The sequence below is a fragment of the Notolepis coatsorum genome (genome assembly GCF_963971535.1).
Source record: "Notolepis coatsorum genome assembly, chromosome: 2".
NCBI lineage: Eukaryota > Metazoa > Chordata > Actinopteri > Aulopiformes > Paralepididae > Notolepis > Notolepis coatsorum.
The window spans coordinates 57,000,966-57,058,615 of NC_140166.1; the positions used below are offsets into that span (position 1 = coordinate 57,000,966).

At 45.6% G+C, this 57,650-nt stretch overlaps 1 protein-coding gene across 1 annotated transcript; it reads left to right on the forward strand.

Annotated features, from left to right (window-relative positions):
* Positions 1 to 27,659: 27,659 nt before the first annotated feature.
* Positions 27,660 to 45,536, forward strand: LOC311223373 (zinc-binding protein A33-like; the record flags this gene model as incomplete). Its single annotated transcript, XM_084308161.1, has 5 exons — positions 27,660 to 28,055; positions 31,100 to 31,330; positions 31,630 to 31,652; positions 43,825 to 44,426; positions 45,502 to 45,536. The coding sequence occupies 5 exons, from the start codon at positions 27,660 to 27,662 to the stop codon at positions 45,534 to 45,536; spliced, it is 1,287 nt and encodes a 428-aa protein (XP_084164287.1).
* Positions 45,537 to 57,650: the final 12,114 nt, after the last annotated feature.

A 57,650-nucleotide genomic window follows, 5' to 3' on the forward strand; every position in this document is an offset into this window, starting at 1 on the left:
CTGTCTGTCTGTCTGTCTGTCTGTCTGTCTGTCTGTCTGTCTGTCTGTCTGTCTGTCTGTCTGTCTGTCTGTCTGTCTGTCTGTCTGTCTGTCTGTCTGTCTGTCTGTCTGTCTGTCTGTCTGTCTGTCTGTCTGTCTGTCTGTCTGTCTGTCTGTCTGTCTGTCTGTCTGTCTGTCTGTCTGTCTGTCTGTCTGTCTGTCTGTCTGTCTGTCTGTCTGTCTGTCTGTCTGTCTGTCTGTCTGTCTGTCTGTCTGTCTGTCTGTCTGTCTGTCTGTCTGTCTGTCTGTCTGTCTGTCTGTCTGTCTGTCTGTCTGTCTGTCTGTCTGTCTGTCTGTCTGTCTGTCTGTCTGTCTGTCTGTCTGTCTGTCTGTCTGTCTGTCTGTCTGTCTGTCTGTCTGTCTGTCTGTCTGTCTGTCTGTCTGTCTGTCTGTCTGTCTGTCTGTCTGTCTGTCTGTCTGTCTGTCTGTCTGTCTGTCTGTCTGTCTGTCTGTCTGTCTGTCTGTCTGTCTGTCTGTCTGTCTGTCTGTCTGTCTGTCTGTCTGTCTGTCTGTCTGTCTGTCTGTCTGTCTGTCTGTCTGTCTGTCTGTCTGTCTGTCTGTCTGTCTGTCTGTCTGTCTGTCTGTCTGTCTGTCTGTCTGTCTGTCTGTCTGTCTGTCTGTCTGTCTGTCTGTCTGTCTGTCTGTCTGTCTGTCTGTCTGTCTGTCTGTCTGTCTGTCTGTCTGTCTGTCTGTCTGTCTGTCTGTCTGTCTGTCTGTCTGTCTGTCTGTCTGTCTGTCTGTCTGTCTGTCTGTCTGTCTGTCTGTCTGTCTGTCTGTCTGTCTGTCTGTCTGTCTGTCTGTCTGTCTGTCTGTCTGTCTGTCTGTCTGTCTGTCTGTCTGTCTGTCTGTCTGTCTGTCTGTCTGTCTGTCTGTCTGTCTGTCTGTCTGTCTGTCTGTCTGTCTGTCTGTCTGTCTGTCTGTCTGTCTGTCTGTCTGTCTGTCTGTCTGTCTGTCTGTCTGTCTGTCTGTCTGTCTGTCTGTCTGTCTGTCTGTCTGTCTGTCTGTCTGTCTGTCTGTCTGTCTGTCTGTCTGTCTGTCTGTCTGTCTGTCTGTCTGTCTGTCTGTCTGTCTGTCTGTCTGTCTGTCTGTCTGTCTGTCTGTCTGTCTGTCTGTCTGTCTGTCTGTCTGTCTGTCTGTCTGTCTGTCTGTCTGTCTGTCTGTCTGTCTGTCTGTCTGTCTGTCTGTCTGTCTGTCTGTCTGTCTGTCTGTCTGTCTGTCTGTCTGTCTGTCTGTCTGTCTGTCTGTCTGTCTGTCTGTCTGTCTGTCTGTCTGTCTGTCTGTCTGTCTGTCTGTCTGTCTGTCTGTCTGTCTGTCTGTCTGTCTGTCTGTCTGTCTGTCTGTCTGTCTGTCTGTCTGTCTGTCTGTCTGTCTGTCTGTCTGTCTGTCTGTCTGTCTGTCTGTCTGTCTGTCTGTCTGTCTGTCTGTCTGTCTGTCTGTCTGTCTGTCTGTCTGTCTGTCTGTCTGTCTGTCTGTCTGTCTGTCTGTCTGTCTGTCTGTCTGTCTGTCTGTCTGTCTGTCTGTCTGTCTGTCTGTCTGTCTGTCTGTCTGTCTGTCTGTCTGTCTGTCTGTCTGTCTGTCTGTCTGTCTGTCTGTCTGTCTGTCTGTCTGTCTGTCTGTCTGTCTGTCTGTCTGTCTGTCTGTCTGTCTGTCTGTCTGTCTGTCTGTCTGTCTGTCTGTCTGTCTGTCTGTCTGTCTGTCTGTCTGTCTGTCTGTCTGTCTGTCTGTCTGTCTGTCTGTCTGTCTGTCTGTCTGTCTGTCTGTCTGTCTGTCTGTCTGTCTGTCTGTCTGTCTGTCTGTCTGTCTGTCTGTCTGTCTGTCTGTCTGTCTGTCTGGCTCTACCGCCTGGCAGGTATTACCTTAAAGAGATTAAGTAAGGTATTACTTACCTTAAAGAGATTAAGTAAGGTATTACTTACGTTAAAGGGACATTTCACTTTAGTTTCACTAGTTTCCTCGGTCTTCCCTCGACACACACCTCCAGGAACGGTGCTGTTGACAGAAGACGACTTGAGGTTCTACTAAAGTGAAATGTCCCTTTAAGCAGTAACTATCTCATTACGAACAAGGATGTATCTTATTTGTTTTAGGACAGAGGAGGCGATTGTCTTGTGATTTTACGGAAAGAGTTCATAAATGTGCCCTTTTTTCCCCACGGCTGAGCGATATCGACGCCATCAAGGTCAGAGGTCAGAGTTGAGATGCACCGCTTGACCCCCACGTGTTGGGGGGGGTACTGCGGTTAGATACATGTAGTGGAAACACTGGTGTCTGTGAGAGCGTGTGTGTGTGTGTAACGGGATGTGTATGAAATATGAATATGAAGCTACAAGGAATCCATGGGAAATGCAGTTGTACATTATTACTACAGTATTGAACTGAAAGATCAAATCAAATCAAATCAAATTTATTTATAGGGCCCGACAACACACGTTAATGTCCCCATGGGCCGTACAGATCTTCTTTAAACAAGTCAAGAAGAAAACATAACAATAAGTCAAGAACAGAACAAGAACACCATAAGGTGCAAACATTTTTAGATGAATGCAAATAAATGAAAGAATGCAAGCACTCCCAGACATACCCCAGCGAAGGTAAGGAAAAACTCACTAAAACCTAACAATAGGGAAAAAAGCTCCACAGGCAGTGTGGAGGAGAGAAACCTTAGAAGGGCCATTCAAGGGGGGATCTCCCTTCTTAGATGTTGGTGATAGTAGTGTTGCAGACGGACAGTTGGTAGGCATGCACTCATGTGTGTAGTGGAACACAGATGAGTGTATGCAATAGCAGCTGTACATTTTGAAAAATTAAAGATAGAGCTAATAGCGATAGCAACTGAACATTTTGAAAGATTAAAGATAGAGCTGATAGCGAATCTATTTGAGGCACAGGGGCGGCGCAAAGAGGGTCACGTCCTCCCCGTCTTAGTCAAGGGACATTTAACACTCCGGTCGTTGCTCAGGGACAGCCGGAGACAGGGAGATAGGGGGCAGCGCAGAGAGGGTCGCAAACTCCCCGACATCATCGCGGGACATCCGGCACTCCGGTCACCACTACGAGACCTCCGGAGACAGGGGGGCACGCAGAGGGGGTCGCAACCTCCCGGCCTTCGTCACGGGACGTCCAACACTCCGGTCAACACTCCAGGACAGCAAGTCATAGGGAGACAGGGCGACGGGACAGGCGTTAGACAGCTCATGAGATTGTAGTAGGCGGACATAGCAATAGATACAAGTGGTAGGCATATATGTGAATGGAGTAGATATATGAAGTAGGCGTATTATGTGAATAGAATAGAAGTACTTAACCCAGCAATGAAACCGCATTGACTGTTAATCTGTTAACAGTCTGTTAATACTGTTAATCAGTTGACAGGACCACGGACAGACGGCGGTGAATAACTGATCCAAGGCCTCGGAGGTGCATGTAGAGCAGTCACTACAATCTTGGCCAAGACCCCGAGGCATCCATCACCTTAGTCAGCGCCAGGAGATGGGCACTCAGAGAGAAGGGGGGGGGGGGGGGGGGGGGAGAGGGGGGGGGGAAGAGTTAGAGAGTTCCCATGTTTGTGGTGCTGCAAAGGAGCAGACATGTAGTACCCTGTAGTGCCATGTAGTACCATGTAGTACCCCGTAGTGCCATGTAGTACCCTATAGTACCCTGTAGTGCCATGTAGTACCCTGTAGTACCCTGTAGTACCCTGTAGTGTCATGTAGTAACCTGTAGTGCCCTGTGGTACCCTGTAGTGCCACGTAGTGCCCTATAGTACCCTGTAGTGCCATGTAGTACCCTGTAGTGTCATGTAGTACCCTGTAGTGCCCTGTGGTACCCTGTAGTGCCATGTAGTGCCACGTAGAGCCATGTAGAGCCATGTAGAACCCTGTAGTGCCATGTAGTACCATGTAGTACCATGTAGTACCATGTAGTACCATGTAGTACCCTGTACCCTAACTAAACTACCCTGTAGTAAACTACCCAGTGGTACCATGTAGTACCCTGTACCATAACTAAACTACACAGATTAATCTAAAGGTCAGTCCCCGACCAGGTGAGATCAGGGTAGGTTGAAGGAGAGAGAGAAAAGATGAGTCTTAAGCAGGGATTTAAAAGCTTCGACAGAGCAGGCGCCCCTGATGACGGCAGGTAATTTGTTCCACAGGTAGGGAGCGCGGTAGACAAAGGCTCTGTGGCCGGCGGATTTCTTTTTAACCCTAGGGGTCGATAGAAGCCCCGCATTTTGTGAGCGCAGAGCACGAGCGGGCGAGTATCGGGAGATGAGATCGGATAGATAGAGCGGTGCAAGCCCATTTAAAATTTTGTAGGTGAGGAGTAGCACTTTAAAGTCAGAACGGGCTTGGATAGGAAGCCAGTGTAGGGCGGACAAAACTGGTGTGATGTGATCAAATTTTCTAGTTCTAGTTAGTATCCGTGCAGCCGCATTTTGCACGAGTTGAAGATTTTTGATGCTTGAATTAGGTAGGCCTGAAAAAAGTGCATTACAGTAGTCCAGACGTGATGAGACAAAAGCATGAATCAGGGTTTCAGCATCAGCCAGAGTTAAAATGGGGCGTATTTTTGCGATATTACGAAGATGGAAGAATGCAATTTTGGTGAAATTTTTTATATGTGCATTAAATGAGAGGGAGGAATCAAAAATGACTCAGAGGTTTTTTATGGTGGAGCTCTGGGATACATGACAGGTATCAAAGTTGAGGGAGATGTCCTGAAACAGGCCTCTGTGGTTTGGGGGGCCAACAATTAACATCTCAGTTTTATCTGCATTAAGGAGTAGAAAGTTTTGCGACATCCATTTTTTGACAGAAAGCAAGCAGGCCTCAAGGTTTTGTAGTTGGGAGGAATCATTTGGCTTAATAGGTATATATAATTGGGTGTCATCAGCGTAAAAATGAAAGTTTATGCCAAATTTGCGTATGATATCGCCGAGGGGTAGCATGTAAATCGAAAATAGCAAAGGGCCCAGGACAGAGCCTTGTGGGACACCACATTGCACTGGGAGGGTCTCAGATGTTAAATCATTATAGACCACGCAGTGTGTTCTATCAGTTAAATAGGATTTAAACCAAGCTAGTGCGAGACCCCGAATGCCAACATGATTCTCAAGCCGACCTAGAAGAATCGAGTGATCGATAGTGTCAAAGGCTGCACTGAGATCAAGCAATAAGAGCACAGAAGTGAGGTTTGAGTCAAGAGAGAGCAGTAAGTCATTTGTGACTTTGGTAACCGCCGTTTCGGTGGAGTGTAAGGCTCTAAAGCCAGATTGAAATGATTCATTAAGATTATTGTTTGATAAATGGTCAGTAAGTTGCGTTGCGATGATCCGTTCTAACACTTTGGATAGGAATGGAAGATTGGAGATAGGTCTGTAATTATTCAAGATTAGAGGGTCGAGGTTCGGTTTTTTAAGTAGTGGTTTAATGACGGCTGATTTAAAGGCCAGGGGCACCACGCCAGTAGACAAAGAGGTGTTGAAGATATTGAGTAGGGCAGGGCCTAGAGTTGGGAAGAGTTTTTTGATGAGAGTTGCTGGGAGAGGGTCAAACAGACAGGTTGAAGGTTTAGCCGCGCCAACCAGTTTAGAGAGGGCACTAAGTGAGACGTTTTCAAGGCAGCATAGCGTATGACTGGAATCAAAGTCAGGGGGAATGCCCGTCAAAGGTTGGGAAGGACTCTGATTGTTGAGTAAAGCAACAATTTCATCTCTAATGAGGTCAATTATCTTGGTAAAAATGTCATGAATTCGTTAGCCGAGAACGCATGGTTTAGGGCACTTGGTTGTTTCTGCGTAAGTTTTGCAACTGTGTCAAACAGAAACTTTGAGTTGTTTTTGTTTTCATTTATGAGCCTGGAAAAATAAGAGGTTTTGGCAAGTGAGAGTGCCTTTTTGTAGTTACGTAAACTATCATTCCAGGCGAGGCGGAATACTTCGAGTTTGGTCGAACGCCATTTATGTTCAAGTTTGCGACAAGCCTTTTTAAAGGAGCGCGTTTCCTCCGTAAACCAGGGAGTTAGTTTTTGCGGAGCACGTTTAATTTTAGGTTTAAGGGGAGCGACAATGTCGAGCGTGCTACGAAGGGCGGCATTAAGTTTGTCTGTAAAGAGATCAAGGGGGCCAGAGTAAGAGAGGAAGGGAGAGAGGGTGTCTGGTAGGCAGTTAACTAGAATTGGGACAGTTGAGGCGTTAATACGACGGCTCAAGTAGGATTCTACACTGTCTGGGCGAGAAACCGTCAGATCAATTTGAAATTTGATGAGGTAGTGGTCTGAGAGAGCAGGAACATAGGGGGAGACGGTCAAATTTGACACAGTGAGACCACGGGCTAGGACTAGGTCAAGGGTGTTCCCACCACTGTGAGTGGGTTGGTCAACGATTTGAATGAGACCGACAGAGTCAATGATGTCGGTAAAAGCCTTATTTAGGGGATCTAGAGTTTTATTGGAATGAATGTTAAAATCACCAACAATTAAAATGTTATCTGAGCGCATAACAAGCTCAGAGATGAAAGTTGAAAATTCATCTAGGAAGAGGGTGTAAGGGCCTGGGGGGCGGTATAGGACAGCCATTACAAAGGATGCAGTGGAGGTAGGAGTCAGACCGCCACACTTTCTGTTGGGTGGAGAGGGATGCAACAGGAGCACCTCAAACGAGGAAAACGTACAGTTTGCGTCGGATGTAAAGTTGTGCTTAGAGTCATAAATTAGAGCAACTCCGCCTCCTTTCTTGGAGGTGCGTGCGATGTGGGAGCTACTAAAATTAGGGGGTGAGGCCTCGTTTAAGGGCAGAAAGTCATTAGGTTTAAGCCATGTCTCAGTGAGGCCCAATAGGTCGAGACTATGGTCTGTTATCAGTTCATTTACCAAAAGAGCTTTGGTTGGCAGAGAGCGGATGTTGATAAGGCCAACCTTCACACACTCTGTATAGTTAGCAGCGCGGTTTTCAGCCATGCGGGTAGGTTTAATCGCAATTAAGTTGGCATGGTTTATCGCACAAGGACGAGCTGGGTAAAGCGGAGCGTAACGGGATATTCTAGTTTTGATTGGGTATACGGGTTTAGGGGTAGAGATAGAAAGAGAGGAGTGGGGAGCCTGGTGGAGGAGGGGCCGAGCAAGAAAGGTATAAGGATTGGCAGGGTCCATCAGTTTAGCATGACTAGCAGGCTCGCTAAGAGCCTGCACCCTGGCATGCTTGTGGGGTGGCTGTCAGCCCGAAGCTATAATCTTGTCTATATTGCGAGATAAGAGAGAGGCGCCTTGCATGTTAGGATGCACGCCGTCCTTTCTCAGCAAGCCAGGGTGCCCCCAGAAAGAGGACCAATTATCCACGAACCCTAAGCCCTGTTCTTTACAGTATTTTTCCAGCCATCGGTGTAGAGAAGCTGTCCTACTCACAAACTCATCATCATGCCGGTTTACAGGCAGGGGGCCAGAGAAGATTACTCGATGCCGACTCATCTTTCTGGCGAGGTCAGAAAGCCTAACTATGTTGATCTTTGTGACCTCAGAGACTTTCATCCTACAGTCATTATTTCCGACGTGTATAACAATATGGTCGAATTTATCTTCAGTGGGTGGGATATGTGGGTTACTTTTTGCCTTGACTATGCTATTCGCCAGAAATCTCAGGTTGGCTTCAATGTCGGTAGCTCTGGCTCCCCCATAACATTTGATCTCGGCTGGCTTATCTAGCATAATATGCCGGGTGATGGAGTCGCCAATCACAAGGACGGAAAGACGGGGTTGCAGTGGGACCGGCTGCGTACTGGGACCGGAACCCGCAACACGTGTAAAATCATGTTGCGGAGCAGGTGCTGTTGAGGCCGAGGCCGAGCGGTTACACTGCCGCTCCGTAATGGGCGCAAAGGCCTTGTCCTGAGCACTATGTCTGGGACTCTCCAGACAAGAAGACCTCGCTAGAGGCTCCTCAGAACAGCCTATAGTGTCCGAGACGTCTAAAGCTAACTGTTTTCCTGACTCAAGTTCAAGGACACGGCTCTCTAACAGAGTTAACCTTTCTAGGAGAGAGGGACAGACAGGACAGACAGAACACATAGCCAAGCTTACACCAGGTAGAGCAGGAACAAATAAAGATACGAAGTACTATGGATCAACTGCTAAAGGCTATGTGTATGAAGCCGATTGAAGGTTTAGCTAATGAGCTAAAACCAGTGGGTCGAGTAAGTTGACAAACTAACAAGGCAAGACCAGAAAATGCAGGTACAAAGGAGTGGCCTGCTAGAGGAGGGCAGGTGAGGGGCAGTAGATACTCTGATGCACTCGGTGGCCTCCTCGGATAACTCCAGCAGGAAAACTCCAAGTCTTTGTCTGTCTTAGTCGGTCGCCGGCGCTCTGCTGGCGCTTGGATAGACTACACTTAAATCCCTATTGAATATTGTCCCACACCTGTAGGGGGCTAGTCTCTGACTGATTGGACTAATTACCACAGGCTGCTCAAGTCAACCCCAATGGGGTGAAGAGAGCCTGATTGATTGAGAACAAACAATTATCAAAATATACAATGGATTGAGTACTAACTTACATTACTCAGCAAGAACACAGTGAAGTCAGCTCAGGTTTTAGAGAAATGTGTGCACAGGCAACTGTATTTAACACAAGCTTTGCCTCTGACTGATTGGACTAATTACCACAGGCTGCTCAAGTCAAACCCAATGGGGTGAAGAGAGCCTGATTGATTGAGAACAAACAATTATCAAAATATACAATGGATTGAGTACTAACTTACATTTACAGTTAGAACCCCCCCCCCCCCCCCCCCTTGTCTCTATTCTTATTTTTTTTAATCATTTTCTTTGTAGTATATGAGAACTCTTGTGTTTCTCAGTAGGTGTAGTTTATACAGAGCGGCAGGCGTGTCTCTGATGCAGTGCAGAGGTTCACTGGTGACACCAAACCGGAGCTTGTTCAGTCTTTTGGCGCCACCTTGTGGCCATGATTGATTGATTGATTGATTGATTGATTGAAAAGTTTATTAACAGATTGCAGAATGGGTACAATACAGTAGGCCTACAGCTCAATACATACAATTGTTAAGGGGATGCAGACCAGAGAAAGACTTTCGTCTTGTTTACATCAGGGTCCCCCATTTTCAATTCATCATAACATATATGACATACATGACATACAGATAGACAGTACTGCTACATCTATACATTTATGACATATCAGATTTGCAAATACAGTAGTTTGTGATACAAAAAGTGTCCAGAAAAAGAGTGTATATACATTTGACGTAGAAACTGTACATTGGGGGAGGTTGGGTGGGTGGGGTGGGGTTGGGTGGGTGGGTGGGGGCTGTACATTGGAGGTGGGGGGGGGGACACTGTACACTGTACATTGGAATACTGACAAAGCCATACTTGGTCATTTACTGTAGTGTACAACTGGGTTAGGACATTTGTAGGGGCCAGTTTCGAATTGCAGTCTCCCATAGGTGTTCTTTGAGAGCGTTTTTGAAAGTGGGTAGTGATTCACATTCCTTTACAGCTTTGGGTAGGGCGTTCCACATTGATGTGGCATAATTGCGAAACGTGTTTAGTCCCTTGTTTGAGCCGAATCTGGGTTTAACATGATTTGTGGAGCTCCCTCTGGTGTTGTGATCGTGGTATTCACTGACCTTTGGGAAGTATTTTGACATGTACATGGGTGTGTTGTTGTTTTGTTGTTTTGTTGTTTTGTTTGAGCTTCAGTATAAACAAGACTTCTATCTGATCAGAGACACTCGGTGGTTAAAACATCATTCTGGAATAATACTAAAGTTCTTCTCTATCTCCAGAACGTCTCTGAGGACGGGATCTTTTTTTTTAAATTTTATATTGAAACATGGATTTTCCAGTTAAATGATACAAATTCACGAATCAATAATTATTTGAGGGGGGGGAAGTGATATTTTATAAAAGCTCTGTGGATGTATTATTAAAGAAAAAAAGAATAGTCTACATACTGTACCCATTTTATCTATAGCAGCTTTAAGATTCTAACCGTTTCAAATTAACAAGGTGACTTAAGAGTTTCATCCTAAAATAAATTACAATTATGGAGAAGAGGTCGTTTCTTGATCAAGTATCAACAGGAGTTATGAGCACGGAAACGATACCTCCGTCGGAGCTCTGGCCGTAACCTTTGTAGCAGGTTAACGATAGGTTATGACTATAACCAAGTTCTGTTAGTTAGGGGCGATGCTTGGCATCACACTGCACTATCTCGCGTACGTGCACGCGTACTGAATAAACCACAAATGTACCTCTAATACCAGTATTAGTCTGACCACACCCCTCATCAGCTTACCTTCATAAGCAGGTGTGTGGTCACCTGCTCTCCTCCTTCCCAAGCTTTCACCACAAGGTGAGGACAAGGGCTGCAGCGGCCGTCTGATGCCAAGCATCGCCCCTAACTAACAGAACTTGGTTATAGTCATAACCTATCGTTCTGTATCGTTAGTGGCTTAGCTTGGCATCACACTGCACAAGGGAGGCCAAGCGGAGCCACTGGCTGACAAATACACCCCGCTGACAGCCCCCCCACAACCATCAGAACAGGGAGGGCCGAGCCCCCCCGACCCCCCTAATGGCGGGTAGCCCCCCTATTAGGGACGTCACGGGAGGGCGACGGACCCGACCGTGCGAAGAGGCACTCAAGCAACTCAACGCACAGGGTGAGCAGACCGTGGCTTGACCCCACGACTACACACACGCACAACCCGCATGCCACCCGGGAACGAACGGAGGAACAACCTCGTTACTGCCCCCAGAATCACGGGGTCAAGGGCAAACCCAACCCCGTGGCAAGGCCGTAGCAGCGGAGCACGAAGGAAGACCCAGACCCACCAAAAGGACTGGACTCCCTAGAATGGGGGCCCGGAGAAGTCCATGATGCCAGCATCAAGACCCCACCAGGTGGGCACGTAGTGCCCCGCCCCCCACATCGCCAGCGTATTCGGACAAAGGCCCCTCAGTTACTGCACCTGGTATTCCCAGGCGGAATCCCATCCAAGTACTAACCAGGCCAGAACCTGCTTAGCTTCCGAGATCGGACGAGATCGGGCGTGTTCAGGTCGGTATGGCCGTAAGCCGAGCGGGCCCCGTCCCCCCAATAGTACACCGCCTGGCACACTGACCCTGCAGAACAGGCAGTCAGCATGGCCGTAAGCACACAAAAAAGGTTAACCAACGGAAGCAGGCAGCGCACCGGGGAAAAACCAGGCAACAGGCTGTTAACCCTAGCCTGGAGACTGCGGACGAGACAGGCGCCAGAGGGGACAGCTGAACACAGCCGCCCCGGCGGAAGGAGCGTAAGCTGGCGGTGTTGCATGACCAAGCCTCCATTTAACAACCCCCACCCAGAGGGGTCGAGGCAGAGAAGGCTGACACGATTGGCAGACGTCATGAACGTGCAGGGGCACCCTCAAACGGTGAACCCGGGAGTTGACACTGCTCCAACACACCAGGGAATCAACCACCTCGGTGTTACCCAATGCGGTGGTTGTTCCTATAACCCCTCAAGAAAAAACTCCAAAACACACCTGCGGGTATACACCGGCTATACCGCAGTACAAGTGTTTCAGTTTCCAAAAAGGGTTAACCCAGGCCTACGGGTCGCAAACATCACTTCGGACCGGGCCTGGCGGTACGGGAAGCACAGGGTCACCAGAGGAGGTCAAAAAAACCACCCCCACAGGCCCCTCTTCGCCATGCGTGAGAGAGGAGCGAAAAATAATGGAGAACCAGCCCCTAAGCACACCGTACCTGGTATTCCCCGGCGGTCTCCCAACCAAGTACTAACCAGGACCAACCTGTGTAGCGGCCGAGATCCGACGAGATCGAGCGCGTACAGAATGGCATGGCTGTAAGCCATGACGACAGTGCTGAGTAAAAACATACCCAACCAGGGTCTCCATAGCGCTTAACCCTGTGACACCCAGACCGACCTGGCATTTTTCCCCCTGAAAAAAGCCCAAGTCCCTCAGGGTACCAGAACAGCAGATCTGCATCCCCGGCGGACAACGGGTTCAACTGATCTGGACCAGCGTGACCAGAACCAGTCCCGTGCCCTAACCACGCCGACATGCCTACTCCAGGAGAAGGGCAGATATGCGTGTTGATCTTAACATGAAAAGAAGGCGCCACCCAGACGTTCGGACGAACCGCGCCTGGTGGCCCACCCCAAGGGCGTGAGACCCCACTACATATGTTCAGATCCATCCCGTCATCATCCCCCAGACATGAACGAGAATCCGTCGACAACCCACCCAGGTCATGGGATGTGGTCGTCGGAAGAGGAAAAACCCCCATCTCAGTTGCTTTATAAAAACGCTGTTTCAACCACAAGCAACCAAGGCGTGCCAGTCAATCGCCTGTTTACAGCGAGCTAGCACTATACGTGCGTCGGGACACACCCCCATCAATGAACAGGCTATTTAGACCTGTCATTGAATCCCCAAGGCGCCCAGGGGAACGACAAGAGGGGTGTGACACTCCCTAACTCCAACACTTCTGGAATAGAAAGAAGGAAGCATCAACAGTATGTATCCCAGTCTACACAGCCGGGGTAAAAAATGTTCACATTTTTACATCCCACCACCCTCCCATAGGAAAGAGACGGGGATCCCCAGAGAGACTTCCCACGCGAGCTGTACAGATTGAAAAGAATATATTGCACCTTGAGCCATGTAAAAAACTGGTTTTAGGGCCTCCGGGGAAGAGGCACTGAACCCATACACACTCAATAAACGAATTGAATCGAATATACATACAATAGAAAAGGACCCATCTAGAGGGTCCACTCACTTTGACAATCTGAGGAGGAAGGCTCTGTACTCTGATGGAGGCTTCCTCACATGGAAAAAGGAGTCCGAACTCACAGAAGGCCTGAATAGGCGCTTGGTGAGGAGGAGCCCTGACCACCCCCCCTGAAAACAGATCCATCACATGGACCTGAACAGCACACGGAAGTCCTACCAACAGAGACGCGCACGGTGACGTACTCTATGGCGGGGGAATTCCTGCGGTGCACACGCCCAATATACCAGGCCGTGGGACCAGGAACTCCCTCCCGCCCCCCCCCCCCCCCCGTAACGTGCCGAACCGCCACGTGACGGGAACCTTGAAGGACAGGGGGTGTACCCCTGACCGACAGAACAATGGGGAGAGGAAAGGTTACCAGTTCACCCCTTTACGACCCCACACCCATGATACGACGTAACGACAAAAAGAGAATATGACACAGTCATAGTCAGCTCTATGAAGCGTTTCACAGCTCCACACAGCGCATGAGCTAACCTGCTATCTGATTTTTACTAAGGAAAAACACAGAATAGAGAGGGCTCTAAGAACCCCGGTCCAACATACACATGTGCTTCTGTGGCCAGTACAACCCAGTTGTAGGTCACATGACACACACAACCCATCATCACCTACAAAAAATGGCAAAAACACTCAACAGAGGAACGCCGTTTTTTTCACAATGAGAGAATACATCATTCTTGATTAGTATCGACCACAGGCCTTGCTAAGCACACATGACAGCAACCAAACCAATTTCCCTTTAGGAAATAAGTTTCTCCAGCAGATTTAGCACAACCTCAGCAATCAAGCTAAGAGTTACATCGTATCCCTACCACACAAAAGACACAATTAATGCACAACATGTCTGATAGGAGGTGATAAAGTCCCCAGGGAACCGGGGGGGAAAAACACAATCCTCCTATTTTACCCTCAATACGGCCAGTTAAAACAGGAAAACCTGTTAATGTGTGAACACACTGTTCATTGTCATTACAGTCTGAGAAAGAACATTCTTTTACTCACTTGTCACCAAGCATAGCTTCATAGGTTAGTTGCCTTAGTAGTGAGTACACGGTACACATAAACACCATGATGTTTCTCACACAACAACCAGATCAATACATCACGATCTGCACGGAGAAGCTAACTGCCAGTGACAAAAACAGCTCACACATAACCCGCAACGTATCCTAAATGCATTGCAACAACACACGTTTTGGGAAAAAAACACCGTTATTCACAATACATTTAGCAAAGTAAAACCAGAAGACGTGTTATGAGGCCTGGTCAACCCCGTTCCTACCCGGAACGCAGATCAGCGAAGTGCAGTCACAAGACACCGTAGAACACAGCCGTCCTGTGTTGTTCGATCCGGGCAGCGTCGCCGCTCCAACCAGTCGCTACAGTCCTCTTTGTTGACGCAATCCCCGTCCAGGCTCAGGGCAGGGTCGACGAAACATCCCCTGTCAAGGATGACGTCGCGGTCAAGAGTGTAAAACATGTTAAAATCAAAGCACGTTCAACAGAATAGCATCAAGCTAACGGCGATCAGAAGCGAGCTCCCGGCGGCGCGCGAGAAGCTAAGCTACCCCGCGCCAGCCATGGCCATAGCAGCAAGCTAACGTTACCTAGCGACCACGACATGCTAGCCCCGCAGCTAACAGCTGACTGGCTAATAGTAGGCCTTAATCAGGCCATGCAGCGATCCAGCAGGCTAACGCAGCAGTTAACAGCTGACTGGCTAACCGTAAGCTATGAACATGTAAACAATGACATAACACTCACCCAGACAGGCCGCCGTTCTGAACCTCTCCTCACTTTTTAAGAGAAAAGAGAAAACAAGATGTCAACACCGCTTCACAACGGTGACTTTACCACATCCGGCGGAATCAGCACAGTACCAACTGGCCTGTGTAGCTGACTTCGAACATGAATCTGCCGCTATCGCACATTACATGCACATATCCCCTCGTGAAGGAATACTCTCATTTGGATATGAAAGATGGGGCCTTAACACGGTGACAGAGAGAATCCACTCGTCCAGAACACACAGGGATCACCAGTGTCAATGGTCGCGGCCCACTAGTTAAAACTATAATGGTCTCCAGACCAAGGCCTTCTGTCGCCTAGGCGGCTAAACAAAGGACCCTAGCCTGGGGCCGGTTTCCATAAACTTTGTCAAGTAGCCCCCATAGCACTAACAGACAAGTGGAGCCCGCCAGCAAACACTACTCACCCAACCTGGAACGCACCGCTTCTCACAACAGCGGCATGTCCGACAGTTCAGCTGTGGCCTGACAAACACAGCAAGGAACTGCAGTTGAGAAGCATGCAGCGGCGTGCTCCCAATACGAAAACCGGTGGAGGGTTTTTAGAATGATCATCATCTTCTAGACACTCCAGTACGAAGACAATATCGCCGTATTTTCTCGAAAATAGTGAGAGAGAAAATAAAGATATGATGTCAACGTATCCTTGTTTCCCAAGCTGTTCCTAATCCAATTTCTTCCATCATGGTGTCAAGTGTGGGGATCTACCGAGGCACTTCTTCCTTGTGGTGAAAGCGAGAAGGAGGAGAGCAGGTGACCACACACCTGCTTATGAAGGTAAGCTGATGAGGGGTGTGGTCAGACTAATACTGGTATTAGAGGTACATTTGTGGTTTATTCAGTACGCGTGCACGTACGCGAGATAGTGCAGTGTGATGCCAAGCTAAGCCACTAACGATACAGAACTGTTCTCACACTGGAATGTCAGCGTTTTTACTCCAAAAGAAATGTTAATCTGATATTAGGATGTCTATTTTGTCCTGTTTTAAAGCCCGTTATTGTGTTTAATAAATGGATACTTGTGTCAAACCGTGTTGTGTTGTGCTTCCTGCTTCAAGAACAGAACAGACCAATAGAGCCTGATCTGGATTTAAACATGGAATCCACTTCTGGATTTAAACATGGAATCCACTTCTGTATTTAAACATGGAATCCACTTCTGTATTTAAACATGGAATCCACTTCTGTATTTAAACATGGAATCCACTTCTGTATTTAAACATGGAATCCACTTCTGTATTTAAACGGTATTTTACGGTTCATCAACCGTACTGACCTTAACCATGACGAGATTGAAATCGTATTCGATAGGGTGAAACCAGTATTAGTAGGCACAATCTATAGACCGCCAGAACAGAGTGGCTTCTATGACACACTTGATGGGTGTTTAGCTGGGGTGGAGGGGGTAGAAAAAATTCTTATTGGGGACTGGAACACGGATATGCTGCGTAAAGCAGCACCCGTCTTCAAAGCCTTCAGTAGGTTTTCTGATCTGCACGGTTTCAGCCAGCTAATCACCCAACCCACAAGGGTATGTGATTCGACACAAACCACCATTGACCTCATTTTGACCTCTGACAAGTCCATGATCTCCAATAAAGGGGTGATAGCATGCAAGTTAAGTGATCATTATATGATTTTCTGTACCCGCAAAAAGCTAAAACAGAAGGCCGGCTAGGCGGTCAGGTGGCGTAGCGGAGATTGCGTTTGTCACCAACCCCGGAGACGCTGGATTGCTCCGGGGTTGTCACCAGCTTGGCTGGCCGTTCACACTAATACAATTGGCAGTATTAGAGGGTGGGAGAAGCTGGCGGGGTGGGTCCGGGTCGTTGTAAACAGCGACTCCTACAGTTCGGTTGGGGCGCCTGCTCAGCACGGATAGGATCTAAGTGGGATAGTGTGATCCTTCCACACGTTACACCCTCTCAGTGAGAGTCCGCGCTGCCAGGTGAAAAGAAGCGGTTGATTAGCTAGACGTGTGTCGGAGGAAGCACGTGATAGCCTCCACTCTCCCAGACCGACTGTGGGGGGTAAGTGCGCAGCGACCAGGAAGGGGATTGGGAATTGGCATAACGACTAACATTGGGATGGGAGAAAATCGGAGGAAAAAGGAGAAGAAAAAAAAAAGAAAAAACAAGGCCGGCTGTCACAAAACAGTCACATCTAGAGACCTCAAACCCTACTCTAGAGAGGCCTTTAACCAAGAACTGGGGAGCTTGGACTGGTCAGATGAACTCCGTGGTACACAGGTTGAAGAAACATGGCTTGGATTCAAAACCAAATTCAAATCAAATCAAATCAAATTTATTTGTAAGCCCCGACAACACACGTTAATGTAATTTCTTCTTCACTAACCCCTGCTGGGGACAGTATGTAATCATACTGCTACACGCCAACTGTACGCAATAGAGCAGACGATGCACGTGCTCCAGGACTATTGAACTTGGGGGAGCAAGGATATGATCTTGCTCCACCACTTTTTGATCATATGAAAAATATGATATACCCCCCCCCCAATATATAAATCTAAGCATAACTACGTAATTTCAATCAAATTAATAATACGCAATGACACTTAATAACACGTTTTTAAGTTTCCAAAGATTGCGACCCCCCCCCCCTGCTCCCCCATATGGTTTGATCCAGTGCCTCTCCCACCCCCAGCAGAGCAGACGGCGCACGGCGCTGGCTGCAGGTAGGCTGAGTGTAAATAAAGGCCACAGAAGTGTGTCATTTGGTGGCAGGCAGGATTTTCCAGTAAGTTGTTTATGATTGTTAAGATTATTTATGTTAGACATGTCTTCTATTGAGTGGTAGAAGTTCTACCACGCAATACAATAAAAGTGTTTCACGTCCCGAAATGCCATCTGGTCATACCAAACAATAATAATAATAATAATAATAATAATAATAATAATAATAATAATAATAATAATAATAATAATAATAATAATAATAATAATAATAATAATAATAATAATAATAATAATAATAATAATAATAATAATAATAATAATAATAATAATAATAATAATAATAATAATAATAATAATAATAATAATAATAATAATAATAATAATAATAATAATAATAATAATAATAATAATAACAAAGTTTCCCTCTGGTTGGCGTTAGCTTTAGTGCTAGCCGCTAGGTAACGTTGTCATATATCTAGATATGTGGTGTCGTCAGCTGGATAACGTTGACTTCGTTTGCAAATTTTAACGTTCGAAGCAGGGCCGGATTAACGACGGCCGCGGCCCGTGGGCCTTTAGTGATGAGGGCCCCCCAATTTTTTTTTTTTTTTTTTTTTTACTTTTTTTTTTTAATTTTTTTATAATAATAATAATGCAATAAGGGGACCCTGATGTAAACAAAACAAAAGTCTTTCTCTGGTCTGCATCCCCTTAACAATTGTGTGTATTGAGCCGTACTATATTGTACCCATTCTGCAATATGTTAATAACATTTTTAATCAATCAATAACAGATTGCAGAATGGGTACAGTACAGTACAGCTCAATACACACAATTGTTAAGGGGATGCAGACCAGAGAAAGACTTTCGTCTTGTTTACATCAGGGTTCCCCATTTTCAATTCATAATGAATTGTAAGTAAGGGTGCAATAGAAATGTTTCATAATGATGTTCAGTGTATTCATAAGTGTATTGCTCTCCTTAATGTAGAATGATATGGTGACTGTGCAGACTCAGGGAGGAGGCAGAGAAGGAGAGAAAGAGACCCAAGAGTTACAGGTAATGGAAATATCAGACAGCTTAAAGTGTAGGATAACATAACAAATTAAGACACAAAATAGGCTATATTTACAGCAGACCCTGTTATTGTTCCTTGTTGGTATTTTTTCTCTCTTTCTTATTAAAAACTTGGCCTATTTGAAAGGAGATTGATTTAATAAAAATAAAAGAGCGAAAAATCAATATACAGTATATATACAGTATATATATATATTAATATATTATTATTATTATTATAGTAATTGGCTATCATACTGCAATATAAACTGAGTTTTATAGTGAAAAGAGCAGCTTTATTGGTCAAGATTGAAGGCTCTATATTGCAGGAAATTGCATGTACAGGTTCATTAAATGAAAAATAAATCGGCCGACCCACCCCTTGCCTGTCAAAAAAAAAAAGAAAAAAAAAAAAAATTATAATAATAATAAAGAAAAAAAAAATATTATGCACCCCCACTTTCAACTATAACTAGGCGGCCATGCGTAGCGGAGATTGCGTTTGTCACCAACCCCGGAGACGCTGGATTGCTCCGGGGTTGTCACCAGCTTGGCTGGCCGTTCACACTAATACAATTGGCAGTATTAGAGGGTGGGAGAAGCTGGCGGGGTGGGTCCGGGTCGTTGTAAACAGCGACTCCTACAGTTCGGTCGGGGCGCCTGCTCAGCACGGATAGGATCTAAGTGGGATAGTGTGATCCTTCCACACGTTACACCCTCTCAGTGAGAGTCCGCGCTGCCAGGTGAAAAGAAGCAGTTGATTAGCTAGACGTGTGTCGGAGGAAGCACGTGATAGCCTCCACTCTCCCAGACCGACTGTGGGGGGTAAGTGCGCAGCGACCAGGAAGGGGATTGGGAATTGGCATAACGACTAACATTGGGATGGGAGAAAATCGGAGGAAAAAGGAGAAAAAAAAAAAAAAGAAAAAACAAGGCCGGCTGTCACAAAACAGTCACATCTAGAGACCTCAAACCCTACTCTAGAGAGGCCTTTAACCAAGAACTGGGGAGCTTGGACTGGTCAGATGAACTCCGTGGTACACAGGTTGAAGAAACATGGCTTGGATTCAAAACCAAATTCAAATCAAATCAAATCAAATTTATTTGTAAGGCCCGACAACACACGTTAATGTAATTTCTTCTTCACTAACCCCTGCTGGGGACAGTATCATTGTAATCATACTGCTACACGCCAACTGTACAACTGTGCTTCTGACTGTTGACTCCATTGTTTACTACTGCCTGCGACCAGTGACTCAGCCGCAAAAGGAGCTCCAGTTGGGGCAACGGCTGACTGGGACAAGATGGAGGGTGTAGATGTGGAAGAGTTGTGTTGAACCTAGCAATTACATTGTTGCTCCAAACGCCGTGAACATTATCATTGACACACCTATGCCTTGGCTGTGTTGAACCTAGCAATTATATTATTGCTCCAAACGCCGTGAACATTATCATTGACACACCTATGCAGGGCTTGACGTTAACTTTTTGGCTCACTAGCCACTGTGGCTAGTGGTTTTCCAAAGTCACTAGCCACTCAGCATTTTCACTAGCCCTGGGCAGGTGGGCAGGTGTCAACGTCAAGCCCTGGTTGTGTGTGTGCTCATATGTGCTTGTGTGTGGAGAGTTCAGTGTTCAAGGCTCTGATGGCCTGGGGGAAGAAGCTGAGCCTAAGTCTTTCTGTCCTCGTTACTGGTGCTCGCAGGCTTTTGACCTGCAGGGTTGGTAGTGCAATACCCGTGGTACGCTCGGCTGAGCGCACCACTCTCTGTAGGGCCTTCTTGTCCTGTGCCGTGCTGTTGCCATACCCAGGGCCGGATTAACGACCGGGCCGTCTGGGCCGCGGCCCGTGGGCCTCTAGTGACGAGGGGCCTCAAAAAAAATAAAAATAAAAGAAAAAAGTATTTTATTTTTATTTTTAATTTTAATCTTTTTTTGGAGGCCCCTCGTCACTAGAGGCCCCAAATAATTGTTTCTTTTTTTTTTTAACTTTTTTTTTAAATTCTTTTGGAGGCCCCTCGTCACTAGAGGCCCCACATTTTATTAGATATTTTTTTCTTATTTTGGAGATCGATGTCATACTGTGACACTGAAATGAAAACATATTTCATCAACTAAAATATTTAGTCAACAAAAATATTTCATCAACTAAAATATACAGTACGTCACACCCTGCCGTCTGCAAGTGGCTAATCTTGAGTATTTTTTTTTCGTTTTCCGTTTGAGGTAAAAACAGCAATAAAAAGTCAAAACTTGCATCTCCACATCCCAGCCCCGACGCCTGAATACTTTTACCAACGGATTTCCAGTTCTGCGTTCGCGTTCTGCGCTCTGATTGGCCACTGACGTTTCTGGTAGCGCCAATCGTGTGACGCCTCTTTCTTTCACCGGTTAAGCTTAGGCACTCTTTCGAAGTTGGTTAAGGTTAGAGTTTGTCTTAGAGCAGGGCGATAGAACACCAGCCCTGATTCCATACTCTAACCTTAACCAACTTTGAAAGAGTCGCCTAAGAAACGTCAGTGGCCAATCAGATCGCAGAACGCGAACGCGGAACTGGAAATCCGTTGGTAAAAGAATAGACACAGCCCCGACACGAATAAGGCAGATGGGGATCATTATTCATGACAGACAGCAGAGACCCGCCGGTGCTGATAGCGGATATCATCGAGCTCCCCCTAGTGACTAGGGGGCATTATTTCTAAACCTAGCCGCATTTCTGGCAGACGCTCTCTGATTGGCACTGACTGACGCTCTCTGATTGGCCACTGACATGTTTGCCCAATCGCGTGACAAGCTGTGTCTTTGCCCATTTCCCCGTCAAACAGCCTGCAAACTACCTGGCGTTCTATCGTCACGCTCTAAGACAAACTCTAACCTTAACCAACTTCGAAAGAGTGCCTAAGCTTAACCGTCGAAAGAACTTGCCGTCACGCTCTAAGACAAACTCTACCTTAACCAACTTCGAAAGAGTGCCTAAGCTTAACCAGTGTAGAAACAGGCGTCGGCCAATCAGAGAGCGTCTTGCCAGAAATGCGGCTAGGTTTAGAAATAACGCGACTAGGGGCCTCCACTACACACCAGTAAAAAAAAAAAAAAAGATACGAAAAAAAAATATATATATAATCAGATCCTCATCCAGCGTTTACTTTCACAGCATCTATAGTGACTACTAGTATCATCTCATCTCTTCTCTATCTATTTTTATAAAAAAAAATTGTATTGCAAATAAAAATATGATTGATTGTTTGATAATGAGGGGTGAGAGACGTTGAGTCTACGTGACACTGACGTCCAGGTCCAGGGGTCACTGTCAGGTCAGGTGACCACTGACCGCGAGAATTGCACTTGCAAGTTGATCAAGTAGGCTAAGACTCGTGTAGTACTGTATGATCATATGACACTCAAAAAACATGGATAAAAAAGTTAAACGGTGGGAAAGCGGAGCTGCTAAGTTAAAATCTAAACAGGAAAGGGACAGAAAGAGCGCGTTACTTTGGCAAAGCATACCAACTACCAACTATTTTTTCACCCCGTCAGGTAAGGACCTGGAGGAGGATAGCCCCCTCCCCCCGGCTAGCACTAGTAGTAGCAGCAACGTCGTTAAAGAGGCTGAGCCAGGCGCCGCGGGCAGAGAGGACGAGAATGCTAACGTTAGGCCTGTCACGATAACACATTTTGCTGGGCGATTAATTGTCCCAGAAATTATTGCGATAAGTGATATTATTGCGGTTTTGAGAGAAATTATTTTTTTGAGAAATGTATTTCCCAAAAGTTTTCAATCAACTTCTTTTTTTTACTAATATAATGATAATAGCATACTAATGCAAGGAAACCGTTTTAAAGTGCAATAAACCTTTATTTAACATTGGAAGACATTTTAAATATCCTAAATTACTACCTAACCAATCAGATATGAGGTAGCGTCAGAAGCAGAGTAACCTCGTTCCCAGTTTTATCTCCGTGAGAGCAATGATAAAACGAGCAGAGCAATGTGTGTGGACAAGAGGCGGGTTGCTACGTTTACTGTAGGGGGGCTTTTAGACCCATGTTTTTATTTTTTGCTTCGAAAAGAGGGACATCCTCTCAATATGCAGGACGCAGGACATTAGGTCAAATGGCTGTGCAGTACAACCAAAAGCGGAACACCTGGTCACCCTAACTGTGGCTCGCGTTTGTTTACTGTGGCTCGCGGATTATGTGATGGGCAAGCTACTTGGAAAATGTAGTAAGCTACACTACCAGTTACTCTCGATTAAAATATAGCTCAACAATAATCAAATAAACACAAATATATACTATCTCTATTGGAATGGAGACTTTTCAGCACAGGATAAACTAGGGATGGGCAAAAAAAAAACAGATAGATTGATCACATGATGTACTTGAGTACTCGTGGAGGAAAACGCTGTACAAAATAAATGTCTTTTCCGGTGTTTTAGACTTTGCTCTTTTATTTTGAAACCCACCGACCGGAAGTATTGTTGTTATTATCCTAGCAGAACCTATGAGCGGACAACTTGTGTCGTCCGGTTCTGTGTTTTTGAGCTAATGATAAAACAAATGTTGAGATTGTTGGTGAACAACTAACTTTAGGTTAGTTTTAACGTTAGCTACTAACGTTAGATGCAGCTACTACAGGCAATCAACGATGAGGAGGAAGCGTCATAGCATCAACGCTAGATCTTTAATCTTTATTTAGCAGTCCAGTTTCTCCGGGCAGTAGCGTATAGCGTTTGTTCACGCTACATCACTACTTGGGTCTAAAAATAGCTACACTACAAAGAACACTACTTGGTTCAAAAGGAGCGACGCTACCATCACGCTACTGAGAAATGTAGTTAAGCTATGTAGCGTTGCTACTGCCCAACATACGCATGGTGCTCACAGGAGCTCCCGTGCTGTACTTTGTAGTAACGCCAGCGGCCCGCCTCCCCACACGGAGAGGTACTGGTTCCCGCCTCATTAAAACAAACACGCAAATAGCAATTAATTGCGCCCGTCAAAATCATTGCATTCATTTTCATTATTGCGCGATAAATTGATTTATTGCTTATTGCAACAGGCCTAGCTAACGTTATTATTATTGATGCTAGCGACAGAGAAGAGGCAGCGGCAGCCTCTAGTTCAGCCGGCCCACCACCACCAGTGGCTGCCACCTGTTGGTATACGCCCGCCGCATCTCCACAGCCCAGCCCCAACACCAACGACTCTGACTCTGAGGCAGGCCGCGATGATGACATTTTTTTTTTTTTTTTTTTTTTTTACATATAAAACGCCACTGTGCGTGTGTGGGTGTGGGGGGGGGGGGGGGGGGGCTCCACAAGAATCTGGCCCAGGGGCCTCTGAATTCTTAATCTGGCCTTGGCCATACCAGGCAGTGATGTTTCCAGTCAAGATGCTCTCTACAGCCCCGGAGTAGAAGGACTGGAGTATCTTCCCAGATACTCTGAACTTCCTTAACTGTCTCAGGTGGTAGAGGCGCTGTTTCGCCTTCTTTACTACTGTGTCTATGTGTGTTGACCATGTCAGATCCTCTGAGATGTGGACCCCCAGGTACTTAAAGCTGCTCACCCTGTCCACGGTAGCCCCGTTTATCCTCAGTGGTGTGTGTGTCCCCTGCTGTCTCCTCCTAAAATCCACGATCAGCTCCTTGGTTTTACCAATGTTCAGGAGCAGGCTGTTGTCCTGGCACCAGCATTCCAGTACCTCAACCTCCTCCCGGTAGGCCTTCTCGTGTCGTCTGAGATCAGCCCCACCACCACTGTGTCGTCCGCAAACTTCACTATGGAGTTGGAGCTGAACTTGGCCACACAGTCGTGTGTGTAAAGTGAGTACAGCAGGGGGTTCAGAACACAGCCCTGGGGGGACCCGATGCTCAGGGTGATGGTGTTGGAGGTCTGACCCCCCACCCTGACCGCCTGGGGCCTTTCACTCAGAATGTCCAGTATCCAGGCGCTCAGAGCGGAGCTCAGACCCAGCTCGATCAGCTTGTCCACCAGTCTGGTGGGGACTATGGTGTTGAACGCTGAGCTGTAGTCAATGAACAACAGTCTCACATAGCCCCCCTTCTGGCGGTCCAGGTGAGAGAGGGTGCTGTGCAGTACTTGGGAGACCGCATCGTCAGTGGACCTGTTTGGCCTGTATGCAAATTGCATAGGGTCCATATCACTGGGGAGGGAGGCACAAATGTGATCCTTGACCAGCCTCTCGAAACATTTCATGGCCACAGAGGTGAGTGCCACCGGTCTGTAGTCATTGAGACCTGTTGGGGAGGGTTTCTTCGGTACAGGGATGATGGTAGACATCTCTTTTTTTTTATATTTAAAGTTTATTATTTTTCACAAGCAAGACAATACATACATGACAAGACAAACTAAGACAAAAAAAATAATAATGATTAAAAATAATAATAATAATAATAATAATAATAATAATAATAATAATAATAATAATAATAATAATAATAATAATAATAATAATAATAATAATAATAATAATAATAATAATAATAATAATAATAATAATAATAATAATAACAACAACAAGGGGGTGAGGGGGGGGGCTTGCAGAGTGTTACAAAGGTTCAGTACAAAGGTTCGCCCGAGGAGCACCTGGCACACCTCCGGTGCCTCTTTATGAGGCTTGGCCAACACGGCCTAATCCTCAACCCGGCTAAGTGCCAGTTCGGGTTGACCGCCATACAATTCCTCGGACACCTCATTGACAAGAGGGGGGCCGCCCCCTCCCGGCGAAGGTGGCTGCCATTTCCGCTTTCCCCCGACCCCCGACGGCCCGAGCACTCAGGGAGTTCCTCGGGATGGTGACGTTTTATCACCGGTTCATCCCCCGGGCAGCCCACATCATGCGGCCACTTTACGAGGCTCTGAAGAGCAAGTCCCCCAACCAGCCTGTCGACTGGACGACCGAGAGGACGACCGCCTTCGCGGCCACCAAGACGGCCCTGGGTGATGCCGCTATGTTGGCTCACTCGGCGCTTGGGGCCCCGGTCGCCATTACCACCGACGCGTCAGACTACGCGGTGGGAGCCGTACATGAACAGTATGTGGACGGCACCTGGCAATCGCTGGCGTTTTTTAGCCGTCAACTGATCCCTAGGGAGCGCAAGTACAGCACATTTGACAGAGAACTCCTAGGCCTCTGGTTGGCGGTGCGCCATTTCCGGTTCATGCTGGAGGGCCGGGAGTTTACGGCCTTCGTGGACCACAAACCCCTCACGTTCTCCATGTCCAAGGTGGCCGAGCCGTGGTCCGCGCGGCAGCAGCGCCAACTCGCATATATTTCCGATTACACCACGGATATACGACATATCGCCGGGAAGGCCAATGTGGTCGCAGACTGCCTATCCAGGGTCGTCATCGGAGCTGTGCAACTGGGCCTCGACTACGTCAGCATGAGCTCGGAACAGACCTCCGACCACGACATCCAAGCCCTCAAGACAGCGGATACCAGTCTGCGCCTCAGGGACGTCACGATTGGCGTCTCAGGCGCGTCCCTGCTCTGTGACCTCTCCACCGGACACCCCCGCCCGCTAGTCCCTAAAAGCTGGCGTAGGCGGGCCTTTGAGGCGGTGCACGGCCTGTCTCACCCCGGTAGGAAGGCTTCGAGCAGGTTGGTTTCACAGAAATTCGTGTGGCGAGGGCTCAAGAAAGACGTGACGACCTGGGTCGACGCATGTGTGGCCTGCCAACGGGCTAAAGTGCACCGACATACTAAGGCCCCGCTGGCGGCATTCTAGGTCCCAGAGAGAAGATTCGATCATGTCAACGTTGACCTCGTGGGCCCGCTTCCCTCCTCTCACGGGTTTACCTACCTGTTTACTATGGTGGACAGGACCACCCGATGGCCGGAAGCCGTTCCCCTCGCCTCGACATCTTCTTCCGACGTGGCCCGCGCCTTTATCAGCACGTGGGTCGCACGTTTCGGGACCCCGTCCGACCTCTCCTCCGACCGGGGCTCACAATTTACCTCGGAGCTCTGGAACGCGGTCGCCAGCAGCCTGGGGGTTAAGCTGCACCGTACCACCGCGTACCACCCTCAGGCCAACGGGCTATGCGAACGCTTCCACCGGTCCATGAAGACAGCGCTGCGCTGTGGACATTTCCCAACCCGTAGAGTTGGCCCTACCCCCCCGCAGAGGCCGTCCGCCGTTACTCCGGGATCTGCCTCCCACGGAGTCACCGGCGACCTCACCGATGTCAGCGCCCCTGGGTGTCGGGGAGGGCGAGAGCACTTACGCTGCTCCTCCCTCCCCGCCCTCAATTTTCCGCACGCGCCGAGGCCGGGCAGTTGTTCCCCCCCGCCGGGGGGATTTTTACTATGGGTGAATTCTGGGGGGGCTTGTGTAGTGATTGTAATGGTACATAATTCACCCGTGGAACTGATGTTAGGAACATTCTAGAACATTAGTGCCGATGTCATAGTAGCACATTCTGGAACGTTGGTGATGATGTCATAGTATGGCAGAACATTCTAGAACCTTAGTTCTGCCCAATCATTCTGGACCGTTCGTGATGATGTCATAGTAGAACATTCTGGAACATTGGTGATGATGTCATAGTAGTACCTTCTAGAAACCTCTAGCATTCCTATTTAAGCGGTTGGCATTCTGTTTAGCTTTATAGTAATGTATTGTATCTTGTAGTTGTGCTGATGAATATTAAAGGAGTTACCTTCCACTTCAGGACATCGCCTCAGACTCCCGTCTCTCAGCACTACAATCTATATATATTCAGGAATTCTCTCTGCCAGGTCTGTGTGCATCTTGAAACTGCTGAGCGGTACTGAACCGATAGACTAAACAGCATAGATTTTCGGCTTTCCAGTGTGGAGGAATCTTCATGTGTCAAGTCGGCGGTGATTTGGAGACTGGGAAAATACAGTTTTCTTACCTTGTAGTAGTAATGTGAATATTTAGGAAAAAAGCTTTGGGACCGCTTCTGTAAAGAAAGACTTCGCTGTGGAAGAGAAATAAACCATTTGGATATCTTTGTTTTACACTGGAGCGGCTGTGGACATTATTTGTCTTTATCAACGAACGTACTAACGAGTAAGCAACTTTAACCAGTAGAGTGGAACGTCGGCCCTCATAACTAGTGATCAAACAGTGACTTCAACCAGCTGCTGACTGAATCTAAGTAAGTTTATAACAAAAGTTAAAGTAAACTTCAGGGAGCTTTCCAGAGGAGGCAGTGTTACTGAGAGACAAAATGGCTTCGTCTCATTGTGAAGAGGATCTGTCCTGTCCCGTGTGCCGTGACATCTACACAGATCCTGTCGTCTTGTTGTGTAGCCACAGCTTCTGTAAAGCCTGTCTGCAACAATACTGGAGAGACAGAGAAGACAAGAACTGTCCACTTTGTAGGGAAGTCTCTTCAATGTTAGATCCTCCTCGTAACTTGGCTTTGAAGAACCTGTGTGAGGCCTTCAGGGAGAGAAGCCAGGGAGCTCCAGCAGGTTCTGAGGTGCTCTGCAGTCTGCACGGTGAGAAACTCAAGCTCTTCTGTCTGGATGACCACCAGCCCATCTGTGTGGTGTGTCAGTCCTCCAGAAAACACAAGAGGCACAACTGCTGCCTCATAGAGGAAGCTTCGGAGGATCACAAGGTATGGCAAAATCATTATTATATTAATTTATTAAATCTTTAATTATACTCAATAAATACACAGAGTAAACATTGTTGTCACGTTGTTAATGAATACAGAAACAATGACAATCAGAACAATTAGATGGGATTAGATTCAGACACTGATGTTGGAGTTGATTTATTTTTGTCCACAATGTAGGAGGTGTGAGAGTCAATGTCAGTGTGGGATTCAATGTCAGCGTGGGAGTCAATGTCAGTGTGGGAGTCAATATCAGTGTGGGAGTCAATGTCAGTGTAGGAGTCAATGTCAGTGTGGGAGTCAATGTCAGTGTGGGAGTCAATGTCAGTGTGGGGAGTCAATGTCAGTGTGGGAGTCAATGTCAGTGTGGGAGTCAATGTCTGTGGGAGTCAATGTCAGTGTGGGAGTCAATGTCAGTGTGGGAGTCAATGTCAGTGTGGGAGTCCAGGGTGGCCTGGGTGGCAAATGTACTCCAGTCCGTGAGTTGAAACCGGTGCTGCAGCACAGAGTCCTCATACTTGCATCTTTCAAGTGAAATACATCATGAATTAATGAATTAATGAATTCCATTGCAGAAGCAGCTCCAGGCTCCACTGAAGACCTTACGTGACAAGCTACGGGCCTTTAAAGAAATCAAACAAACATGCGTCCGCACAGCAGAACACGTAAAGGTACAAATATTCTGTATTAATGATAAATGATTTACTGTAAGGTTGCAGCTGCACTCAACCTGCACACAGTAAAAATAAGTGCCCTATTGTACATTTGTAGTCCATTGTGGGAGAGACATGATTTTTAACCCCCCCCCTACTGTATATTTCAGTTAGTTAGATAGTAAATTATAACACTACCTTATGCATACTGCACCTTATGTGACACTGTGAATGCTGTATAGTTAGTTAGATAGTAAATTATATTGACTTATTTCCTTAAACTTATTTGTTTACACTGTGTGTGTTGTTTTTACTACCTGTACTCCCCCCCCCAGGGGCGTAGTTATTGGGGGGGGGCGGACACAGGGGACATGTCCCCTGCATGTTTTCAGAAAGCAGTTATTGTCCCCTGCACTTTTTTACCGTCCAAAACAATGTTACACGATAATAAACTGAGACGCGACGCGGCACTTGGACCACACGGAAAACGGCTGCTTGTTCCATCTCTGAGCTCAGGTCTCTGACGACCTGAGCCATTGTCATGCAAAGACAAGGTGAGCACCCGGCGAGGGACGAGTCGCATGTTTGTGTGCACACGCTAAGTACGCTAAGTCTTTGCATAACAACAACAGCCATGTCGTCAGGTGTGCTCAGATACATAGCACCCCTCCCCTGAAAGTTTGGTGTGAAGCTGAACGATGGTCTGTGTGAAATATCTGTCTATGACCTTGTTGTATTTAAAAGCCTCTAGGCCAGACCTGGGCATTGTTGATTCTGACCGGCCTATTTTTTTTTTACTTTTTAACTTTTTTTTTTACAACTGAGGTAGGTAGATTACATTTTTAGAGACTAAAGTACTGAAAAAAGTACCGTTGGGTACCGGTATCGATTCACAGGTACCGGTACCGTATCAGAGCAAATGTGAACGGTACCCATCCCTACTGAGCACACAACTGCAGGGCAAGGGCATTTTTGCTCATGAAATGCATAGCCATGTGAAAAAAAATGACAAAGTTGCAATTAATTTCAAGGCAACTAGGCAGCAACAATCTCGAACACATGAAAACCCTGAAAGAAGTCAAACCATCAGATGATCACCGGCACAGGTACTCATCCATGTTCGGAGAGGAGAACTGCATGATGAATTTTCAAGGCGTTTTCAAGATTTTAAAAGGGTTGAGGATGAAATGCAGCTGGTTTCCTCTCCCTTTACCTGCAGTGTTGATAGTGCACCCACTGATGTTCAGCTTGACCTCATTGACCTGCAGTCTGATTCACTACTGAAAGAGCACTTTAAGTCAGCATCACTGCTAGAGTTCTACTCTGCTCTCAAGGAGGAGAACTTTCCAAACATGGGGAGACATGCTCAGAAGATGTTGGTTCTCTTTGGATCCACCTACATATGTGAACAGACATTCTCAGTCATGAAGTTTACCAAATCCAGGTACAGATCCTCTCTCATACCAAATCCAGGTACAGATCCTCTCTCACTGATGAACATGTCAGCTGTGCTTCGCATCTCCACCTCAGACATTCAACCTGACTTTGATGGACTTGTTAAAGCTCAAAAGAGACTGGATTTCTCACACTAAATGAAAAAAAATAACGGAAGAACACTAAAATGTGGGAATATAACAAGTGAAATGGGACACTTGATCCTTTTCTTTTTTCTGGACAGTAAAAAAAAGAACTGAAGAACACTAAAATGTGGAAATATAACAAGTGAAATGGGACACATGATATTTTTTTTTGCACAGTTCTGAAAACATTAAATGTAAAGTCAAAAAGGCTACAAAACTGGGACACTTTTCTTTACACAGTTACACAGTTCAGCTACAAAGATGATGTGATGTCTTTAGAAATCTAAGAAAATCCTTGTTTCAATAGTATATGAAACTCAAAATGACTTTTGTTATTAATGTGACTGAAAATGAGTTAAATGTTTCACATTTTGTTTATCATTATTATTTATCATTTTGGAAATTCTATTTGAATAAATTATATTTTTGAAAGCTAACCTCACCTTTTAATTGCCAAATAATAACACACTCTTACCAGCAGTCAAAACAATGCCATTTACTGCTTTTTATATAGAAATCAAATATATTATGCATAATTGAGTTCGGAATTTTGGCCCGGCCCTCCAAAATATTTTCTTGTGTGACGTTATGACTTGTCATAAGTGAATTGTATATAGAAACAACTCACAATTTTTTTTTTAAATCTACGACCTTACAGCCACTGATCACGCCCCACAAATGTGTCGCCTCCACCATTGAAAACAAAATGATGCCCTTGCCCCCCCTCCCCCATCCCCCATGCTGCTATGATGCCTGAATTTCCCCAAGGGGATCAATAAAGGAATATCTTATCTTATCTTATAATCTCCAGGTCCAGGCCCTGCACACAGAGAAGCAGATTGAGGAGGAGTTTAAGAAGCTTCACCAGTTTCTCCACGAGGAAGAGGAGGTCAGGGTAGCTGCACTGAAGGAGGAAGAGGAGCAGAAGAGCCAGACGATGAAGGAGAAGATTGAGGGGCTGGACAGAGAGATGTCAACCCTTTCAGACACAATCAGAGCCATAGAGCAGGAGCTGAACGCTGAACACGTCTCCTTCCTGCAGGTCAGGACTGGTCTCTCTTCAGTTCATAGAGAATGATGCTGAGGATGTTTAGTACACTGTAAAAACTGGGATTGGGGTTCATTCATATTTATTAAATAAGTATTAGTAACCTATACATAATAAAAAAGACTATGTGCCGTTTGAAATAGAAATGAGCTGAATTCAATGCATTTGAACCATTTATGAATAGCATTTTACCCAGTTTTAGTTTAATACAATTAGCTGATAGTTTAAAAGTGACCAGATGACGCTCAGTTTTACAGTGTAGTGTTTAACTTGATCTGTCTTTACCTCCATAGAACTACAAGACCACACTGAAAAGGTAAGTGATTTACCTCTCTTTTTGTCGCTCTCTTTCTCTCTCTCATCGCTATCTCTTTCTATCTCTCTTTTTCTCAAATTTTCTCTCTTTCTTTCTATCTTTCTCTCCTTTCTCTCTCTCTCTCCTTTCTCTCTGACTCTCTTTCCCTGACTGCTCCCATGTTAACCCTTTCACTGCTGCACTACCAAAACGGTTAACCCTTTCACTGCGACAATACACAGAAGGTTAACCTTAACAGGTTAACAGATGAGGTACTCAAAAAACTGAGCGCCCTCCAACCAAACAAGGCCACTGGCCATGACAACATCCCCTCCAAATTCCTCAGAGACTCAGCAGCAGCCATCACCCCAGTCATCACACACATAATAAACCTCTCCATAAAACAGGGACACGTCCCCAAGGACTTCAAAATTGCGAGAGTAACACCCCTGCACAAAAAGGGCAGCAAATTAGACCCGGGTAACTACCGCCCTGTTTCTATCCTTACATCCATCTCGAAAGTCATGGAAAAAATAGTATACGAACAGATCGAAAAGTACCTCGCGGAAAAAAATCTAATCTACGAATTCCAATCTGGCTTCAGAACATCCCACTCCACTGACACATGCCTTCTCTACTTGAACGACCACATCAAACAAGAGGTGGACGCGGGCAAATACTGCGGCATGGTCATGCTGGACCTACAAAAGGCCTTCGACACTGTCAATCACACCATTCTGATTGACAAGCTAAAAGCAATTGGTTTTGATAGTTTATCAGTGAGCTGGATACAATCCTACCTGGAGGGGAGGGAACAGATGGTGGAAGTAAACGGTACCCTATCCCCCCCCCTCACAGTGAGCTGTGGTGTTCCACAAGGAAGCATACTAGGACCGCTACTATTCCTAATTTATGCAAATGACATGTCGTCAGCTTGTGACTGCAACTTGTTCCTGTTTGCGGACGACTCAGCCCTGCTGGTCTCTGACAAGAACAAGTAAACTTTTCCGGTTACGCTACAACATGTAGCACACGCATTTTGCAATTGCTCCGCTCCCACTAACGCTAATTTCGTTTAAAAACATTATTTGGACAGTAAAGAAAGAGAATAGACCACATCGTATGTATTGTTAAGACCCTCTACTAACCATATCAAAAGACAATATGGTTAAAGGTGGAAAGAAGGCAGAGAAAATAACTACGGCAACTCCAACGGCGCAGGACGTAAAAACACGAGATAGACGCGTCCGAACCGTCGCTGGTTCTGAGCCGACGGCGACAAGCTCCGAGGAGGAGAAGGAAGAGGACAACGTACCGGGATCATCGATTACGGTCCCCGAAAGAGAGTCAATAGAGACCAACATAAAAGAAGGTACAGATTCAAGCTCCGTGAGAGGGAGAGCAGCCAGATTTATGGATTCCAACGTCACTGCATCTATCTACCATTTGCCGTCAACTGAAGTAAGCAGAAATCCACCCGATTTCAACACATTGTCTAACCTGATGGTAGAACAGTCTAACATGATGAAAGAACAGTTAGAACAGTCTAACCAGATGAAAGAACAGATGGTAGAACAGTCTAACCTGATGAAAGAACAGATGGCAGAACAGTCTAACCTGATGAAAGAACAGATTACACACATCAAGGCGCTCGAGGCAAACGTCGAGGCTAAATTCGATCGCATCGAGGCTAAATTCGATCACATCGATGAGAAATTAGAAGAAGTCAAGAAAGCGTTCGATGCACAGTCAGAGCGAATCACGACAGTGGAGATTTCGGTGACAGAAAACACAAAAGCAGTCAAGGCGAACGAAGGTATCATGACAGTGATGGGAGAAGAGATGGAAAAAGTTAAAGATGAATACCGGAGGGAAATAAAACTGCTTAAAAACGAAGTGATGGAGAGGCAACTAGAAACCCATCGTTACCACAGGCGGAATAACATCCGCATTGTGGGGCTTGATGAATCAGTGAACTGCGATGACATCAACTTTCCAAACGAGTTATCAAAGATTTTGAATAACTCCGACCCAAACAAAGTGCCAGAAGTGGAACAAGTTTACAGAATTGGTTCCCAGGGGCAAAATATCAACGGGCCGAGAGTCATCATTGTCACTCTGCGGAAGACTACAACAAGGGATGAAATCATCAAATATGCTCGCAACCAACGTGGGAAGCTGAAGTATGGTGATAAACCAATATTTATCTACGAAGATTTGAGCAGAGAGGCCATCATCCGACGTCAACCATACAAAGTTGTGATGCAAAAGCTGTACACAGCCGGCCACAAGCCAAGGCTAGCATATCCGGCGCTGTTATCATACTTGGACAATAACGGCCGCAGGTCAGGTCCATTTACACCCTCTGATGCTGAGGATTTCCTGATTCAAAATGCAGCAAATAACCCAAAGCATGACGGAAATGCCGGATTCAGTTAAGCCTCTCTCTAAATATATACCAGTGTAGGGATGACTTTATTGTGTTCATCAATGAGGTCATTCCACCAGTGTTGGAATAACATTGCTGTGTTCATCAAAGTAGCAAACGATATGCAAGTCGTCTATAACAATGTTTATTGTGTATAATACGATTCATAATACATTATAATTTCAGTCTCTGGTCTCTGAGGGGACAAATAAATAAATATCAATGCAAAAAGATCTATCTGGAATATTCTGGGTTTATCGCTCAAATGCCCTGGGTCTCTTAGATCATTCTGGAATGTAAAATAGTCTAGGCACTAGTATATTCTACAACCTTCTAGAATATAAGGCACCATGACAACGAAGTAAAATAGTCTAGGCACTAGTATATTCTACAACCTTCTAGAATATAAGGCACCATGACAACGAAGCATACAACTCTAACAATAACATTCGGTGTGCATACACATAGCATATATAAATTAAATGAAGTGCAATCAGACCTTAATAATACTTTAAAATTATCCACACATAAACGTATGGGCACAGCAAGGTTACTCTAACAATTTAAGTAATCACTCCATTAAAGGCACATTGAAGCGCTAAAAGGCGCTGCTTTTCTATCTTATCTAATCAGTTAAATCGGTTCTAGTGGCTTCTCCACGTTGATAATTATTTATCTCTTATTCATTATCTATATCTTTCCATTGATTTTTATTTTATCAAATTTTTTCTTCTCATCACCCTATATTTTTTAAATATAATTTAACTTACATTGTTCTTTTCCAATGTTATTCACATTAAGGTGTCAATATTACTATATATTTTTTAAATATATTGTAACTTACATTATTCTTTTCCAATGTTCTTCACATTAAGTGTCAATACTGATCTACAATCTTTTACTTTTTTTTTTTCCCTCACACGTTGGTGGAGGGTTCAAAGGAATATGTCGATAAAGGTTTATTCTCTTTTTATTTTATTTTTTATTTTTATCTTTAGTTATTTATCACAATACTTCATTACAGTAAGGGAAGGTGCAAGACCAAAAGCGACATTCTATTGCAATAGAATGGAAATGTTAGATCCTATGGCAATGAGCATAGGAAAATTAGGATTACAATGCTCAGGTTGGGCAATCCGGTGGACCATGGGAGAAAGTCAATCGCGGAGGATGTGTTCTTGGAACACAGGCATGTTCGACTTTCTGGGAGAGGGGAAAATAGGGGATTTTTATTTGTATATATATATGTTTTTAAGCTCAGCTCTCAACGGGACCTCATTAATTGGATGTGCATCTATTGTAGCTTCATACTCCAGAAACATTACCAAAAACTACACGAAAACATGCATAGACTATGGCTAGTTTGAATATAATGGTATGGAACACCGGTGGGATAAACAAACAACACAAGCGCAAAAGCGTGCTTACACTGATGAAAAAAGAACATGTGGACGTGGCACTATTAAGCGAAACGCACATTTTAGAGGGAGACATAAATACGTTAGCGGATAACATATACCATAATATTGGTCACTCTTCTTTTGCTACGAGAACTAGAGGGGTAGCCATAGTCGTCAGACGCAAATTAAATATCGAATTGAAAGGGGTATGGTCGGATGCTGAGGGGCGCATAACTATAGCTAGGATTATACACAATAACAGGAAAATTGCATTGGCAGCGGTATATGCCCCGAATTTGTACGAAGTGGGTTTCTTCACTTCACTAACAGGAGAAATGTTAAACCATCCCGAGTACTCATACATAATAGGTGCGGATTTTAATGCCATTTGGAACCCAAGGATGGACAAAACTTACCTTTCCTTCTCCAGCGAACAAAAGAATTCATCTAAAGCATTAAAAGATTGGTCGAAATCAACAGGAGTAACTGATTTATGGCGTTCACTTAACCCCATGACCCGCAAGTACTCCTGTCGTTCGGCGAGACACAACACACTATCCAGAATTGATTACGTCTTTGCATCCCAGAGAATATTTGATAAATACGAAGTGGAAATGACACCCAATGCGCTATCAGATCACTGCTACTTAATCCTGAAAGCAACATTTGGTACATTATCTACCCGGGCCCCAAGATGGCGTTTTAATTCGATGCTGCTTAACAACAAGGAATTCATTACACAAATTAAAGAAGCTCTCACAGTATTCCTACAAGTTAATGCTAACTCGGTGCAAGATCCCAGAATATTATGGATGTCGGTAAAGAGTATGATCAAGGATTTCTCGGATAGATTTACCTCCATATTGCGCAAAAATCAAAACACAAAACTGTCTGAAATGGAAACGCTTTACTCAACGCTTTTTAATTCTTTAAAATACAACAACTCTACTAGACTAGATAACCAAGTTAACATTCTAAAGACCGAGATCAAAGCAATGTACAGACAAAAATCGGAATTGCAAATACGCAGCACTAGACAACAGCAGTACTTCCAAGGTTCTAAACCTAGTCACCTATTAGCCATGCGACTAAGAATTAATGCAAAATTTGCAGATATAACTGCCATTAGGAAACAACAAGCTCTAGTAACAGAACCCAAAATAATAAACGATACATTCAAAGAATTCTACTCCGATTTATATAACTCAGAAACGACCTTTGATCAAGACAAATTAGACACATATCTTAATCAAATTACTCTCCCTAAACTTACAGATGAAGACGCTAAACGGTTAGAAGTACCGATCACATTAGAAGAACTCAAGAAGGCCATATCCGGAATGAAAAACGGCAAAGCTCCGGGAATTGACGGTATCCCATCAGAAATGTACAATTCTTGCTGGGACATATTTGGACCCTTATTACTAAATATGATCTTATACTCAGTCAAAGAGGGAAGCTTCATCGAACACCAAAATACCGCACTCATTTCAGTTCTTCACAAAAAAGACAAAGACCCCACTGAATGCGGTAGTTACCGTCCTTTAAGCCTCCTCGGAACCGATGTCAAACTGTACTCTAAGATATTAGCCATCAGATTGCAAAAGCATATGACGTCTTTAGTTCATACGGACCAAACAGGCTTCATAAAAGGTCGCCTGATCAATGATAACATAAGGCGAATACTGCACGTACTAGATACAGACAAAGAGGACATCACACCTAAGGCGATACTATCCCTGGATGCTATGAAAGCATTTGACAGGTTGGAATGGTCGTTTCTATGGGCAGTATTGGAAAGGATGGGGTTAGGAAAAGGTTTCATTGATATGATTAAAGTACTATACAAGGACCCATCGGCCATGATTACAACAGGCACAATCATCTCCAAAATCTTTCCGGTATCACGCTCTGCCAGACAGGGTTGCCCTCTTAGTCCCGGACTATTCAATTTATCATTAGAGCCTTTAGCACAATATATAAGACAATCCCAATCCATAGAACCAATCGTAATCAAGGGCACACAACAAAAAATTAGTTTATATGCGGACGACGTAATATTGTTCATGCAAAACCCCAACACCACATTGCCTCATCTGCTCAAGTTGATTGAGAACTTTGGTGATTTATCGGGATTTAAGATAAATTGGCCGAAGTCGGCTTTCCTTCCACTTAACACCCCTGCAAAAAAAGATATAACCCTCCCAGGTGCGATACCGATGGTAAAACATTTCAGATGCTTGGGAGTGGAAATATTCCCCACCATAAGACAAACGGTGAAGCACAATTACACAAAAATACAGAACAAAATCAAGGACGACCTGGACAGGTGGGCAAAACTTAAAAACTCAGTACAGGCAAGGGTATCAATAGTTAAGATGGATGTATTACCAAGAATCAATTTCTTCAGCTCAATGCTTCCGTTACCTCCTCCAGAGGGCTACTGGAAAAGATTACAAACCTCCACATACAAATTTATTTGGAATAACAAACCACCTCGCATAAAAAGATCCACCGCACAGAGAAGTAAAGCAGACGGTGGCATGGCAGTCCCAGATTTTTTACAATATTTTAATGCCTTCACATTAAGACCACTGAAGAAGATATGGTTTGACCCCGAGGCTTTGGTATCTTGGAGAAATTTAGAAGAAAACATAGTAGCCCCACAGAGATTGGAAGACATAGCATACACTAAACTTTCAATCAAGCATTGTGAGCGAGAATTTGGCCCAATAATAACCCATGCAATCAGGACATGGCGGGAAACTCAAAGGAAATTTCCTAACAATCAAGTATGGCATAATCACACTCCCATATTCAATAACAATGCTCTCTTAATGGGAAAACGACCTATAAGATTCCCTGTATGGGAAGAAAGAGGCATACACTCATTAGGGGATATTTTTAATAACAAGGGCCTCTGTAGTTATGTCGAAATATGCATAAAGTTTAACCTCACCGAGTCCACATGGCTTTTTTACATACAGTTAAAACTTTGTATGAGATCCCACGGTGTTCCATTACACATACCAATTGAACACCACAGATACCACAAATTTTTCTATGACAGAAATACATTGGGAGGTTTTGTATCAGGTTTTTATTCACAATTACTAACGTCCTCGTACGAAACCCTTCAACTAGACAATGTCTGGAGGAGGGATATACCAGACCTGGAAAATGACTTTGATTGGCAAGGAGCCTGGGCAAATGTCCGACTTACATCAAGGAACCCGGATCATCAACAAATCAATCTGAACTATATTCACAGGACATACTTGACTCCTATAAGGCTGTGCAAAATGGGGCTTATACAAAACTCCAAATGCTCCCAATGTACAAATGGGGACGAAGGAACATTTATGCACATGTATTGGGACTGCCCACCAGTTAAGACATTCTGGGAAGATGTGTCCCAACAATTATCAATACTCGTATTTTGGAATATACCTGTACACCCCGCGGTATTGCTATTGAATGATGTTTTTGAGTTTGCAGTGAACCCACAACTAAAAAGATTGGTTTTATCGGGTATCACAGTAGCTAAAAAACTGATTGCATCACGTTGGTTTCAACCGGAAAAAATGTGCCGAAAAGTGTGGTTTCTTACATATCTTGATGTGATATATCAAGAAATATCAACAGCAAGAATTCTAGGGCTCAATGAATCCAAAATGTTAATGTGGTTAGAAGTGGTGGAGAGAATAAAAGCTAGCCTATAATGGTGATGTCTGGTTAGGAGTGAGGGATAATGGAGGTACTATCCAAGAGGGGGTCCGGGAGGGGGGGATTTGAGCTGGAGCATATGTGTGTAGGGTTTTAGAAAATAGGTATTCGGGGTATATTATATACTAACATTTATATAATTGTAACTTCGCTGGATATACACGGTATACGGTTAAAATGTTATTATTGACTATTTTTGTTTTATCCTGTTTCTGTACTTGCATATATTTTAACCACCTTTACTGAAAGTTTCATTATACATTGTGTGTTGAGTACTGACTTTTAATAAGTTTTGTTTTGCAATAATAAAAAAAATTAAAAAAAAAAAAAAAGAACAAGTTACAGGTTGAAAAAGCCCTCAGCTCGGAACTAGGCAAAATCTGCATATGGCTCGCCGACAACAAACTATCATTACACATGGGCAAAACAGAGTCCATTCTCTTCGGTTCAAATAACAAACTCAGCAAGACCGACGGCTTCTCGGTTACAGTGGGTGACAATATTATCACAAGGAAAGATGAAATTACCTACCTGGGTTCCATCCTAGAGGCTAATCTTTCCTGTGACAAAATGGCAGCCAATGTAATAAAAAAAGTCAACCAACGAACGCGATTCTTGTACCGGATCTCCTCTCTGGTAAACAAGAATACCCTGAAGACTCTAGCAGGAGCACTCATTCAAGGGTACTACGACTATGCTTGCACCTCATGGTACCAAAGCACCTCAAAGGCACTAAAAAACAAATTACAAACATCTCAAAACAAGCTAGTCAGACTACTACTTGACCTGACTCCTAGAACCCACCTCACCCCTGCCCACTTTGACAACCTAGGATGGCTTAGAGTAGACGACAGAGTACAGCAACTTGCAATGGGCCTGGTCTACAAGATACACTACGCGACCAAGGTACCCATGTACATGTCAAAATACTTCCCAAAGGTCAGTGAATACCACGATCACAACACCAGAGGGAGCTCCACAAATCATGTAAAACCCAGATTCGGCTCAAACAAGGGACTAAACACGTTTCGCAATTATGCCACATCAATGTGGAACGCCCTGCCTAAAGCTGTAAAGGAATGTGAATCACTACCCACCTTCAAAAACACTCTCAAAAAACACCTACGTGAGACTGCAATTCGAAACTGGCCCCTACAAATGTCCTAACCTAGTTGTACAGTAAATGACCAAGTAAGGCTTTGTCAATATTCCAATGTACAGTGTAAAATGTGTGTGTGTCCCCTACCCAACCCCCCCCCCCACCTCCAATGTACAGCCCTCACCCAACCCCACCCCACCAACCTCCTCCAATGTACAGTTTCTACGCCAAATGTATATACACTCCTTTTCTGGACACTTTTGTATCACAAACAGTACTGTATTTGCAAATCTGATATGTCATAAATGTATAGATGTAGCAGTACTGTCTATCTGTATGTCATGTATGTCATATATGTTATGATGAATTGAAAATGGGGGACCCTGGTGTAAACAAGACGAAAGTCTTTCTCTGGTCTGCATCCCCTTAACAATTGTATGTATTGAGATGTACTGTACTGTACCCATTCTGCAATCTGTTAATAAACTTTTCAATCAATCAATCAATCAACCCTTTCACTGCCACACGACAGCCGGTTAACCCTTTCACTGCCACACGAGAGAAGGTTAACCCGGCGACCGTCGGGTGTGTGATAGTAAAGGGTTAACCTTCTGTCGTGTGGCAGTGAAAGGGTTAACAGGCGTCGCTGTTCACCACGGCCGTGGGTGGGTGCGTGACTCGCGGGCGGGAAGCGAAGTTCTTTTTCCACTCCGGTTGGATTCAGAGGCGTGCGCCACGCGCATTTTCACAGAAACACACTCAATATCTGCATTATTACCACACATATAGATGTTGTTCAACCAGCTAATGTGTCTGTATCTTTCCCAATACAAATAAACCATATTACTATACTTTTTCAGGAGTACATCACACTGATCATCATTCTAAAATTCATTCTAACATTCTAATTAATGAGATAATAACGGGTTATACATGCAAAATGGACACTGGAACTGGAAATCTTTTATTTTTATTTTTTTATCTTCAAACGGGGACTGACTTCAACTTCAACTTCAACTCAAATTACTTTATTTTCCTTTCGGAACTTCATTTGTGCTTCAGTGGTTGAAAGACAAACATACAGTCAGTGTTGGGAAAGTTCACTTTCTACATGAACTAGTTCAGTTCACAGTTCACAATTTTTTAAATGAACTAGTTCAGTTCATAGTTCATAATTCAAAATTTTGAACTAAAGTTCATGGTTTCAAAAATGAACTAATTTAGTTCTTTTTTGATATATATATTTTTTTTTATATAGATTTTTCACGTAGTTACTTACATTACAAAAACACACATTGGGACAATGGAGGGGGGGGGGGTCCTCCAGTTCATCTCTATGCCATCATCCACACCATAAGCAAGCAAAAACAAAACAAAAAGAAGCAAGCAAAAAGGAAAAGCAAACCATCTCTATACCACATTTGTAAAAATTGAGGCTTATCCCCCCCCCCCCCCCCCCCCGAACCACCTCCAATGTACAGTCCCCCCCACCTACCCAACCTCCTCCAATGTACAGTTTCTATGTCAAATGTATATAGGCCTACTCTCTTTTCTGGACTCTTTTTGTATCACAAACAGTACTGTATTTGCAAATCTGGTGTCATAAATGTATAGATGTAGCAGTACTGTCTATCTGTATGTCATGTATGTCCTGATTAATTGAAAATGGGGGACCCTGATACAGACAGTACAGCTCAATACATACAATTGTTAAGGGGATGCAGACCAGAGAAAGACTTTCGTCTTGTTTACATCAGGGTCCCCCATTTTCAATTCATGACTGAGCTGTATACTGTACCCATTCTGCAATATGTTAATAAAGTGTTCAATCAATCAATCAATCACTTGGCCCCAGAACCTGGATAAACACTTAGATTCCCAAAAGTAGTGATAGACTGTAGCCTGTAGGTACCCAGGTCTGTTTGACATTTCGAACATAAAGGAGATATTGAACGGCCCATTTTGTTAGTTCTTTTTTCAATACGTTGCTGCAAACTATTATTTGTAAAAAATATTGAACCACACAGACAGCAATCAGAATACTGGCATTTCCATAACGCTTTGCACCGCGCATTCAGTCCACACTGCAGCTTTCATCTCTACAGTATATTTTCAAAAACATGAGGAACAACTTTGCTTGAATTGTCTTTATTATGAAAACTAAAACAGGACGTTTGCATATTCTCAATGTTGCTGTCGACGTCGTCGCGTCGATGTGGGGACTTGCTTCTTCAAACCGGGTGGACAAAGTTTACAGACAAACGTTAGATTGTTTCCGTCTGAGTCAGTACTGACTTTAACGTTAAACTATTTTAAATCCCCAAGCGCCGACATCTAGAGGTAGAGTTCTCTGAGCGAGTGCTGCTCTCGACCTGCTGCTGCGCAGCTCTGGGCTTCTGCTCGCAGACGCAAGATTCAGCTGTTGTTGTGATGAGTCTGATGACGTAGCAGGGGGTGTACAGGCGCGTTGCCAGATCGGTTGGTTTTCCACATAATTTTAAAGCCTGTTTACGGTGTGTTTTAACAGGGGTTTCGGCTGAAATACATATGAAATCTGGCACATCTTTGAACGCCGTTATAACAGTGCTGAGAATGAACGCACTTTTGAACTCCGTTACACAGCGCTGAGAATGAACGCGTTCTCAATTACGTTCATTTAGCGGATAATCAGTACGTTCAGTTCACGTTCGCCCAAAATACGAACGCGTTCATGAACGATCGTTCATTGAACGCGTTCAGGTACATCACTGCATACAGTCACAATACATAGATACTCACCACTATAAAGAAACACCAACTACATTAAAACTACAGTACTTAAAGCATGATATATTCAAATCCATGTGGAGCAGTTCTATATGTATATAAATAATAAATAATAGGCATTTACAGCTGTTCCAATGTAAATCCGTGCGCTTCTGCTCTGAAGTGGACGGCCGCGCGAGCTGTTCTCTCTCTCTCTCTTTCTCTCTCTCTTCTCTCTCTCTCTCTCTCTCTCTCTCTCTCTCTCTCTCTCTCTCTCTCTCTCTCTCTCTCTCTCTCTCTCTCTCTCTCTCTCTCTCTCTCTCTCTCTCTCTCTCTCTCTCTCTCTCTCTCTCTCTCTCTCTCTCTCTCTCCTCCTTTTAAATCTGCATCAGATTAAAGGTGCTGTTGTAATTGGATGATCTGGATGATGTGACTGAAGTTGAGAGGGTATAGTGGAATGTACAATAGTATGTATGTATGTATGTATGTATGTATGTATGTATGTATGTATGTATGTATGTATGTATGTATGTATGTATGTATGTATGTATGTATGTATGTATGTATGTATGTATGTATGTATGTATGTATGTATGTATGTATGTATGTATGTATGTATGTATGTATGTATTTATTGTGTATTGTGTATTTATTGATTGAGTGGAAATGATTGTATTAGAAACATGATGGAGAAGATATGGAATACAGTTATTTTTAAGGAAATCAATATCTCTCTCTTCTCTGCGGCTCTGAAGCTAAGCCCACAGCAGGACTGACTCTTGAATGTTCTTCCAGAGCTCAGTGCAACCTGCCTCGTCCACAGCTGGTCTCAGGAGCGCTGATAGACGAGGCCAAACACCTGGGCAACCTGACCTTCAGAGTCTGGGAGAAGATGAAGGAGAGGGTCAAGTTCACTCCTGTCACTCTGGACCCAAACACTGCAGGACCCTGGCTCTCTATATCTGATGATCTGACCAGTGTGAGACGCACAGCCACAAAGCAGCAGCTCCCTGACAACCCAGAGAGGAACATGGGGTATAGCATTGTTCTGGGTTCTGAGAGCTTCAGCTCAGGACAACACAGCTGGGAGGTGGAGGTGGGAGACCATCCTGAATGGGTTATAGGTGTAGCTAAAGAGTCATTTGACAGGAAGAGTAAGGGGCTACAGGCATCACCACAACATGGTATCTGGGCTCTACGTTATAGGAGAGGTGAGTACATTAATGTTCTGGGTCAGATCCTCACAGTGAAGAGGAGCCCCCAGAGGGTCAGAGTACAGCTGGACTATAACAGGGGGAAGCTGTCCTTCTACGACCCTGAAGACATGACTTACATCTGCACTCATAAACACACCTTCACTGAGAAACTCTACCCACTCTTCAGTATAGGACCGGCTGGTGAAGCCAAACACCCTGATATAAACATCTGCCCATCAGAGGCAAGATCTGGAGCCGAAGAGGATGGAGGAGCTTCGTCGATGGCCTATGTTCCTTTGGGAATTTAAAGGCCTAAGCTAAGCTTAAGCCATCAGAGGTGTCTCTCTCTTTGATATAGTCATGACAGTGAGGTGTGTGTGTGTGTGTGTGTGTGTGTGTGTGTGTGTGTGTGTGTGTGTGTGTGTGTGTGTGTGTGTGTGTGTGTGTGTGTGTGTGTGTGTGTGTGTGTGTGTGTGTGTGTGTGTGTGTGTGTGTGTGTGTGTGTGTGTGTGTGTGTGTGTGTGTGTGTGTGTGTGTGTGTGTGTGTGTGTGTGTGTGTGTGTGTGTGTGTGTGTGTGTGGTGTGTGTGTCTGGCTCTACCGCCTGGCAGGTATTACCTTAAAGAGATTAAGTAAGGTATTACTTACCTTAAAGAGATTAAGTAAGGTATTACTTACCTTAAAGAGATTAAGTAAGGTATTACTTACGTTAAAGGGACATTTCACTTTAGTTCCACTAGTTTCCTCGGTCTTCCCTCCACACACACCTCCAGGAACGGTGCTGTTGACAGAAGACGACTTGAGGTTCTACTAAAGTGAAATGTCCCTTTAAGCAGTAACTATCTCATTACGAACAAGGATGTATCTTATTTGTTTTAGGACAGAGGAGGCGATTGTCTTGTGATTTTACGGAAAAAGTTCATAAATGTGCCCTTTTTTCCCCACGGCTGAGCGATATCGACGCCATCAAGGTCAGAGGTCAGAGTTGAGACGCACCGCTTGACCCCCACGTGTTGGGGGGGGGGGGGGTACTGCGGTTAGATACATGTAGTGGAAACACTGGTGTCTGTGAGAGCGTGTGTGTGTGTAACGGGATGTGTATGAAATATGAATATGAAGCTACAAGGAATCCATGGGAAATGCAGTTGTACATTATTACTACAGTATTGAACTGAAAGACCCTCCAGTTAGAACCCCCCCCCCCCCCCTTGTCTCTATTCTTATTTTTTTTAATCATTTTCTTTGTAGTATATGAGAACTCTTGTGTTTCTCAGTAGGTGTAGTTTCTACAGAGCGGCAGGCGTGTCTCTGATGCAGTGCAGAGGTTCACTGGTGACACCAAACCGGAGCTTGTTCAGTCTTTTGGCGCCACCTTGTGGCCATGATTGATTGATTGATTGATTGATTGATTGATTGATTGATTGATTGATTGATTGATTGATTGATTGATTGATTGATTGAAAAGTTTATTAACAGATTGCAGAATGGGTACAATACAGTAGGCCTACAGCTCAATACATACAATTGTTAAGGGGATGCAGACCAGAGAAAGACTTTCGTCCTGTTTACATCAGGGTCCCCCATTTTCAATTCATCATAACATATATGACATACATGACATACAGATAGACAGTACTGCTACATCTATACATTTATGACATATCAGATTTGCAAATACAGTAGTTTGTGATACAAAAAGTGTCCAGAAAAAGAGTGTATATACATTTGACGTAGAAACTGTACATTGGGGGAGGTTGGGTGGGTGGGGTGGGGTTGGGTGGGTGGGTGGGGGCTGTACATTGGAGGTGGGGGGGGGACACTGTACACTGTACATTGGAATACTGACAAAGCCATACTTGGTCATTTACTGTAGTGTACAACTGGGTTAGGACATTTGTAGGGGCCAGTTTCGAATTGCAGTCTCCCATAGGTGTTCTTTGAGAGTGTTTTTGAAAGTGGGTAGTGATTCACATTCCTTTACAGCTTTGGGTAGGGCGTTCCACATTGATGTGGCATAATTGCGGAACGTGTTTAGTCCCTTGTTTGATCCGAATCTGGGTTTAACATGATTTGTGGAGCTCCCTCTGGTGTTGTGATCGTGGTATTCACTGACCTTTGGGAAGTATTTTGACATGTACATGGGTGTGTTGTTGTTTTGTTGTTTTGTTTGAGCTTCAGTATAAACAAGACTTCTATCTGATCAGAGACACTCGGTGGTTAAAACATCATTCTGGAATAATACTAAAGTTCTTCTCTATCTCCAGAACGTCTCTGAGGACGGGATCTTTTTTTAAAATTTTTATATTGAAACATGGATTTTCCAGTTAAATGATACAAATTCACGAATCAATAATTATTTGAGGGGGGGGAAAGCGATATTTTATAAAAGCTCTGTGGATGTATTATTAAAGAAAAAAAGAATAATCTACATACTGTACACATTTTATCTATAGCAGCTTTAAGATTCTAACCGTTTCAAATTAACAAGGTGACTTAAGAGTTTCATCCTAAAATAAATTACAATTATGGAGAAGAGGTCGTTTCTTGATCAAGTATCAACAGGAGTTATGAGCACGGAAACGATACCTCCGTCGGAGCTCTGGCCGTAACCTTTGTAGCAGGTTAACTGTTCTCACACTGGAATGTCAGCGTTTTTACTCCAAACATTTTTTTATCTGATATTAGGATGTCTATTTTGTCCTGTTTTAAAGCCCGTTATTGTGTTTAATAAATGGATACTTGTGTCAAACCGTGTTGTGTTGTGCTTCCTGCTTCAAGAACAGAACAGACCAATAGAGCCTGATCTGTGTTTAAACATGGAATCCACTTCTGTGTTTAAACATGGAATCCACTTCTGTATTTAAACATGGAATCCACTTCTGTATTTAAACATGGAATCCACTTCTGTATTTAAACATGGAATCCACTTCTGTATTTAAACATGGAATCCACTTCTGTATTTAAACATGAAATCCACTTCTGTGTTTAAACATGGAATCCACTTCTGTATTTAAACATGAAATCCACTTCTGTGTTTAAACATGAAATCCACTTCTGTATTTAAACATGGAATCCACTTCTGTATTTAAACATGGAATCCACTTCTGTATTTAAACGGTATTTTACGGTTCATCAACCGTACTGACCTTAACCATGACGAGATTGAAATCTTATTCGATAGGGTGAAACCAGTACTAGTAGGCACAATCTATAGACCGCCAGAACAGAGTGGCTTCTATGACACACTTGATGGGTGTTTAGCTGGGGTGGAGGGGGTAGAACAAATTCTTATTGAGCACTGGAACACGGATATGCTGCGTAAAGCAGCACCCGTCTTCAAGGCCTTCAGTAGGTTTTCTGATCTGCACGGTTTCAGCCAGCTGATCACCCAACCCACAAGGGTATGTGATTCGACACAAACCACCATTGACCTCATTTTGACCTCTGACAAGTCCATGATCTCCAATAAAGGGGTGATAGCATGCGGGTTAAGTAATCATTATATGATTTTCTGTACCCGCAAAAAGCTAAAACAGAAGGCCGGCTAGGCGGTCAGGTGGCGTAGCGGATATTGCGTTCGTCACCAACCCCGGAGACGCTAATCCAGCTCACAGCTCCGGGGTTGTCACCAGCTTGGCTGGCCGTTCACACTAATACAATTGGCAGTATTAGAGGGTGGGAGAAGCTGGCGGGGTGGGACCGGGTCGTTGTAAACAGCGACTCCTACAGTTCGGTCAGGGCGCCTGCTAAGCGCGGATAGGATCTAAGTGGGATAGTGTGATCCTTCCACACGTTACGCCCTCTCAGTGAGAGTCCGCGCTGCCAGGTGACTCGCCGTGACCAAACCCGATTTGATCCGCAAAGGGGGAGGTGCTCTGAAATGAACAAATGTCTTGCTGTCCAGAAAATCCCAAAAATCGAAATCTTGATTTTTTTTACATATTTGAATTGTCATTAATCTGTTCCCGTATTTGCCCTTAGTTGCAAACTTAAATACAACTTGTAAATGAGGTAATTATTGCTATAATAGTTCCACAAATTTTCTTTCAATTGAGGATAAAAAACTACACGAGCGGGCTGTGGGCCTGTCCACAGGTAGCAAGTACATGTACTTAATAGGTGTTAACACACAGACGTCATTATTTTGCTCTCCTTTCTCAGAGAGAGAATAACACACTATTAATACACTATCTTAATGTTATAAGTTATAAGCAACGTAACGCAGTGTCTAAAAAAGATTTAAAAAAAAAGAGGCCTTGACCCGTTATAAAACGCATGTTTTAACTTAATTAAAAACCATTAAAACACAGTTAGAATTTTATGAGCGAACGAATTTCGTTAGGGTGCATTTCTTCCAACCTAATGGGTAAATACATCTAAATAACACTGTTGAAAGCTTGGCTGTGTCGACGTTACAAATGTTACAATCCCGCGGCTTGATGCTGCTGCTGCTGCTGCTGCTTGGTGCAGTGCGAGGGGAGATGAGTCGAGCAGGGGAGACGAGGCGCGCGTTAACCCTTTCACTGCCACACTACAGAAGCGCGTAACGCTTCGCCTCAAAGCCGTTTCTGGCCGAATTAGTCATCAAATCTTTATTTTATTTTTTTTAATTCTTATTCAGAGGTATTTCGTCGCGATTTCATAATTTGTAATGTGGCAGCGAAATGTGTAGAAATATGGTAAAAAAAACTATTTATCCGTATTATTATTAATAATCATCATTTACTTAACTTTTTTTTTTCAGATTTTCAAAAGTGCCAATCTGCCAGAGGCTGAGAAGTCTGCAAAGCTGAAGCAGCAGGAACAACATCTGGAGCATGTAACCTCCGAGCGGGCTGCCTACAACGCCATGCTTAAAGCCGCCAAGGAGATCGGTGATGGTCTTTCTCTGGGTGGTCATGTGCCACCGGCAAGCAAGCCCTTGACAATGCATTACAGTTTCGACTACGCTCAAAAGGTGACTACATACCAAGCCCTCTTTCACAACCATCATGCTATAATTGTTATAACTACTGCATTGCTCCCTTTTTTTTCTTTCTAAAATCCTTATTCATTTATTGCAGGTGCACTACCCATCATACCCCCTTCAGCCAGGGCCCATGTACTTCTTGGCTCCACGCAAGTGCAGCATATTCTGTGTTTGCTGTGAGGCGATTCCACTGCAATCTGGGGCCTTACTTCAAGCCACTGCCACAGATCAAGCAGTACCAGCACGTTAGGTGGGTGTGGTCACTGTGTGTTGTGTATTTACTGTAATTAATTATTCACACTTTAGTGCAAAGAATGTCATTGGCAAATTATACAAATGCATTGATATTGTTATGTGCCCTGTACTAACGTTTCACTTTATTATTGCAGCTTTGATTCCAAGGAACCTGGTGTGGTTGTGGCAAAGATGTCTATTGATGGCGCTGAAACCAGATTCCAGCTGCTCCGTGACGTCCGTGTCCTGCCGCCTATAGATGGATTTCCTGTGCTGCCACCACCGGGACTGGACTCTGCAAGACAACACTATCTGTTCCACAAGATCAGAGAGTTCTGTGATGAGGAAGCCCAGGACATAACATGCCCAGCACCACCAGCCAAAATATCCAGCGGCGGTTCAAAAAGACCACGGTGATCATCTGGAGAGGCCATCAGAACATTGAACATTGACTTTAGCATGTCTATTTTTATCTCGTGTTATTTTAAATGCTAATAAAATCTTGAAACTTGATTTGTCTCTTGTTTATTATCAGGGTCCCTTTCACTACCACACTACAGAAGGTTAACCTTTCACTACCACACTACAGAAGGTTAACCTTTCACTACCACACTACAGAAGGTTAACCTTTCACTACCACACTACAGAAGGTTAACCTTTCACTACCACACTACAGAAGGTTAACCTTTCACTACCACACTACAGAAGGTTAACCTTTCACTACCACACTACAGAAGGTTAACCTTTCACTACCACACTACAGAAGGTTAACCTTTCACTACCACACTACAGAAGGTTAACCTTTCACTACCACACTACAGAAGGTTAACCTTTCACTACCACACTACAGAAGGTTAACCTTTCACTACCACACTACAGAAGGTTAACCTTTCACTACCACACTACAGAAGGTTAACCCTTTCACTACCACACTACAGAAGGTTAACCTTTCACTACCACACTACAGAAGGTTAACCTTTCACTACCACACTACAGAAGGTTAACCTTTCACTACCACACTACAGAAGGTTAACCTTTCACTACCACACTAATTTTTTAATAAACTATCATGAGTCTTTTCCTTTTTCCTCTGGGTGTTGTGTTTGCAGTCACCAGACTCATTGTAATAACAAAGAGCCTCAGACTGGAAAGCTGCCAGGTGTTAATTGCCCTAGAGAGAGGGGGGCCATGGATTACAATGACTTCTGGGTAGTGTTGTAGTTGTTTCACTATTGTCACCGAATAGCCTGCTTGTCTCTTGAAGGCTATTATCTCTGTTGTGAAGGGCCAGATTAAACCGAATATATATATTTATTTATATATATATATTTAATTGTATTTGTATATTCTCTAATATTCCCTGATATCCCTTGTATATTCCTTGTACAATATGCATTGAATATCCATTCTAGCCTACTGAACATCCCATAATAGTCTCCATTCTACTATTGGTCGAGACCTTGGTGCCAGGCTGCCATACCCCTCAGACCCAGTTCAAACGTACCGCTCCACATGTACGAACAAGTCCTAGTTCCGCGTAGGAATCTGGCTACCGCACCACTAATGGGACTATTTGTTCATAGTGCGTATATATACTGCGCTACTAAAGTAGGACTTTCTTTTCAGTCCAGTTTCTTACCCTCCAATAGAGTCACAGACGTAAAGCCTCCCCGCGACGCCACGTGTGGGAGTAAGGCCAAGTTCGCCTACCATCGGTATTGAGACATCGTGTATATTAATATTTGAATAGTCATATTTGGCACTATATCGTCGAGTTGGACGTAGTCTATTAAGCTAATAATAGTCTGTTAATATATAGTGCTTCGTGCGGTGAGAATACTACCGTAGTCAGTACCCCATCGTTTCGGGCAGAGAACTGGCTGCTTACCCAGGGTGGTTGACCCCATGTGAAGCTGCACCCGAGGAGCCCCAGAGCCGACGAGCGAGTGGACCTGTATACCGGATTATTCTACCGACGACAGCCCGCCTTCCCAGGCACGGATTATGCTTTGTATACTTTGATTATTCCATGGATAAAGACCCCCGACACTGCCGTGTGTTGGAACCCCCCCCCCTGGAGAGGACGCAAGGTGAGGAGACGCTCTGCAAGACGAGGTCGCTTCACGTCTCTCCCCCGTGGACCGGAGAGAGCCGGCCCACAAAGAGTCCACCTGCTTTCATCTGTGGTCCAAGGATCGCCGGCGCATTGAACGGCACTACAGTGGGTTCACCTGGGATACCCTTGGCCGGACGAGGCAGCCGGATTCTACCCCCCCCCCCCTCCTACTCCTGTCGGCTTACAAGCGACCGGATTAACCCCCTCTAGTGTATCTAGTATATAATCATTAAAGTATCATTGCTGTTATTCCTTAACTATTCCAGGTCGTATATTTACCACCTGCGCCTTCAGAGATTGGACATTCTCTATTGATATACCGACGAATACTCTTTGCCATAAAAGTGCATACTATTTCAATTCATAAATGTAATTAAGTGATTAAGTGCTTGTTCTACACACCATCGCTGTGTAGAAATAAAGACCTGTTTCGACTTCGTACATTTGTGTTGGATCCGTTTCATCTACGTGAGAGTGTTTATGATAATATATTTATGCCGTGTACTGGGTGGCCGAATATTAAGTACAAAGGTAGTGGTAGTAAGTATCATATCTAGTAATACAGTCAGGGAATTGTACCCCTCAGTTACAATTGGTCCTTCGAGCCGGATGGTAATTAGTGTAATATTAATATAGTGTTATTAATATTGAAATGGCCTATGATGAACACTCCACGAAACGATCCTCCTAACCAACGCCCGCAGCGCGAACGACGGCTCCCTCAGTACTTAGAGGCTTACGCTGTCAGTCAACAACCTAGTCTTCTACTAACAGTAAACGCGGTAAAACTAGAAAGTAAAAGTATGTCTAACCCCAACGCCCAGACTACCCCGACCATAGAGGCCCCTACGGGCTCTAATGTAACTGACCAAGTTCACGGTGGGGACCAGTGGGAACCAGACATGACTTCACACCCCGCCAGTACTGAAGAAGTAGTCCCCGATGAGTCCCGGGAGGAATACAACGCTACCGAGAGAGAACTCGGCACGGAAGAAGACGGGGAGAGCACCGTGGAGATAGAGCTCCAAGGCTCCGCAAGGAGTACCCCGAGGGAAGGCTCCCCTATACAACCGCCTTCTCCCAGCGAGGCAGAGAGGACCCTACAGCAGGCCTTCCTCATCAGCCTGAACGCCGCTGCTGAACGCGACCGACTGCAGATCCAGCAGCGAAGCGAACACGAGCAGATACGTCTAGAAATAAGACGCATTCAGATGGAAGAGAATGTGGCCCGAGAACGAGCCGGTGCTCAACGGGACGCAGCGCGCGACAGACAGCAGTCGCAACTAATAGAACAGCTGATCAGACGGACAACACCCTCTCCCTCCGCCAGAGGCTCCAGGAACTCGTCTAGACACACCTCCAGGGCGGCATCCCCTAGCCGAGTAAACAACCCTGAACTTGACCAACAGACGAGGTCTATACCCCCCACAGACCACCTCCCCCCACCGGTCCAAGCGAGACCTAGCAACCGGGAAGGAGCAGCATATCCTGTGGAGAGGCTAAACCAGAGACTACAAGCACTGGATGACCTAACTGAAGACGAAGAGGAAGAGGAGGAGAACCACGCCCGAAGACAGCACAGTACTCTACCGGACCAGGAGGCCCGGTACAGCCCAGGCTATACTCCCGCGGAGCTGCGCTACAGACCCCCGACTCTATACCCGGGTGAGCACGACGCACGACCCGCACCGAGGAACAGCACCTGGACAAGCGGGCCATGGTACACTGCCGGTACCAGCCCATACCAAGGAGCGGGAGGAGACTCGCCTAGGAGGCCTCTCCCCCAACGCTCGCCGATGTATCCACAGTCAGCGTCATACATTGGCACGCGTATGGTACCCGACTTCACCCAGGAGAACCGGGCCCAGTATACAGAACTCTGCATGTGTCTGGAGACCATGTTGGTGGATGTATTGGATGAACGCCACAAATACGCCATCCTACTGAAGCACTTAAAGGTACCCCGCGCACATAATATAGCGCTCGCCTACGCGACTTCCACCACCCCATACACAGCAGCGCTGGTAGCATTGGACCAGAGGTATGGGCGCATATGGGATTACGTGATCCAGGAGATCCGACACATCGACCGCTTACCCCCAGCAATAGACAATCGAGCACTGGACGACCTGTCCATCAGAGTGCAGTCCCTGGTAGGGATGTTGGGAGCGCAAAGAGAGAAGGGGAGGCATGAACTTTACGCCAACTCAAATGTGGAAAGGATCCTGGAGAAGCTGCCGCCCGCTCGTCAGGAGCGCTTTAGGCGGCAGAGGGACCACAGAGACCCGAATGGCCCCGAACCGAACCTCCTCGATCTAGCAGACTTCCTGGCGAGAGAAGTCAGCAGCCTACGGCTAGATACATTCGGACGGAGCACCCCTGGCTCCAGAGAAGGAACCAGACGACTAAATGATGGAAGAAGATCGGTGACTGTGATGCACCAATCGGAGTCAGTACCGAGCAGCAGGAGCCACAGTACCCCCTCCAGAACGGAGAAGTGGAAGATAGTGTGCCCCTACTGTGAGGAAGAACACTGGCTAGCGCAATGTGACTCCTTCCCCAAGCTGAACGCGGAGGAAGCAGGTCAATGGATAAAGTCCAACAAGCGCTGTTTTCGCTGTGTGCGCTCACACATGGCAGCCGAATGCCGCTTAAAGAAAAGGTGCACCAAGTGCGATGGAGCCCATCTGGACATACTTCACGACAGTAACAGACGGCGCCCTTCACCTGCACCATCCAGCCGCAAAGCGAGCGTCATGTACATCGATCCCGCCAGCAGCAGTGGAGCCCGAGTACTCCTAAAAGTAGTGCGTGTGACACTAAGCTACCAGAATAAAGTCCTGGACACTTACGCCGTCCTCGATGACGGGTCAGAGAAGACCCTGCTGCTCGCCTCCGCTGCGGCCCAGCTAGGGCTGCGGGGAAGCGAAACCCAAATGACAATTCGGACAATAAGACGAGATTTGAAGACGATAAAGGGCGAGAATGTCTCATTCTCTATCGCAGCAAGCGGCCAGCCTGAGCGACGGTACCAGATTGCAGACGCTTTCACCAGCCAAGAAATAGGACTGTCGCGGTACACATACCCCGTCGCCAAGCTGATGGAGAAATATGCACATCTGCGCAAGTTACCGATCCCGCTCATAGACAATGCTATGCCGACCCTGTTGATAGGCTCCGACCATGCAGACCTCATTGTCCCGATAGACCGGGTTCATACCGGACCCCGAGGCTGTCCTGCAGCAGTCGAGACCCGTTTGGGATGGACTCTCCAAGGCCCGCTCGCCAAATCTCTCAACCGAAGTACAGCCACTAGATGTCTCCACTCCCGAGTCACAGAGGGAGAAACCGCACTCCTGCAACACGTAGAGCGGTTATGGACCTTGGAACAAATGCCCTTTAAGAACGGAAAGAAAGACATTCGCTCTAAAGATGACATTTACGCCATTCACCTCCTCGAGACAGGGACCAAGAGAGTCCCGGTCAACGGCGTGTTGAGATACGCCACGCCACTCCTGCGGCGAGAAGGAATGCCTACTTTCCACGCCAAGACAGACGCCACAGAACGGTACCTGCTGAACACGGAGCGGCGCTTAGCCAAGAACCCCGCCCAAGAGAGTGTATACCGCGCTGAGATTGAGAAGCTCATCACAGCGGGACACGTCACAAAGATGGACATTAAAGAGGCTGACCAGACCACTGAATCGTGGTACGTGCCCCACCACAAGGTCCATCACAACGGTAAAGACCGCATAGTATTTAACTGCAGCTACCAGATCGGATCCCAAAATCTAAATAAAGAGTTACTGCCCGGTCCCACACTCGGCCCCTCCCTACTCGGCGTTCTACTCCGCTTCCGCCAGGAAAAGGTGGCCATCAGCGGGGACATTAAAGGAATGTTCCTGCAGGTGAGATTAGTAGAGGCGGACAAGCCCCTGTTACGGTTCCTATGGAGAGAGAAGCCAGGAGATGAGCACCCAGCCATCTACCAATGGGAAGTCCTCCCCTTCGGAACGACGTGCAGCCCCTGCTGTGCGACATTTGCACTACAGAAACATGTAGCAGAGGACCCAGCAGCGGACGAAGAGGTCCGACACAGCGTAAAGAACAGCTTCTACGTAGACAACTGTCTACAAAGCCTTTCAACCCAGGAAGAAGCCGAGGCTCTCCTGATTAAACTCCGCGCCTCATTGATCAAAGGCGGCTTTGATCTCAGGCAGTGGGCCAGCAGCGATCCGCAAGTACTGCGCAGCCTCTCCTCCGAGGACAAGGCAGCCAGCAGCGAGACCTGGATGGCTACAATCCCGGGAGAAGCCCAGGAGATGACCCTGGGATTGGTGTGGCGATTCAAAACAGATTCGCTTCACTACAGACACAAGCCCCTGACTACGGAGCAGGGAAGGCCGGCGGCGGCGCCGACCACCAGACGGAGTGTGTACACAACACTCGCCCGACAATATGACCCGCTAGGATGTATTCTACCGTACACCACCAGGGCAAAAATGATTGTACGAGCATTGTGGGACAAGGACCAGGGCTGGGACGACCCCATTCCCGCACACCTTGCATCCACCTGGAGAGAGTGGGAGATGGAGCTCCACTCACTCCCAGGCGTTAATATGCGCCGAAGCTACTTCCCACCCACGGTGAGGCCAGAGACATGTAAAATGGACTTACACGTCTTCAGTGACGCCTCAGAGGTCGCATACGGATCAGTAGCCTACTTGCGGGCCCAAGACCAGGGGGGAGAGATCTACACAGCATTTGTCCTCGCCCGCTCGAGAATAGCCCCACGCAAGCAACAATCTATCCCACGTCTAGAGCTCTGCGCAGCCTTAGCCGGAGCGCACCTAGCCACGCTCATCCAACGTGAGCTCACCATACCGGTGTCTAGAACAATCCTGTGGTCAGATTCCACGACAGTACTCGCCTGGATCAAATCGGACTCATGCAAGTACAAAGTCTTCGTGGGAGTCAGAGTCACCGAGATTCAAGACTTAACCGAAGAGTTAACCGGAGAAACAGAGTGGCGCTACGTTGATACAAAACAGAACCCAGCTGACGTCATCACCCGGGGGATGCCCCTGGATGACCTCACCCGTCGCAATGTCTACAGTGACGGCCCCGCATTCCTAAGACTCCCGGAAGGACAGTGGCCCATGCCTATCCCGAGGGAAGCAAGTCCAGAGGAGGTGGAAAATAAGAAGTCTGTGTTCTGTGGATTGAGCACCGTAGCCTCCACCGACCCTAACATAGACGATTGCACGTCCATAGAGAGTGCACAACAAAGAACATTCCTGCGGTACCACCCGGAGTGCAAGTCCCCCGCTGATATGTCAGCAGCTAACTACGAGGAAGCAGAATTGCTTCTACTGCAGCGAGCCCAGAGAGACTCGTTCCCCGATGAATTGGCCTGTCTACAGGGAGGAAAGCCCGTCCCATCCGACAGCAGATTAATTCACCTGGCCCCCGAGAGCGACGCTCATACCCTCATCAGAGTGGGTGGTCGCCTACGCAGAGCCCCCAATCTACCGGATGACATTAAATACCCGATCGTATTGAACAGCCGACACAAGGTCACAGAGCTGATTATAAAGAAATACGATGAGGATGTACATCACGCAGGAGCAGAAACAGTCCTCACGGAGATTGAGGGAGTACTTAACTCGAAGCCCCTCGGATATGTCTCCAGTGATGTGGCGGATATCGACCCAGTTACCCCCAACACACTCCTGATGGGGCGGCTAGATCCTGCATTACCCCAGACAATGTACCGGCCTGAAGAAGCGAACGGCCGACGAATGTGGAGGTACAGCCAAGTATTAGCCGACAAGTTTTGGAACAGTTTCCTACTGCACTACCTACCGTCTCTACAGACCCGCCAGAAGTGGGTAAAGGAGAGAGACAATTTGACAGAAGGAACAGTCGTCATGATTATTGATCAATCACTGCCCAGAGCTATGTGGCCGGCCGGCCGCGTAAGCAAAGTGATCACCGGTGCCGACGGCAAGGTCCGAGCAGCTGAAGTGCTTGTCCAGGGTCGCACTTACACCCGTCCCGTGGCAAGGCTCATAGAACTGCCTCGACTCCCAGACACAATCGATGAT